Genomic DNA, 72,089 nt, shown 5'->3' with positions numbered 1-72,089 from the left:
CTTTATTGACACATTCCTGGGGTCAGATACATCACATGATCACACTGACAGAACCACAGGCACATAGACACAGGCAACAGAGCATGCACAATGTCGGCACTAGTACAGTGTATATCCACCTTTCGCAGCAATGCAGGCTGCTATTCTCCCATGGAGACGATCGTAGAGATGGTGGATGTAGTCCTGTGGAACGGCTTGCCATGCCATTTCCACCTGGCGCCTCAGTTGGACCAGCGTTCGTGCTGGACGTGCAGACCGCGTGAGACGACGCTTCATCCAGTCCCAAACATGCTCAATGGGGGACAGATCCGGAGATCTTGCTGGCCAGGGTAGTTGACTTACACCTTCTAGAGCACGTTGGGTGGCACGGGATACATGCGGACGTGCATTGTCCTGTTGGAACAGCAAGTTCCCTTGCCGGTCTAGGAATGGTAGAACGATGGGTTCGATGACGGTTTGGATGTACGGTGCACTATTCAGTGTCCCCTCGACGATCACCAGTGGTGTACGGCCAGTGTAGGAGATCGCTCCCCACACCATGATGCCGGGTGCTGGCCCTGTGTGCCTCGGTCGTATGCAGTCCTGATTGTGGCGCTCACCTGCACGGCGCCAAACACGCATACGACCATCATTGGCACCAAGGCAGAAGCGACTCTCATCGCTGAAGACGACACGTCTCCGTTCGTCCCTCCATTCACGCCTGTCGTGACACCACTGGAGGCGGGCTCCACGATGTTGGGGCGTGAGCGGAAGACGGCCTAACGGTGTGCGGGACCGTAGTCCAGCTTCATGGAGACGGTTGCGAATGGTCCTCGCCGATACCCCAGGAGCAACAGTGTCCCTAATTTGCTGGGAAGTGGCAGTGCGGTCCCCTACGGCACTGCGTAGGATCCTACGGTCTTGGCGTGCATCCGTGCGTCGCTGCGGTCCGGTCCCAGGTCGACGTGCACGTGCACCTTCCGCCGACCACTGGCGACAACATCGATGTACTGTGGAGACCTCACGCCCCACGTGTTGAGCAATTCGGCGGTACGTCCAACCGGCCTCCCGCATGCCCACTATACGCCCTCGCTCAAAGTCCGTCAACTGCACATACGGTTCACGTCCACGCTGTCGCGGCATGCTACCAGTGTTAAAGACTGCGATGGAGCTCCGTATGCCACGGCAAACTGGCTGACACTGACGGCGGCGGTGCACAAATGCTGCGCAGCTAGCGCCATTCGACGGCCAACACCGCGGTTCCTGGTGTGTCCGCTGTGCCGTGCGTGTGATCATTGCTTGTACAGCCCTCTCGCAGTGTCCGGAGCAAGTATGGTGGGTCTGACACACCGGTGTCAATGTGTTCTTTTTTCCATTTCCAGGAGTGTATTATATATTAAATTGAACGTGTAGACTGCAGCAACATTTGTTGAAACTTCCTATTATAGTTAGACCATCGTTCGTCCTATGTAGTATCTTCAAGCAAATACTGACGCCGCTAGTTGTCTTTCCTCAGCCAATTTTTGGAAATGTGCTAAAATCTTTAAATGTTGTCACGAATGACTTTGAATACTGGGAGATGTGTATCGTAGTGGCTGACGCGATGTTTCTATCCGACGCAGATTCCGTACTGGTTTATCGTCTTCGGGCATATCAAACATGATTACTGTCGTGCAAGGTGGACGTACTGCCATTGAATGTTTCCTCCTCGGAAATTCTTCACAATCGTGAAGTGATACTACAGATGACACTGACCTTGTGGTAACTACGGCTATCTACTAATGATCGAACCTGGCATAATGTCATACGATGTTTTCGCTACGTCACCCTGCTTCCACACAATACGAATACTGTGTACCAAACAAACACAACACGCAGGCACAAACCTTATGGTCAAGACATCGGCCGTCACTGACTGTTGAGAGCACGTTAACAAGTGGAGTCTTCAATTTTGACCTCGGTTTCCAAAGTGAGCAAAAAAACTCACATTTAGGAGATCTTCCTCGTAAGTAAACCTCATCCAGAGAATCAAGAAATTGTAGGGACATCTGATTCTCGACTGATAGCCCACTGAATAAGTTATGTGTTTCGCCACTGCGCTCTGTGATTAGCGTAACGTACAGACAAACTGCTGCTGTAGCCCATCTTTTTTTTTTTTACCTTTTTTTTTCCTTTATTAAAACAACCACATATGTACATAAGCACAAAAACAAAATATTGAAGTGCTGGAACTGATTCAACACGAATTGTATCCTACAATAGACTGAAGAACACATTTCAATATAGTGCCATTTGTAAGCTTACAAAATAGAACGTAAATAGTAGCCTCTTCAGTCCAGACAGAGACATTGATCCGAAACGCAAACATATATATAATTGATTGTCTTAACTGGAATGACAGTTCTGTCATTTGATTCATAACCGTCCAAACTCAAAGTCATTTGGAGCACACAAACGGATAACAAGAGATGCACAGGTACATAAATTAATGAAAACGTCATAATGAAGTTAATTACACCATTGAGAAGTCGGGAGTAGTCCTAGGAACTCGTATAACCCCTTACTCGTTGTGTATTTTGTTCGCCACATAGTCTTGCATGTGATTTGTGTCCTTACCGGCATCGAGAATTACCCTACGCCTTGCTTTTCAAAAATTATGTCTAACATGTTAGCAAACATCTTCCTGAAATTTGGGTAACGTTTCATCTTCAAGCGTGCCGTTCTCATGTAAGCCTCGAAACTAATGAGATTATCTTCACTATTGTGGATGATAATATATGTCACAAACTGTCCTAACATCCACATCACGGTGTTGTTCTTAGTAGCGGGAAAATGTTTCGCGTCCGGTCAGAGCAGGATGTCGGTGCAGTGGCTGGCTGGGCTGCTGCGTGTAACCAGGCCCAGCCTCTGCTGCACCCATTTCCAGTTAATGAGATGACCGCAAGTGAAGCGATGGCGTAAGGTGTCGACCAGGCCACAGCGGACGCATTTATCACTGTCACTTAAACCGATTCTATGCAACCTTTCATTAGTGGGTATAACATCGTTTAACACTTTATACCATGTGGACGCCACTTCAGCAGTGTGGACGGTTAAACTTATGTTGTCCCAAACTGCCTTCCAATGAACACTCGGGTATTTAAGTTCAATAGGATTCCGGACTATTAGAGATGTCCATCTTTTTAATAACAGGTGCGTCGTCGGTAAATCCTGCGTGAAATAATGTCCATCAATATAGCTTACTTCAAGAAAAAACTGCTTGACATGTCGTAGTTTGTAATGTATTTTACCTACATCAATGGGTGGATGCGTATCGGTGGGTTGTAAGGTTCGGAAGAGCCAACTGGTTACGCTGAGAGGTTCCTTGTCCAACAAATGGGTGATTCGTTTAATATATAACGCAGTACACTTTCGGTTAATGTCAGGCATGTTTAGTCCGCCGGCCTGTCTGGAAGACGTCAGCGTGGTGTATTTCACTTTGAACAGATGCCCTTGCCAGATAAATCTATTAGAGAGTTTCATCACGTGTTTGGCCTGCATCTTGGGGACTGGAAATAGTTGGGCCATATAGTACGCTTTACTGAATATATAACTTCTGAGAATATGCGTTGGAGAATGTTAACGGACCGCCAATTGTTTTCATAGATGGCACCTTGCATTTTATTGGTGACCTGCTTCCATATTTTTGCATTCATTTTTAGCGGGCATTTGTCGATAATCATCCCCAGAGTGGTGTGGTTTTCGACACGCTTCGCCCAAGGTATAACAACTGCGTCGAATCCTCGAATGTTGACAAAGGTGCATTTACCGGCGTTGATTTTAGCACCGGAAGCACGACAGTACTCGTCTACCGCGGTCTTGAGGGTTGATACGTCTCCGTCGTTGCGCAGTAACACTCCGACGTCGTCGGCGTAAGCACGAACCACGAAGGACGACCCGGCAATCGAAAGGCCTGCAAGTTTGTCATGAATAGAGCGTAAGAGCGGCTCGAGCGATAAAACAAATAACATCATGGAGAGAGGGCTCCCCTGCGGCACACCTCTTTGGACCTCGATGGGTTGAGTAAGCTGTCCATTTACGCTGATTCTGGTTGTAATGCCCGTGACGAAATGTTGCACGACAATTATAACCCGTTGCTCAAAACCACACCGCTGCAGTAGCTGTAGGAGGTACTCGTGGCGGACGCGATCAAAAGCCTTGCAAAAGTCGATAAACAGCAATGCGAGATTCACGTTAGTGACTGACGCTATGGCTATTACATCTCTATATTCCGAAAGGGGCGTCATAATAGTGCGACCAGGGAAGCATGATTGATGGTTGTGAATCACTTGCTTCATTAACGGAGACAATCTGCTGTTGAGTGCTCTGGCGAAGGTTTTGTAATCAAAATCGAGTAAAGTAATAGGTCGGAAGTTATCTAAGGTTTTTCGGTGTTTGCTTTTTGGTATCAATACAATTCGGCCTTCCTTCATTTCGGCCGGCACGTCACTCCCTCGCATCACTTCATTGAGAACATCGGTAAATGCGTGTCCGATTATGGGCCAGAAGCGCACATAAAATTCCCGTGGCAAACCATCAGGGCCAGGGGATTTATTTGATGGCGAGCCAGAAATCAGTTCAAGGACTTCGTCTGGAGCAAAATCGTGTAGGACCGCCAAGTTGTCCGCAGGCGTAACTACGGTGGGCAGAGCACTCACGATATCGCCGCCGTCATCACCATATGTATCGCATTGCGAGTACAGATCCGTGAAGTACCGGTAAACTGCAGTAAGAATATCACTCTGTCGGGTCAAACGGAGTCCATCATCTGTGTCCAGCTCCCCGATAAAAGCTCGCTTGCGATGGGCACGATGTTTTATGAGGTGATACAGCGATGCAAGTTCGTCCTCTTGAAGCGATTTTGCTTTAGATCTGATCTTCAGTCCTTCAAGCTGCGTTCGCTTTATGCCTATAAGCTTCGCCTTTATTTGTTTGATGGTCGTCAGCTGTGTGTTGGTTGGTGTCGTAGTCGCATACAACTCTCGCAGAACTGTTTGGTAAAAATCAAACGTGCGTTTGACATCTTGCGCCCGTTGCCAACTGTAGTTTCTTAAAGATAATCGCATTTTCCGTTTGACCACAGCATTCCACCAGGCTATCTTGCTCGGATATCTGCAGCATTGCTTGAGACAATCCGCCCATGTCGTGGAGATGACATCTTGTAGCAAGGCATCGGCGAGAATAGAAACATTTAGGCTCCACGGAATCCTATGCCATTTAGTATGCTGTTTGTCCAGATTTATTGTGACACAGAGGGCGCAGTGGTCGGAGAAGCTAGCCGGAATGACATCGACGTCCAGAACATGTTGGCAAATGTTCTCAGAGATGTACAAACGGTCTAGTCGGCTACATGCGGTGGTGGTCAGGTACGTGTACTTTACCAGGGTAGGAAATTTTAGTTCCCACGCATCCTTCAGCTGCAGGTGACGCACCAGATCATGTAGTTCCCTACAGTAATTAAAGTTTGGCGATTGGTCTTTCCTGTGGATCACACAGTTGAAATCACCACTAATTATCAACTGGGTTGGGTTGCGGCGTAGCAAGTACATGATGTCTTGTTTAAAGAAGTGAGCTCTTTCTGATTTTAAGGTCGTTCCAGATGGAGCATAGATATTGATGACGGTGACGTCAAAAATTTGGCAAGCTATGCCTCTACAGGAGTCCAACATTTCGATATTGCTCACTGGGATTCCGTCTCGTGATAGAATGGCCGTACCTGTACCCCTGTCCGCCACGGTGTTTACGATTGTTGCAAATCCTGATACATGAAAACTTAAGATTGACACTTCCTGTAACAGAACTATATCAGCTTCGGACTCATAGATAAACTGCCGTAGCATTACTAATTTTAAATCTGTCCTAACTCTATTAATGTTCAGGGACAAAAACTTATAAGCTTGACTCATGATCGTCCGAGACTTGTGGGTGATGGGAAGCGTAGGAAGCCCAGTCCATCTCACCGTCGGACTTCGAACCTGCATCCGCAGGTTTTGTACCAGTTTTTGCGCTGACTTTATTTTTTGAGTTACTTCCAGCCACGGAGTGCTTTGGTTTAACTTTATTTTGCCGTCGCAAAGGCGTCCGAAGTGTCATTGAAGACGGCGGAGTCGGCGAGTCATGGCTGTAAGCAGTATGTGAAGTCCTTGCTTCGGAACGGGTGACGGCAAGTCCGAAGACGCGGCTTCAGTAGGCTCATTGTGTTTGTTTGGAGCCGCCCTGGCTGTTTGTATACAGCTGTCCGGGTCCTCGTGTTGTTTGGCAGCAGTTTCGAGGTGGCGGCTATTTATGTTATGCTCTACACCGCGTGCTTCATCCGCCGTGTTTACGAGTTGCAGTTGACTGACTGCCGCCTCTTGTGTGTTGTCCACCTGCGGCGAGTCGGCAAGCGGCATCGGAACGGATTGCTGTAAACACTCGGCTGCACTCGTATTGACAGTTTCTGCGTCGGGCGGTTGAATGGGAATTTGGCGGGTCGTAACTGAGCCATCCGACACATGCGTGTCCTGTGTGGAGGCCCGTGGCTCCGCGTCATTGGTTCGATTTTTTACTACCTGTTCGCCGGGACCACTACCGTCACTTATAGTACGTCGTCGTTTGTTACCGACAGATAATGCAACACCGGTGGCTAAGGGGTGACTGGCCACGGGTTTTTGAGGCAAGGGTGGGGAGGTGCCGTTACCGAGATCGTTGTCCTCTGACACAGATGCACTCGGTTGGGAGTCAGTCACAGAAGGCGTCTGATTTTGAGTTAGGACATCAGCCAATGTTAATCTCTGTCGTTGTTGCAGATTGTTTCGAAGTACGACAACTCGCCGTGGGCAATCCTCTCGTAAATGGCCACTCGTGTTACAGATAAAACAAGTACCTACTTGCCCCTCGTAAATGACATGAGCCTTATAACCACTAACCATTATATAGGATGGGATATTGACTTTAACGGCCATGTCAACTGAGCGAACCCCACTATAACATTGGAGTTTGTGACGGCTCGACCATTTTTCGTTTCTAATCTGTCGGATGTCACCGTATTTGGCGAGGACATCTCTAAGAAAACAATTCTCAACCTCAGGTGGCAAATTGAACACTCGCACTTGTTTATACTCAAAGTCAGCGTTAGTTATTGAAACTGTACTCACCGACTGATCACGATGTCGGAACTCTGCTTTCCCACCAGTATTCACCAAAATTTTCTCCACTTGTATCTGGTCTAAAAACTTCACAAAGAAACAGTATTCTGCCATGTCATAATATTCTGTGTGGACCTGATCGGATGTGATGCCAATAATATCTACTATCCAGTCATGGATTTCTAGAGAACTCGGTTGCACATTCCTGGAAGATTTCTCAAATGCAAAACACAGGGTATTCTTACGTGGTACACTGGGAGCCATAACTGCACTATATGCGCGGTCGGGACCGCTGTGAGTAAATTAAGAAGCTTGTGTACGACGGTAGTGAAGAAGCACTGAGAATATCACAGGTCACAATCCAAGAATTATTATAAACACGGCTTGCGGCGCTACGACTACGCGGAAGTACCGACACGTCCGATCGCTGTCGCGTCCCAAGCGGAACTGGCCGTCACTGACTGTTGACAGCACGTTAACAAGTGGAGTCTTCAATTTTGACCTCGGTTTCCAAAGTGAGCAAAAAAACTCACATTTAGGAGATCTTCCTCGTAAGTAAACCTCATCCAGAGAATCAAGAAATTGTAGGGACATCTGATTCTCGACTGATAGCCCACTGAATAAGTTATGTGTTTCGCCACTGCGCTCTGTGATTAGCGTAACGTACAGACAAACTGCTGCTGTAGCCCATCTGGGAGTAACTCAGCACCAGGACTCTCAAGCGGAATTGAAGCGCATATCTACGACTCGTTAATACCACAAAGCATTCACAGTATTTTATTACAAAGGAAAGACAGCGGCTATCATAATGGGAATGTTTAATGGAAAAGTAATATGACCGTATCGTCAGTGTTTTACGTTGTTTGATTCGTCTCATTAACCGTAAGATACTGTGTTCACGTAATGTCAGAAAAACTTTTATCGATATGGAGGTGTTTATTGAAAAGTGATACGACAGTGTCGCCACTATTTGAAATATTTCACTTCATCAAAATGACCGTTTTCATGTAATGTCACGACGTACCATAAACAAGTAAAAAAGGCAAAATAGTCGTTCGCAGATTTACAATTTTGTGCTCTAAATTCTGTTTCGAAGCAGGCCTTGCACAGCTTTCCACAACCGAGGGAATCGAGAAGCCGTATCTTCGAACTGTGTTGTAGCTCTTAGGGAAAAGAAGAGAAGGAACAGTTGCACTGCTGACAGTACCAAACACGAACGCACCACTCACTATTGCCTTTATCACAGCACGGCCAACGACGTTGTGATGAAACACATATTTTGGTGGATCTATAAAATAAACTATCGGTGCTTGAGGATCTCGTAACTTGGGACTAAGTGTGCCGTTACTAATGACAAAATGGAGACTGCAGGAGGAGGAAGCAGTCTGACGATGTCCTTCACCGACAAATTAAGCTACTTGAACTACATTTAATTAACTACACTGACGGAGATCAAACTACAAATACGGAACTGGCTTAGAAGACAGCTCGTAGAATACTGGACTAAGGTTTATAAACAAAAACATGGTAAGGTAATGATGACAAAGCTGTGTCTTAAAAAAAGCTCTGTAATCCTGGGCTTGAACAGGAAAGGGATTAAACTCATGGTCGGACTGATGACCGGCCATGGCAATTTCAAAAAACACCTACATACAATGGGTATAGCGGAAGAAGACACTAAATGTAGGATCTACGATGAGAGTGAAGAAACTGCATCACACCTAATCTTCGAATGCATGGCATTGGAGAGCAAGAGACACAGAATTTTCGGGACAACTAGACCTGTAGGAATTGTGTCTAACAAAGAACTGGTAAAGGGACTCGTTGCACAATTTAAGGGAATTGGTTGGCTTTACTAGATATACAGGGAGTGATACCACACAATAAACTCTGTTTCGGTGCGGGCAGTGGCGGGTTACACCAAAGCTGTTTTAGCTTCCCTGCCAAAATCAAATCACACTGACGGAAAAGATGCAACAACTTCAAGGACAAGGTTACTTTGTTGAAAAGGAGGTGACAGGTAGTTCATCACTGGAGGAATGTGCCCGAGTGTTGTCGGCAAACGCAGTCTGGAATAAACAGCCTACTACGTCTTCGCCATACACCTGTACCTCCATGACTTGCATACAGACAGAACCTACTCTCATCACTACATGAAGACAACAGAGCCCCCTTCCACTTTCCAGCCAACTCTTTCACAGCATCAGAGTAGCCATGCTTGGTGGTGTCGTGGTGTCAGGCATAGCCTGGGCAGAAGATCATACGATCTTAAACTTGCTGGAAGCAGACGGTTCTCAATGGTCTATGATGGCACAGCTAGTGCAACATGTGGCCGGATTTCGTCTGTGGATGATGTTCGGTCGGTCAGCGCTGCTCTCGCAATGCGTCGATCTTGAGGTGCCTCTCTACTACGCAGAGCTCTAGGACCTGGCCTAGAAGTTTTGGAATGTTCCACTGACCACTGTCGAAAGCAGCGACATCGACGATACGTCGCGCGCCGAGGTGCAGCATTCTGTCGATACGTCCATTCAGCTTCACGCAGGCCCACAGTGCGTCGCCGTACACATGGCTGAAGCTGTTGAACAGGTGTACGCACTTCTCGGGTAGAGTGTTTGTGCGCTACAGTGAGTGTTGCGAATACTGTTCACCTCTAAACTGGTCACAGTTACTGCCTACAGAATTAAAACACAGCGGCCGCTGACTGGACTCCTGAGTGCCAACTGATGGCAATGAACGTGACAAATGAATCACTGCTATTACAACCCCATAGTATGCCCATACTATACACTGGTGCCACTGGACACAGTCCTTGAAGGTGAAGAATTTTTTTCCAGCAGTATATATCCACATTGTTGTGTCCGAGTCTACCTGGAGGGGCTGTAACGCCAAACGTCGTGATGCTCCCACCCTAGCACGCAGACAAAAAAAGAAAATAGTTATTTTCAGGAATCATTCTGTGTGATTATGGATTCGGAACCCTTTGATAATGAACAGCCCACAGGTGTACATATTTTCAGTAGGGGTTTAGCTCGTTAACAAAAATTCCGGGAGGGAAGAGGCGTTATTATGATTACTCCTGAAGTACTGGGGAACAAAAGTCCGGAAATTAATTTTTTCTGGGATTATTCGGAGAAATATTGTTTATTTGCTCCAAATGGCAGCAACACTTCAAGTTTTAAACCATTCCTTCTTCTTCCACGTGGAGGCACAGGAACACAGTGGCGACTACTTTTCCGGCTCTTCTACTTAGCCAGTATGTGAAAGTTCAGTTCCATGGCCCTTGTCGTTGGCAACGACCATACTTTTGGGGATGACAAGCCCTCCACAGACTGGCACCTCTGCAGTCATACACTCCTGGAAATGGAAAAAAGAACACATTGACACCGGTGTGTCAGACCCACCATACTTGCTCCAGACACTGCGAGAGGGCTGTACAAGCAATGATCACACGCACGGCACAGCGGACACACCAGGAACCGCGGTGTTGGCCGTCGAATGGCGCTAGCTGCGCAGCATTTGTGCACCGCCGCTGTCAGTGTCAGCCAGTTTGCCGTGGCATACGGAGCTCCATCGCAGTCTTTAACACTGGTAGCATGCCGCGACAGCGTGGACGTGAACCGTATGTGCAGTTGACGGACTGTGAGCGAGGGCGTATAGTTGGCATGCGGGAGGCCGGGTGGACGTACCGCCGAATTGCTCAACACGTGGGGCGTGAGGTCTCCACAGTACATCGATGTTGTCGCCAGTGGTCGGCGGAAGGTGCACGTGCCCGTCGACCTGGGACCGGACCGCAGCGACGCACGGATGCACGCCAAGACCGTAGGATCCTACGCAGTGCCGTAGGGGACCGCACCGCCACTTCCCAGCAAATTAGGGACACTGTTGTTCCTGGGGTATCGGCGGCGACCATGCGCAACCGTCTCCATGAAGCTGGGCTACGGTCCCGCACACCGTTAGGCCGTCTTCCGCTCACGCCCCAACATCGTGCAGCCCGCCTCCAGTGGCGTCGCGACAGGCGTGAATGGAGGGACGAATGGAGACGTGTCGTCTTCAGCGATGAGAGTCGCTTCTGCCTTGGTGCCAATGATGGTCGTATGCGTGTTTGGCGCCGTGCAGGTGAGCGCCACAATCAGGACTGCATACGACCGAGGCACACAGGGCCAACACCCGGCATCATGGTGTGGGGAGCGATCTCCTACACTGGCCGTACACCACTGGTGATCGTCGAGGGGACACTGAATAGTGCACGGTACATCCAAACCGTCATCGAACCCATCGTTCTACCATTCCTAGACCGGCAAGGGAACTTGCTGTTCCAACAGGACAATGCACGTCCGCATGTATCCCGTGCCACCCAGCGTGCTCTAGAAGGTGTAAGTCAACTACCCTGGCCAGCAAGATCTCCGGATCTGTCTCCCATTGAGCATGTTTGGGACTGGATGAAGCGTCGTCTCACGCGGTCTGCACGTCCAGCACGAACGCTGGTCCAACTGAGGCGCCAGGTGGAAATGGCATGGCAAGCCGTTCCACAGGACTACATCCACCATCTCTACGATCGTCTCCATGGGAGAATAGCAGCCTGCATTGCTGCGAAAGGTGGATATACACTGTACTAGTGCCGACATTGTGCATGCTCTGTTGCCTGTGTCTATGTGCCTGTGGTTCTGTCAGTGTGATCATGTGATGTATCTGACCCCAGGAATGTGTCAATAAAGTTTCCACTTCCTGGGACAATGAATTCACGGTGTTCTTATTTCAATTTCCAGGAGTGTAAATATTCGGTTTGCAGCCGCTAAAGCAGCATTCAGTGTCAGCTCCGATGCCAACCAACAGATGCAGCGTTTTGCTGTAGGCACTTGCCGCCTTGGATTTAGTATCAGTTTGATTTGAACAGAACTTTGAAATGTCGGTAACGTACTTAACCCATTTCTTTCACACACCATCTCGCGGTACGGCCACAGAACGAGGCGGTAGCTATGCTGTGAGATGCCGCCATGACCTCTTTGTCACCTGAATCGGCGTCTTATGGTTCGGTATACTGTCACTGTTTAAGCGAATGTCCTCCAGTACCATTCATCTAGCACACCACCATCCGGTAGCCCAAGTAAATATGCAAGGAATTACGTAGTTGGTGTGCACCTGAGCCAAGTTTTCTGTTCATGTACACTTAGTACAGGCTGCTGAATATTATGAGCCTATGATCTGCGAGTACGTCTATTTTCTCCAGTTAAATGTGGTACACGTGTCTCGTGATGTGACAATTGTGACAGAAACGCTTAGGATATCTGCTGCCACTCGATTAGCAGCCGTTCCAAAGTCGACAGAAGAGACGGCTTTCTCATTCTCGCATTTGAAAATGAGATTTATTCGTGTATATCGCTGCACTTCACGTATACACCGGAAACTAAACGCAAGATACTCTATCTGTATTTATTTCGCGCTTTCTGCAGACTATTGTCTCTAATCGTACGTATAAAAACAAAGTGTCGTACGCGTTGTGGTTTAGTCATTTACGTCTCTCTGAAATTTAGAGAGCTGGCTATTATTCTTTGCACTGACAGAATTCCGTCTCATTAAAGTAACTTGAGAAAAGCTTAAGCTCTTCGTTTGTCAGATGAATTTTTTTTTCCGCACTGCGTAAATCATTTAAGAACTATGGAAAGTTCGAGGATTGTTGTCACGTGCAATTGTCCTTTTTCTCGGACAAATGTTAGGGAGATACTTGCTAGCAGACCACTCACTTTCGTTATGAAGATGGCTTCTGTTCTTTCGACATGTCCGAAAGAACAGATGTCATCTTTATATCGTCTAAGGCTAACCGGCTGATGACCTTCTTCAGTGGTGATGCACACTATTTGCCTGAACTCTTACGGGACTCGGTGCATTGTCTGCTGCGAGTAATGGGTATAATGGCAGGGGCACTACGAACGTAGTGTGTGACTATAAGTTGAAGATTTGGGTCTCACGGCGATAAATACCTGCAGTCGCGCTATCCTCTGTGCCCTAGGTGGCTCAGATGGGTAGAGCGTCTGCCATATAAGTAGGAGATCCCGGGTCGGGGCACACATTTTCAACTGTCCCCGTTGATGTACACTCCTGGAAATTGGAATAAGAACACCGTGAATTCATTGTCCCAGGAAGGGGAAACTTTATTGACACATTCCTGGGGTCAGATACATCACATGATCACACTGACAGAACCACAGGCACATAGACACAGGCAACAGAGCATGCACAATGTCGCCACTAGTACAGTGTATATCCACCTTTCGCAGCAATGCAGGCTGCTATTCTCCCATGGAGACGATCGTAGAGATGCTGGATGTAGTCCTGTGGAACGGCTCGCCATGCCATTTCCACCTGGCGCCTCAGTTGGACCAGCGTTCGTGCTGGACGTGCAGACCGCGTGAGACGACGCTTCATCCAGTCCCAAACATGCTCAATGGAGCACAGATCCGGAGATCTTGCTGGCCAGGGTAGTTGACTTACACCTTCTAGAGCACGTTGGGTGGCACGGGATACATGCGGACGTGCATTGTCCTGTTGGAACAGCAAGTTCCCTTGCCGGTCTAGGAATGGTAGAACGATGGGTTCGATGACGGTTTGGATGTACCGTGCAATATTCAGTGTCCCCTCGACGATCACCAGTGGTGTACGGCCAGTGTAGGAGATCGCTCCCCACACCATGATGCCGGGTGTTGGCCCTGTGTGCCTCGGTCGTATGCAGTCCTGATTGTGGCGCTCACCTGCACGGCGCCAAACACGCATACGACCATCATTGGCACCAAGGCAGAAGCGAATCTCATCGCTGAAGACGACACGTCTCCATTCGTCCCTCCATTCACGCCTGTCGCGACACCACTGGAGGCGGGCTGCACGATGTTGGGGCGTGAGCGGAAGACGGCCTAACGGTGTGCGGGACCGTAGCCCAGCTTCATGGAGACGGTTGCGAATGGTCCTCGCCGATACCCAAGGAGCAACAGTGTCCCTAATTTGCTGGGAAGTAGCGGTGCGGTCCCCTACGGCACTGCGTAGGATCCTACGGTCTTGGCGTGCATCCGTGCGTCGCTGCGGTCCGGTCCCAGGTCGACGTGCACGTGCACCTTCCGCCGACCACTGGCGACAACATCGATGTACTGTGGAGACCTCACGCCCCACGTGTTGAGCAATTCGGCGGTACGTCCACCCGGCCTCCCGCATGCCCACTATACGCCCTCGCTCAAAGTCCGTCAACTGCACATACGGTTCACGTCCACGCTGTCGCGGCATGCTACCAGTGTTAAAGACTGCGATGGAGCTCCGTATGCCACGGCAAACTGGCTGACACTGACGGCGGCGGTGCACAAATGCTGCGCAGCTAGCGCCATTCGACGGCCAACACCGCTGTTCCTGGTGTGTCCGCTGTGCTGTGCGTGTGATCATTGCTTGTACAGCCCTCTCGCAGTGTCCGGAGCAAGTATGGTGGGTCTGACACACCGGTGTCAATGTGTTCTTTTTTCCATTTCCAGGAGTGTATATCAACGCCCGTCAGCAGCTAATGGTATTGATTCAATTGTAATTTCACTCACTTTCGTGATTTAACATTTTTCTGGCAGCGGTAAATTATTATGCACGATGCTATGGTAAAACCTTTCAAGTTCTTTGCTATCTCGCAGAGAATTCGGAGATAGATAATGTGACAGCGAGCAGTAGGTACGTCACAAACGGGGAAACGACTTGAAACAAGTGATGGATAAGTGGCTTCTGCTATTTGTTGAGAAGTTCAGTTCTGTCACAGACGTGCCGTAGAGTTGTTTTATTTGTTCGAATGGCTAATGATTGCTTCTTACAAGCTGTCGTAAATAACAGTGTGTCACGAATTACTCGATTAGCGGCGCCAGTTTGAAGGCTTCTTCGAAGACTCCATTGGTGCTTAAAGAACGAAGTCATTCCATAAAACATCTGTGTGACTTGTGTTTGACCGAATCGGCTTCCAAATGTGTTACGACTGCCATTTCTCTAAACCTTACTCTAAAGAAAACGCGTGTCTTACATCAAGTGAATGCCTGTGTCTTCTGCTATACTACGAACAGCTATAAATTTCGTCTGCTGGCTTCCTGTACTACTGCAAAAACTTACACCCCTCCTACATTTTTGCACAATATATCATCTTTTTTGCCTTTCAGGACATACAGTTTCTCCCTTTTTAATTAATATTATTGAGTTAGCGTCGAAAAACACTATACCAGTGTCAACCGAATTAAGTGAGGAATATGTACTCCAGATAATACGAGTAGATTGCGGCAACATTAATTGATTCTTTCTATTACAGTTAGACTTCCGTTTTACCTACGTAGTATGTTCATGACAATTGTGATGTTACTTGCCTCTCTCCAATCAAATTTCCCAATAGCGTGCTAAAGGTCTTTAAATGTCACGAATAACTTAGAATGCGATATTTGTGTAGTGCCAATAGTCGCTTACTGTTAAATCCTTATGTGTGTAAAGACGTTTCTCAGTTTTAAGGGATAATCGAAATAAGTCACTAAGATGGATTTTGTGCAGTACCAGGCTAAGAAAGGAACTGGTGTTCTAGGAGAAAGGGGCGATGTCTAAAGCGTTCTCTGCGACAAAGTTTGAAAGAGCATTTGAAACGAGTTGAGAAATACGATAACCAGTGTCTAAAATGAGATAGGTTCTCAACGGACCTCCAAGGCGCACTAATGATTACCAAAGACTGTAAGGAAAGCTATACCAAAGAAATGCAACATCTAAATGCTGCCAACGTTTATTTCAGATTACTTCATCATTCCTCTGAAAGTTTTAGTCCTGGACAAAGTATTGCATATAAACTAAATGTTTCTCATACGTGCTGACAATGATGCCTAAACTACTGTGTATATTACAAGTTACCATATATGTATCAAATATTCAGGAGACGTACTGTTTGTTCACTGTTTTTTATTCCATTTGACTCAAACAACCTACCATTTTTAAGATAACTGTTCTTCATCAGTTTCCACTGAGGCTAGTCAGTTTATTCAAAGGTAATAAGAATAAGTGACTAGCTGGCTATGAATGGATATGCTATGCCTGGAAACGGGTTATTTATGATCATTTCATTATTTCTATTCAAGTGAGAATAGCTCCAGAAGATTTCATGAGATTGTTTCGGAACAGAAGTTGCAGCGCTCTGCTTATCTTGCAACATCCATCCGACGTTTTGCAGGACCATTGCAAGGGACGAAGCGCCTCAGCAGTACTGGTTGTGCTTCCCAAATCAGGACAAGGTTTTTACGAAAATGTAGCAGTCATAATTGGGCCTATTTGCACTTACCTATTTACACCGGACTCAGCAAGAGGGCTAGAACGAACAATAGTGGTAAATTGCAGACATAAAAAGCCTAGGAATTAAAGTATCTGAGTGAAACTTGTGTAATTTGTTCGTGAGTTTACTTTCACTGTGCGGAATAGATGTTCGCATCGAGAGACGCTATAAAGGGTAGTGACATTTTATTCACGACTGATATAGCTTATTTGGTAAGTTACGTGTATCCCCACTGAGCTAAGTGATTGCCTTAACGTACGGACAGGCTGCTGCTGTAGATGTAACACTATATCTTTGAAGCGAAATGTAATCCAATGAGTAATACAGTTTCATATAACACAGCAATACCGGCATTTTGTTACAAAGGAGAAGCGAACTGCTATCGCTGTGATACTTTTTAATGGAAAAGTAATATGACCGTACGACCTTGTCGACTATTTGATTTTGTTGGATTCTTCTGAATGACTATTAGGCTCCATGTTCAGGTAAAGCACGGGACGCAATACAAATAAATAAAACAATGGGGTTTAGTGCGCCATTCACAGAATGAAAAATATTCATTTGTAGATGTACACTTTTGTGCTCCCAATTCTGCTCAGAAACAAACTTTGCAGCATTCTTCAGAAGCATAAGAATCGAGAAGTAATATCTTCGAACTCCGTTGTAGCTTGCAGTGAAGCGATCAGAAGGAACCTCTGCTCTACCGACGAGGCTAAGCAACACAAGTCCAGTCACAATTGCTTCTATCACACTAATAACTATGACATTATTACGAAACACATGTTTTAATTTACGTAGTACACGGTCGGTCCTAGTCTCAAATGTCGTTGCACCTTTTTGTTACTCTCTGTGAGAGCCATTTAAAAATAAAACGTTCGTTGCTACCAGTGTTTACAAAATTAAAAATATGAACGTGTTTTGTGAAGAAACTACTCGGAGCAAATCTGCACAAGTATGCAGACACACCACATTCACGATCATCTGTATGTGGTTAACATATTAGTACACTTCGAAGGTCTAAGACCCAGTGGAAGACTCTACTTGTAATTCGTCACACTCTATTGCGCACTGTATTTCTTGTTGTACGTTGACGGTTCTTGAAGATCCCGTAACTTGGGAATAAGTTTACCATTATTAATAACAAAAGTGGTGAATGCAGGAGGAGGAAGCTGCCAGAGGATGCCTTCCACCGACATATACTCTACTCAATCTATACTTAATTAACTTCACTGACGGAAAATGATATAACATCCTCATGGACAATGTTGTTTTCATTGACAAGGAGGCGACAGGTAGTTCATCACTGTGGGAGTATACGATAACAAATTCAGTCCAACTGAGACACACGTCACAGTAAAGAGTGCCCAAACAGTCGCATCAATACACAGTTCTCACTTGCAAACGAAAATAAAGTGGCGAATAGCCTCTTGCCATAGATTGTCTCAAGCATCATGCGCTTTTCGTTGCAATTCGGCAATGGTTATTTTAGGCCCTGGATAACGGGTAATTTCCCTCTTCATCATGTGCCATAAGTGTTCTGTTGGCGAAACATCTGGTGATCTTGCTGACTAGGATAGTTGCTGTACACCACCCAGAGCACGTTGCGTCGCAGCAGACGCGTGTGAACGTGCATTGCCCTGCTGAAGCATATCACCTGCCCATCGAGGAAAGGGTGGTACAACGGGAATAACAGTGTGTGCAGTATAACGGAGCACTGGTTACTTTACCCTGTAGAAAGTCTAAACGTTACCGCGCGTTGTAACTGATGGCCGCCTCACACTATCATACCTGGAATGAGATCTTCGAGTATGTGTCGTGGCCGAATGCACTTTGGAATATACAGCTCAACAGCTCTACACCGTACTTGTGTAAATTCATCATTCGCAAGCAGACAGAAGCTACTCTCATCACTGAAGACAAGAGAACGCCATTCCACTCTCCAGTCATCTCTCTCGCGAGAGGGACGTGCTTGGCGATGTTGTTGTGTCAGTTGTAGGCAGCACACTACTCTCTGTCGTCCCTGATTGCCAACGAGCGAGGTGGCGCAGTGGTTAGACACTGGACTCGCATTCGGGAGGACGACGGTTCAATCCCGCGTCCGGCCATCCTGATTTAGGTTTTCCGTGATTTCCCTAAATCACTCCAGGCAAATGCCGGGATGGTTCCTCTGAAAGGGCACGGCCGACTTCCTTCCCCATCCTTCCCTAATCCGATGAGACCGATGACCACGCTGTCTGGTCTCCTTCCCCAAACAACCAACCAACCAACCAACCCTGATTGCACAGTGTGCCCTGATTTCGTCCCTGTATGATGTTCTGTCAGGCTCCGACGCTCTCACAATGCCTCGATTTTGACAGGCGCCTGTATGTCGCGGACGTCCGGAACTAGTCTATGGATGTGGGAACGTTTCACAGACCACTGATGAAAGCAGCGACACGTCACCGATACACTGTGGCCTGAGATGCCCCAGTCGATACGTCCTTCCACCTTCACGCGTGCCTCCAACGCGATCCTGTTCACAGGGTTGAAGCTGTTATAAGGGAGTACGTACTCGCCACACAACGGGACGGGCGCGTGTGCGCCCTCCATAGCCCTCAAACAATGAAAGAAAATAGCAGTATTTAAAAAAAATCATCATACAATGTGATTATAGATTCAAAATCCTTCCATAATGAACTCCCCGCCGGTGTACTCATTTTTTGGTATAAACTTTATTTCGAGTTATTTTGATTTTCAGTGTTTGTGAAGCTCGTTAACAAAAATTCGGAGACAGAAGAGACATTATACTGATTATTCCCGAAGTATTGAATCGAGGAAACGAGATGTGGAAACAGATGTTTGCGGCGATCATTACAAGAGAAGTCGTTAATTTGCTCAAAATGGCAGAAGCTCTTCAAGTTTCAGGCGGGTTCTTCTTCTTCCACATGAAGCCATAGTTGCACAGTGAGGACCACTTTTGCAACTGTAGGTTCTTAGCCAGAATGTGAAACTTCTGTCGCTTTCACCCCGCTTGGTTGACACAGCGAGCCCGACCATCTCGTGGTATTGCCGTAGACTGAGGCGGCAGCAATGGGGTAAGATTCCATCGTGACCTCTTTATCACTTGAATCGGTATCTTGTGGTACAGTACACTCTCTCTTGTTTGAACAAATATCCTTGAACATCCTCCATATAGCACAGCACCATCCAGGTGCTCAAGTAAATTTGCTTCGAGGTACGTAATAGCAGTGCTCTTGAGCTAACTTCTCTGTTCAAGTACTCTTCATTAGTAATGCTTAGCGTCAGTGAAGGCTGCTCTCTGCTGAATATTACGAACCTATAATCTCCAAATACATCAATTCTTCCTGTTAATCTTGGTATACGAGTCTCGTGATGTGACAATTGTGAGAGAAACGCTTACGGTATCTGCTGACACTCCAAAGTCGACTTCAGCAACGTGTCTCTCATTCTCGCTGCTGAATAGGAGATGTGGGGATATTTGTTTATGCTCTTCACACACATGGAGGATACTAACGCTACAGTGTTTTACCTGTTTTATCACACTCTTTTTCCGAATTTAGTGCTTTATGGAGACCGTTCACTCGAAACGCACTTATAAAAATAAAGTATCGTTCGCATGTGGTTATGTCATTTATATCTCTCTGAAATTTGGATAACTGGCCATCACACTCTGCGCTGACAGAGTCGCGTGAAAATAACATCTACAGTTATTCGCTTGTCGGTGGAACTCTTTTTCCCGTATACGTCATTAAAGAATTTTGTAAAGTTCGAGGCTTCTTGTGACGTGTATTGTCCTTTTTCTCGGACTAAAGTTAGAGATTTACATGCTAGTAGACCATTCACTTTTATAGTTCCATATTTTCCTGGACGCGGTAATTGTTATGCACGGTGTTACGGGGAAACAGCCATATGTCACGGGCCCGATTAGCTGCGCCAGTTTGAAAGCTTCTCCGAAGTCTGCATTGGTGCTAAAAAGAAGACATTCCATAAAAATACATGAGATGTGTTTGTGGCTCTATTGTCTTAGTTACGAATTACAAAAGTTATTTCTTCAAATCTTAATTGAAAAGGGGTTTCTTTCTCTGACGAAAACACGTAATATTCATTAACTCATGTCTGTTTCTTCTGGTATGCTACGAAGAGCTATAAATTTCGTGTACTGGCGCCCTGTATCACTCACTGCAAATGGTTGATCTCTCCTATATTGCTGACACGGTATACAATATCTGTAGCCTATCAAAATATACAGTATCTTCCCTCTTAATTAATATTATTGAATTAGTGTCCACGAATCCTATACGAATATTAACAAAATTAAATGAGATGTATTTGTGCGAAATAGAACGTGTAGACTACAGCAACGTTTGTTGAAAATTTCTATCGTAGTTAGATGACCGTTTTTTTACGTAGTATGTTCAAGAATATTCTGATACCGCTAGTTGACTCTCCCCATCCAAATTTCTAGAAATGTGCTAAGGATCTTTAAATGTTGTCCGAATGACACACCGGAATGCTGCAGCGCAAATGGTAATTTCAGCTAACAGTCTGCTTGCTGTGTAATCCTTACGTGTGTAAAGACGGTATCACTTTTAAGGGATCTTCGTAATAAAATGGTTTTTGTACAATACCAGATTAAAAAGGAATTTGCATTTTAAGGGGAATCAACGATGTCTAAAGAGTTATCTGCGGCAAAATTTGAAAGAACATTTGAAACGAGTCGAGAGATACGATAACGACTATCTAATAAGCGATTGGTTCCTAAGGGACCTCCAGAGTGCACTAATCAATATTAAAGGTATAAGGAAAGCTATACCAAAGAAATACAGCTTTCTGCATGACGGACACGTTTGTTTCAACTTATTTCACTATTTCTCTGAGTGTTTTAGCAACGGACAATGCATTACACATAAACAAAATGTTGTTCATATTTTCTCATATTACAAGCTATCATCGATGAATTAAATATTCGGTAGGTGTATTGTTTATTCAGTAGTTTTATGCATCATTGGACTCCGATTCTTGAGTATTGCTCATCAGTATGGGACCCTTACCAGGTTGGATTAATAGAAGAGATAGACATGATCCAGCGAAAAGCAGCGCGATTCGTCATGGGGACATTTAGTCAGCGCGAGAGCGTTACGGAGATGCTGAACAAGCTCCAGTGGCGGACACTTCAAGAAAGGCGTTACGCAATACGGAGAGGTTTATTATCGAAATTACGAGAGAGCACATTCCGGGAAGAGATGGGCAACATATTACTACCGCCCACATATATCTCGCGTAATGATCACAACGAAAAGATCCGAGAAATTAGAGCAAATACGGAGACTTACAAGCAGTCGTTCTTCCCACGCACAATTCGTGAATGGAACAGGGAAGGGGGGATCAGATAGTGGTACAATAAGTACCCTCCGCCACACACCGTAAGGTGGCTCGCGGAGTATAGATAAAAAAAAAAAAGAACTTTACATTCTTAAGACAACTTTTCGTCTTCAAATTCCACTGAGTGTGCTTAGTTTATTCAAATATAATAAGAATATGTGATTATCTCGGTATGAGTGGATATGCAGTGTCTGGAAACGGGTTATTTATAAGCATTTCATTAGCTCTATTCAATGAGACAAACAGCAGCATAATTCCAGATGATTTTGTGAGACTGTTTCGGGAGAGAATTTATAGATCTCCATTTAACTTACAATTATCCATTAGACGTTCCAAAAAAAACACAGAACCATCATAACGGACGAAGGGCCTCAGCAGTGCTTGTTTCGTCTCCCAAATAAAGAAAGTTTTGTCTCCAAAATAACAATCATAACTGGATCTGTTTTCATATCCGTAAATCTATTTACACCGGACTCGAACGAGAGGGTTACAACGATCAATAGCGGAAATTTGTAGACTTAAAATGCTCTGGAATTAAAGTATGTGTGTGAAATTTGTAATTCATTTTTGAGTTTATTATTCCAGTGCGGAATATTTATCACAGAGTAGCTTCGGTTATTTCACAGCACAAACGCCGTGCAGTGTGTTCTACGCTTGTGTGGACATTTTGAATGTTTCATGTAATGAATAATTTATTGCGCGTTGTTTGGTTGAAACTATGTTTAGAAAGAGCTCTTTATTTTGCACTGTTTTATCTTTTTCCTAAATAATGTTAAACGAATGTTAAGATACTTCATATGAAGAACCGATTATATCAAAATTTAGAATCTCAGTCGATCAATGCCAGGTATATACAACCATCAACTCTATTTCAAGCTAGAATACGTGATATCGATAACGAATATTAGAGACTCGATTTTAAAACTGTGCTAGTAAAATATAATCACACTAATAAGAATGGTAAAACATCAAGTTAGATGGCCAATCGGTCTTCAAATCCTGAATGAATTAATCATTATGACAATAATTTAGGATTTAGATCAGATGGTGCACAAAACTGTACTTATGTTAAGACATTAGCCTCACTGTTAGCTAAAACATAGCGAACATCAAGGCCGGCCGCGGTGGTCTAGTGGTTCTAGGCGCGCAGTCCGGAACCGCGGGACTGCTACGGTCGCAGGTTCGAATCCTGCCTCGGGCATGGATGTGTGTGATGTCCTTAGGTTAGTTAGGTTTAAGTAGTTCTAAGTTCTAGGGGACTGATGACCACAGAAGTTCAGTCCCATAGTGCTCAGAGCAATTTGAACAAGCGAACATCAATTCGTAAACTGATTCCTATACTTCTATAATGAGATAAAAATACAGTAAGTCTAATTTAGGCTTGGCGAGATCTATGCACCACAAACATTGTAAAGATATCATACGCATGTCATTTTGAAGAGAAACCCTGAAAGTTTGTGTTCGTCTACTGCCATACTTTTAGACAGATTAACACCACATCACTTTGAATGTCTCAGAGGAGGAGTAGTGTGACCGGTGGTTGACTTTACCAGTCACAATAATGGTTCCTTAAGCCTAACAGTTATCCTTCCATCTACACATGACCTTACAGCTCAACGGCGTTACTTTGCACAAGCTCAAGTACGCGACGTAGCTTATTACCATCGAAGTACACACCCTTTGCTATGGTGCTGTTTTGTAACTAACTTTTTCCAAAATTCGTTTCTATTATGCCACCAAATGTAAATATCACTCGATAACTGGCACATGTGTAGACTTATTTCAGGTATTTGTTAACATCCGGTAAAGACAGCCTGCTATGCTGAAGACAACACGGACTTGTAGTAGTTAGATCTCCCAGTCGAGTGATAGCTCTCCTAGCAGTAGAGCATTAGAATAGTGTGAGCTGACACAGCTTCTTATAAAAAATATTTCGTCAGTGTTCTTTAGCTTGAGTTCCTATGTTTCGAGGGTGTCTGTATATTTATCAGGTCGTCTTTAGTAAGGATACGAACTGTGATATCTGTATTCAGCTGGGAGCCGATTTGTGACCCTTGGCTCACAGCTCCAGACGGTGTTGGTCATGCAGCTTGAGGCTGTTGCTAATGGGCATCACTGTGGCGGAGGGAGGGGGGGGGGAGGTGGGAGGGCTGGGGGGGTGGACGATCCGAGTGACGTCCAGCACGACCCTCGTGTTCCATTACTGTGCTACTGTGGCCGCTATGGGTACTGAGGTTGATCCCTCACCCGTGGTCGTTCCAAGGTGTGTGGCCGGCAGCGAAAGAATGTACGAGGGGCCGGTCGTCTGACGCACAGCTTTCGGGCGCTATCTGTGGCTGACCAAGGCCCTGAGCCAGACGAATTCGATCGCTCTGTTTCAGAGGAATCCTCTCGGCCTGCTCGGTCTGAGTATTCACGAAGGGTGAAATTACTGGTAGCTGGAAGCTCCAACGTGAGGCGCGTAATGAGGCCTCTTAGGGATGTATATGCGAAGTAGGGAAAGGAATGCAATGTGCACTCTGCGTGCATAGCGGGAGGAGTCATTCTAGATGTGGAACGGCTGATTCCTGGTGTCATTAAGGGCACAGAGTGTAGCCAACTGCAGCTGATGGCTCGTGCTGGTACTAATGATGTGTGTCGCTTTGGATTGGAAGAGATTCTAACTAGTTTCGTGCAGCTAGCTGAAGTAGCAAAGACTTCCAGTCTTGCTTGCGAGATGAAGGCGGAGCACACCATGTGTAGCATCGTCGACAGAACCGACTGTGGTCCTTTGGTACAGAGCCGAGTGAAGGATATGACTTAGAGTCTCAGATGGTTGTTCGACGTGTAGGTTGCAGATTCCTTGACTTGCTCTATAAGGTGGCGGATTTCTGGGTTCCGATAAATAGGTCAGGAGTCCACTACACATAGAAAGCGACTAGACGGGTAGCGGGGATTGTATGTAGGCGACTGGGCGGTTTTTTAGGTTAGAGGGTCTCAGGAAAATACGACCGTGTCATAAATATTTCTTGTTGTTAAACTCGTTTGAATGACCACTAGATTCATTGTTCATGTAGTGTTACGTGACGTACCTTAAACAAGTAAAATAGTGGAATTTCTTCCACCAGTCGCAGAATGCAAAACAGTCGTTGGTAAACTGACATTTTTATGCTGCCAGTTCTGTTCGGAGGTAGGCCTTGACCCGTCTTTCACAACCATCAGAATCATGAAGACGTTATCTTGTACTGTGTTGTAGCTGGTACTGAAGCGAACGGAAGGAACGTCTGCACTGCACAACCGCACCACTCACTATTGCCTTTACCACAGTAAGGACAAAGACATTATGACGAAACACTTTAGGAACTAAACTATCATCCCTAGATTAAAATGTTATGACGCTTTCGATTTCTCTCTGTGATTCTACCTGGGAGAAAAAAATACAACCATCCAAAAGTGTAAAAAATGTTATGTGTTACGTGAACAAATTACTGGAAGGAAATCTGCTCAAATTTGCAGACACACTAAATGCACTACCTTCTGTATACGGTTATTGTGTTTTCACACTTCTAAGGTCGATGTCCCAGTGGAAGACTCCCTTTGTAAACCGTCACTCTCTGGCGTGCACTGAAGGCATTTATTTCTTGTTGTCCCCCATGGATCTTTAAGATCTCGTAACTTGGGACTAAGTGTGTCATTACTAATATCAAAAACATAGACTTCAGGAGGAGTAAGCTTCCAGGCGATGTCTTCAACTGACAGACTAATCTACTCAAACTATCCTAAATTAACTACACTGACGGTAAAAGATATAACATCCTCAAAGACAATGTTATTTTTATTGACAAGAAGGCGACAGGTAGTTCATCATAGTAGGAGTATATGATAACAAATTCGGACCAAATGACACACTCAGGTCACAGTAAAGGCTGCCGAAACAGTCGCATCAATTCACTTATTTCACATGAAAATGATCATAAAGATGCCAAATGGCATCCTGCAATAGATTTTCCCAAGTGTCTTGCACCTTTTTTTCCAATTCGGCAATTGTTCTCGCAGGTCGAGGAGAATGAGTAATTTCCTCCTGCATCATGTCACGTACCTGTACAATAAGCGACACATCTTGTGATCTTGCTGCTCAGGGCAGTTGTTGTACGAACACGAAGAGTACGTTGTGTCGCAGCAGCCGTATATGAACGTGCATTATCCTGCTGAAGCACACTACTTTCTTATCGAAGAGGGAGCAGCAATACTGGTTACTTTACATTGCTGAAAAACTAAGCGTTACCGCTAGATGTAACTGATGGCCTCCCTCACAGTGAAGCCTAGGAACGTACTCGAGTGTGATGTGCAAATGCACTCTGGAATAAACAGCTCACCGGGTCTACGCCATACGCGTATGCGTCCATCACTTACGTACAGACAGAACCTACTCTCATCACTGAATGAAGACAACAGAGCGCCCTTCCACTTTCCAGCCAACTCTTTCACAGCACCATGGTAGCCATACTTGGTGGTGTCGTGGTGTCAGGGGTAGCCTGGACAGAAGATCATATGATCTTAAACTTGCTGGAAGCAGACCGTTCCCAGTGGGCCTTATTGACACAGCTAGTGCAAGCTAAGGCTAGAGTTCATCGCTGGATGGTGTTTGGTCAGCCACTGCTGCTGGCACCATGCGTCGATCTTGACGTGCGTCTCTCCTACGCACACCTCCAGGACCCGGTCTACAGGTTTTGGAATATTCCACTGACTACTGTTGAAGCAGCGACACCACCGATACGTTCGCGCCGGGACAAAAGCTGAAGAGCCCAGTTTATCTGGCAACATTCATTAGACGTTTCGCAAGAAACACAGGACCATTGTAAGGACGAAGAATCTGAGCAGCGTTTGTTTTGCCCCCCAAATAACTAGATATCGATTAAATTTTTCCTTGAATTGTAGCAGTCGTAACTGGACCTGTATTCATTTACCTGTTTAAACCAGACCCGGCAAGACGGCTAGAAGGTATAGAGTGGTAAAATACAGTTATAAAAAGCTTAGGAATTAAAGAATATGAAATTAAGGGGGAGCTCACCATCTGCAACATCTTCGATAGAAGCGACTGTGGTCCTTTGGTACAGAGTCGAGTGGAGGGTCTGAATCAGAGGCTCAGGCTGGTCTGTGACCGTGTAGGCTGCAGATTCCCTGACTTGCGTCATCGGGTGGTGGGTTTCCGGGTTCCGCTTAATAGGTCAGGAGTCCACTACACACAGGAAGCGGCTACACGGCTAGCTGGGGCTGCGTGTAAGGGGCTGGGCGGTGTTTTAGTTTAGAGGGTCTCAGGAAACCACAGAAAGGGCGTACGTCTCAAAGGGGGCAGTTAAAACAAAGTAAGGAAGTTGTAGAAGCGATCAGTATCGTAGCTGTAAATCCTCGTAGCTGTGTTGGGAAAGAACCAGAGCTGCAGGCCCTAATAGAAAGCACTGAAGCTCAAATAGTTACACGTACGGGAAGCTAGCTAAAGCAGGAAATACTCGTAAGTTCAGCCGAAATTTCTTCAAACGACCTAACAGTATTCAGACAGGATAGATTAAACACAGCTGGTGGAGGACCCTCTGCCAGGCACTTTATTGTGAATAGCAGAGTAATCACGTAGATATAGATGGTGGTGAGTGAAATTTGTAATTTATTTTTGATTTTCTGATAGCTTATTTGACAAATTACATGCTTCCCCACCACGCTAGATGATTTCGTTAACGTACAGACAAGCTTGTGCTGTATTTATTCAGAAAGCAACTCAGCACCAAATCTCTTACGTGGAATGTAAGCCAATGAGTAATATAGTTTAACACCACATAGCAATCACAGTATTTCGTTACAAAGGAAAAATGAAGTGCTATCGCTATGATGCTGTTTAATGGAAAAGTTGAGTAGAGTGTGGTAAGTCGCGAGGCGGGTAACACGGCCCAACACTTGTCTCTCTGTTTTAATATTCCTGTAGTTGGCTCCTCTGCAGGGCACGAAATAGTCTCTGTGTATGACCCTTTGTTGCCGTAGTTTGGTTGTTGTGATGTTGACGGCTGCGCAAGGGGGATAAGAACTGTATTACGTTATTTTCATATACACTTTTTATGTTGCGGAAAGAAGCTATAACTTAGGCAACAATTACCTTAAGAATTTTAACTTTATTCCATTGTCTACTACGATGTATTGTCTGTCTTGTGACGTATTAACACATCGATATTCCTACAAAGCGTTTTCATGTGCAGACGAAAGCTGCAATGTCGTAGTACGGGGCAAGTTCACGCGTCGCAGGTGGGTTCATTAGCGTTTTCGTTGATATGGAGCTAGAAATGTTTATGAACGGTACAGGTGGATTCTATACATCGATAGCAGTCTTCAGAGAGTCATTTCTTCTATTTTAGGGTCTAGAAAAGGAAACCCGAAGCCATTGACTCCAAAAATGCTGGAAGCTGCAAAAGAGAGCCTGAAAAAAGGGATGTCTAAACGACAAGTAGCGGGCAAGCTTGGAATAAGTGAGCCTGCCCTCGGAAATCGCCTTAAAGAGGTACGAGGACCTTTCAACTGTACTTTTATCTCTATATTTTTTTATTTTGGAAACTTTTGCCTACGTACAGATAAGCCTAAAATTAATACTCCTACTCCTACTTTTTTCAGGGTTTTGGGATAAACAAACTGGGAAGATTCGGAAGAACTTTTAACGATGAGCAGGAACCGGAATTTGCTGAACACTGCAGATCTTTGGAGAGATGTCATTAAGGTATGACAGTATGGTACTGAAAGATTTCAAAAGATTAGTTCATCACTACTCTGAGAAGAATAATATAAAAACAAAATTTGATATAAACACTAAGATGGCCGGAAACGACTGGGCTTATGATTTCATGCAGAGGCGAAACCTTGGCCTTCGGATCCCACAGAAAACTAGTCTGGGATGTGTGATAGGGTTCAGAAAACAGCAAATGAGCATCTTCTTTCATAATATTTCGTCGCTAATGGAGATATATAGATTTATACCTTATCACATATTTAATGTGGATGAGTCGGGGATTATACGTGTTCCTAACAATGTTCGGAAATTGAGTGTATCATGCGGCACGACGTACATAGACAAAATTGCATCTTGAGAAAGAGGTTAGCTGATAACAGTTTTACGTTGTGTGAGAGTTGGGGGGAGTTACATCCTTCCAGGAATAATATTTCCTCAGAAAATGATGAAGAAGAGTTTGAAGAATGGTGGCGCTCCTGGGTCACAAATGATGTGTTCGGACACTGGGTACATCAACTCACATTCGGATCTGTATCTCACATGGCTACAACATTTTGAGAAACGTACATAGCAAACATAAGAAAAACCAATGTTGTTAATTTTGGGAATCACTCGTCACATCTGAGTCTGAATGCCGTCCTTTATCGCAGGGACCATAACATTTATGTGTCTACCATTCCTCCATTCAGCAGCCACAAACTGCAGCTGCTGGATCGCAGCTTTTTCAAGGCACTGAAAGACTTTTATTTACAAAAATGCGATAAGTGGCTCATTAAGCACCCTGGATCTGTAATTACGCAAGAATTTATTGCTGAATTGTTTGAAAACACTTCTCAAAGGACGGCCACAATGACTAAGGCAACGAAGGCGTTCAATATATGCGGCATATATTCACCGAGGAAGATTTCTTGCCTTCGACTGTTACAGACCAAAACGACAAATTTAATGATGCATCCACAGACATCTACAAACAAACCGCAACCAGTACCAATTAGCTACTTTCCCCCAAAAGGAATAATTCCTTTGCCAAGAGGAAAAGATTGCCAAAAAAGACAGAAGAAAGGGAAGGAGTTAGAAATAGTATCCGGGACCCCATTTAAGAAGCAACTGGAATCCCAATCAACGGAACAAGAAATGAAGGAACCAAAGAGGAAACTGTTTGATTCAGCCCAAGCAAACAAAAAGGAAGCAAAGGAAAACTTAATATTTCGATGAAAATCCACAAACTTTTCACTGCCAGGCCATACTGAAAAGTACAATAATCCACCAACAGAAGACTGGATTCAATGTCTCAAGTGCGAGGAGTGGTGGCATGAACGCTGCTCGTGTTGTGAAGGTTCTGGACACTTTATTTGTGATCTCTGTTAAACAGTTTTTCCCCCTATTGAAATATTTTTACAGATTTTTGTTCACAGAACCTAGAATTGTTCATTACATCAAATCTTGTATCAACAGTAACTGTTTTATGCTGAGAAACAAAGCATGTTATGTGTATCTACGCTACAAATTAAATATAGAAGAATAACTGAATGGCACATATTTCTTTCTCATTCCGTTTTAGTACGCAAATTTACCCCACAAAATACTCACTCTATCCCGACGGTCGGGTAAGACTGATCAAATCGTTCAAATGGCTCTGAGCACTATGGTACTTAACTGCTGAGGGGACTGATGACCATAGATGTTAAGTCCCATAGTGCCCAGAACCATTTGAACCATTTGAACTGCTGAGGTCATCAGTCCCCTAGAACGTAGAACTACTTAAACCTAACTAACCTAAGGACCTCACACACATCCATGCCCGAGGCAGGATTCCAACCTCCGACCGTAGCAGCTGCGCGGTTCCAGACTGTAGCGCCTAGAACCGCTCGGCCACATGGGTCGGCTAAGACTGTGCATTTGCATTACTTTTTTCTAATGTGCGAATTACAGTTTAAATCGTACATACACTACTGTACAATTAAAATTGCTGCACCACGAAGATGACGTGCTACAGACGCGAAATTTAACCGACAGGAAGAAGTTGACATGATATGCAAATGGTTAGCTTTTCAAAGCATTCACACTAGGTTGGCGCCGGTGGCGACACCTACAACGTGTTGACATGAGGAAAGTTTCCAACCGATTTCTCATACAAAAACAGCAGTTGACCGGCGTTGCCTGGTGAAACGTTGTTGTGATGCCTCGTGTAAGGAGGAGAACTGCGTACCATCACGTTTACGACTTTGATAAAGGTCGGATTGTAGCCTATCACGATTGCGGTTTATCGCATCGCGACATTGCTGCTCGCGTTGGTCGAGATCCAATGACTGTTAGCAGAATATGGAATCGGTGGGTTCAGGAGGGTAATACGGATCCCAACGGCCTCGTATCACTAGCAGTCGAAATGACAGGCATCGTATCCGCATGGCTGTAACGGATCGTGCAGCCACGTCTCGATCGGTGAATCAACAGATGGGGACGTTTGCAAGACAACAACCATCTGCACGAACAGTTCGACGACGTTTACAGCAGCATGGACTATCTGATCGGAGACCATGGCTGCGGCTACCCTCGACGCTGCTTCACAGATAGGAGCGCCTGAGATGGTGTACTCAACGACGAACCTGGGTGCACGAATGGCAAAACTTCATTTTTTCGGATGAATCCAGGTTCTGTTTACAGTATCATGATGGTCGCATCCGTGTTTGGCGACATCGCGGCGAACGCACATTGGAAGCGTGCATTCGTCATCGCCATAGTGGCTTATCAACCGGCGTGATGGTATGGGGTGCCATTGGTTACAAGCCTCGGTCACCTCTTGTTTGCATTGACGGCACTTTGAACAGTGGACGTTACATTTCAGATGTGTTACGACCCGTGGCTCTAACCTTCATTCGATCCCTGCTAAACCCTGCATGTCAGCCGGATAATTCACGACCTCATGTTGCAGGTCCTGTACGGGCCTTTCTGGATACAGAAAACGTTCGACTGCTGCCCTGGCCAGCACATTCTCCAGATCTTTCACCAACTGAAAACGTCTGGTCAATGGTGGCCGAGCAACTGGCTCGTCACTACTCTCGATGAACTGTGGTATCGTGTTGAAGCTGCATGGGCAGCTGTACCTGTACACGCCATCCGAGCTCTGTTTGACTCACTGCCCAGGCGTATCAAGGCCGTTATTATGGCCAGAGGTGGTTGTTCTGGATACTGATACCTCAGGATACAGAAAATGTTCGACTGCTGCCCTGGCCAGCACATTCTCCAGATCTTTCACCAACTGAAAACGTCTGGTCAATGGTGGCCGAGCAACTGGCTCGTCACTACTCTCGATGAACTGTGGTATCGTGTTGAAGCTGCATGGGCAGCTGTACCTGTACACGCCATCCGAGCTCTGTTTGACTCACTGCCCAGGCGTATCAAGGCCGTTATTATGGCCAGAGGTGGTTGTTCTGGATACTGATACTCTTTTAATTTTTAATTTTTAATTTTCAGTTTAGCGCGTTAACTAAGATTTCGAGAGAAAAGACAGATTATAGCACAGATTATAACGATTATTCTTGATGTAATAAGGAAACGAAGTCAGGAAAAATATTTTTGCAGCGGTCATTTTGAATGAAGTTGTTAATTTACTCAGAATTGCAGCAACTCTTCAGATTTTAGGCGGTTCGTTCATCTTACACATGAAGGCACTGGAACAGAGTGAGGAGCGCTTTTCTAAACTTTGGTACTCAGCTAGAATGCGAAACTTGCGTCGTTTGGCGCCACTTAGTTCACTCAGCGAGTCGGTTCATCTCACGGTATGGCGGCAGCTATGCTGTAAGTCCTCCTTATCATCTGATATCGGCGTCTTACGGTTCAATGTACTCTATCTGGTTGAAGCGAACGTCCTGTAACCTCCACTAGCACAGCACCATCCAGTAGCTCAAGTAAATTTGCATCGAGTTATGTAGTTCCAGTGCATTTGAGCTAAGTTTTCTATCCATGTAATCTTCTCTATAATGCTTAACCTAAGTGAAGACTTCTCTCCAGTGAATATTATGACCCTATATTATCAGAATACATCTATTTTTTTTCTTAAACTTGGTATACGTGTGTCGCGTTGTGACAATTCTGACAGAAACCTAGTGGTAGTTTTACTGTCCTTCTACTTCTTTCCACATATGCTCACGACAGTAGCACAGGAACGTTCCACCAATCATCGAAATACTTTTTCACACGTTCTGCGTAATAAAAATCTGCCCTTTGTCAAAGTCGCTCATCTCAATGGATTTCGCCATCTGCTGCTCATATCTTCGCTAGGGGGATCCACTGTCCGTGTCTGCTCCACTTGCCTGCCCGCAACGCCGCCAGGCGGCACCCAGCGTCGCTGTGGTTAGTAACTACACTCCTGGAAATTGAAATAAGAACACCGTGAATTCATTGTCCCAGGAAGGGGAAACTTTATTGACACATTCCTGGAGTCACATACATCACATGATCACACTGACAGAACCACAGGCACAGAGACACTGGCAACAGAGCATGCACAATGTCGGCACTAGTACGGTGTATATCCACCTTTCGCAGCAATGCAGGCTGCTATTCTCCCATGGAGACGATCGTAGAGATGCTGGATGTAGTCCTGTGGAACGGCTTGCCATGCCATTTCCACCTGGCGCCTCAGTTGGACCAGCGTTCGTGCTGGACGTGCAGATCGCGTGAGACGACGCTTCATCCAGTCCCAAACATGCTCAATGGGGGACAGATCCGGAGATCTTGCTGGCCAGGGTAGTTGACTTACACCTTCTAGAGCACGTTGGGTGGCACGGGATACATGCGGACGTGCATTGTCCTGTTGGAACAGGAAGTTCCCTTGCCGGTCTAGGAATGGTAGAACGATGGGTTCGATGACGGTTTGGATGTATCGTGCACTATTCAGTGTCCCCTCGACGATCACCAGTGGTGTACGGCCAGTGTAGGAGATCGCTCCCCACACCATGATGCCGGGTGTTGGCCCTGTGTGCCTCGGTCGTATGCAGTCCTGATTGTGGCGCTCACCTGCACGGCGCCAAACACGCATACGACCATCATTGGCACCAAGGCAGAAGCGACTCTCATCGCTGAAGATGACACGTCTCCATTCGTCCCTCCATTCACGCCTGTCGCGACACCACTGGAGGCGGGCTGCACGATGTTGGGGCGTGAGCGGAAGACAGCCTAACGGTGTGCGGGACCGTAGCCCAGCTTCATGGAGACGGTTGCGAATGGTCCTCGCCGATACCCCAGGAGCAACAGTGTCCCTAATTTGCTGGGAAGTGGCGGTGCGGTCCCCTACGGCACTGCGTAGGATCCTACGGTCTTGGCGTGCATCCGTGCGTCGCTGCGGTCCGGTCCCAGGTCGACGGGCACGTGCACCTTCCGCCGACCACTGGCGACATCGATGTACTGTGGAGACCTCACGCCCCACGTGTTGAGCAATTCGGCGGTACGTCCACCCGGCCTCCCGCATGCCCACTATACGCCCTCGCTCAAAGTCCGTCAACTGCACATACGGTTCACGTCCACGCTGTCGCGGCATGCTACCAGTGTTAAAGACTGCGATGGAGCTCCGTATGCCACGGCAAACTGGCTGACACTGACGGCGGCGGTGCACAAATGCTGCGCAGCTAGCGCCATTCGACGGCCAACACCGCGGTTCCTGGTGTGTCCGCTGTGCCGTGCGTGTGATCATTGCTTGTACAGCCCTCTCGCAGTGTCCGGAGCAAGTATGGTGGGTCTGACATACCGGTGTCAATGTGTTCTTTTTTCCATTTCCAGGAGTGTATATAGAAGCTCCATAGATTAGATCGAAGGAAAAGTGCCTCATAGCCAAAAAAAATTTACAATAGTGCTCCATAAAAATTTTCAAAATTCTTCTTTCGACGATGTAGCCGGCGATCTCGTTGTGAAGTCGATGGAACAGGGACACTGGGCACGGACAGCGGGTAGGCGACGTACAGCGTTTAGTGGAGGCGGTACGGAGGACGGGCGATGGCTTATGGTACAGGACAGAAGGTGGTAATGTGCCGTAGAAACAGCAAGATGATCTCAGGAACAGATGGTCAGTGACGTGAACATGGAACAGGTTTAAAGTGGAATAAGAAAAGGTTCTGACTGAATAAGTCCCTGGAAGAGAGTGGATTAAGGCAACGAATTCCATATTTCATCGTTGAACTCAAAATTGGAGTGGATTCCTATATTCTTCCATCTGTACTAGACTGAAACATCCATCGGTCCTGACAATCGCGAATTTTTTTGTAGTCCTCAATACCAAAGTTGTTTTGCATTACAACTGCTGATTGTCCAAAACATTGCCAAATAGACTGTGGGCATTTAAATTTTGTTGTAGCTCATATCGAATGTATTCCTCTCAAAAAATTTTTAAATCTAATCTTCGTTTTGTTATAGTGCAGGTGGAAGTAGAGCATTGAATCTGTCCGAGGTTTGCTTTCAATTACGAAATTACGGATAAAATTTAAGTTCACACCTGATGAAAAATTTTAATCATAGGCATATGACACTGACTCCACAAAAGGAATAATTTCTAGAAAAAATTCTCTGAAAAATTTTCATTATTCTTATAAATAATTGATTTATAGATCCACCTGCAAATAAATATCATTAATGATGACGTATGTTCATTTAACAAATCATCCACTCGCAGAATCTTCTTCATTCTCTCATGAACATTTATGGAAATATATTTCAACAATTATGCCCATAATATGAAACACACAAAACGCTATTCCTAAAATGTTAATTAAAATTATTTAATTAATTCTCTTGGTAGAGAAGGCATAAAGAAAAATCTAAAAATTATAATAATTTTCTCTCGCGCAACCAGGGAGTTTCTTCAGTTGTTTGCAGCAGTGACATTATCGACTGTGCGCACGTCATACACACAGCGTATTTACCTACATATCCCGCACTGTTCAAGTTTCACACGCAATTCTCACGCAAGTGCCGTGTCTTGAGGAAATATAGATGCACTTTCATTGTATATCACTATGGCTTCTGCTCATAGTCCACACTTACAAACACTAGTAATTAACAAATTCTTCTACCTATCTTAAAATTTTGTGCTAAACTATCACAGGAGTAATCTCACTGTATCTTAACCTATCACAGGAGTAATCTCACTGTCTCTTACCCTCTAAACAACATAAACATCTTGATATTTATATACACATTCGACTCATAGTCAAATTCCACTCTAAATTCTTCTCCATATTTGTTATCACAGATCTACGAGCCTTCAAAAAATTTCTTAATATCATTATGCGGGCATAATCCCTTTATTTTTTTCGATTCGGGATATGCCAACAAGTATGATCTAGGATTTGGTATATTTACAATAACATATGGTCCGGTATAAATAAGATTCCATTTCTTTATGTTCTTTATCAGTTTCGAGGAATAAAACCTTTTTTCCAAGATGAAACGTCTGAATCCGGTGAATCCGTTTGTCATATGTCAATTTCCGTTGTATTGCCTTTTTAGTTAAATTGACAAGTGCAAGTCGAATCTTTTCCTCCCATTTTAAATTCTGGTCTTCATACTTTGGCAGATGGTTTATCCACAAGTTCTTTTCAATCTGACTAAACATAAGCTCTGTTGGAGTAAAGTTAGTTGAGGTATGTGTCAGATTATTAACTATTTGTTCAAATTCTGACAAATAATCAGCCGATGGTGTGACAGTATGTACGCATGAATCGGTTTAATTCTCGGAAAACTCGCTCTATTGTATTACCTTGTGGATGATAACATGATGTCAAAATTTGTCGAATACCAAGCTGTGTTAATGTTTGCTTCCATTTAAATCCGGTAAAAATTCTGGCATTATCTTTAATTATGGATTTCGGTAAACCTACATGCGGAAGATAGTCACGCACCAATCTCACTACACAAGCTCTGGCAGTAGCACACTTTAATGGATATAGTTTTACATATTTTGCAAATACATCAAAGAATCCAACAATGAATTTGACTCCTCCTCTTGATCGTGGGAGAGGGCCGCAGATATCACACGAAATTAACGCCCTTGGCTCTCGTGGAATAATTGAATGCAGAACATGCTTACTGCCTCTATTATCCGGTTTTGCCTTTTGACAGAGTAAACAGTTTTGTATTGTTTGGTGCACTTTTCTCCGAATATTCGGGAAAAATGCTCCTATTTTATTGGCTTATTTGATCACACCAAAATGTCTCCATGATAAGTGGGTAAACCAAATTAATTTTTCCTCATATTCCTTCAGGATACATACACACCACCGTGGTTTGTTGTCCTTCCCACATCTGAAGAATAATACTCCATTTACTAATTTATAATGATCTAAACTAGCCCTTGAATTTCGTTGTTCCTTTAGCTGAATTATCTTCTTCCTTCGAGGGTCTTTTCGTTGTAAATTTCCCATATGTCTACAAAGATGTACATAATAAGTTTTGTGGATATTGTCCTGCAACAGTAATACTGGAAAATCCGAAGTATTTACTGATTCTATCTCCGGCGTTAAACCTTCTGGGGATCTTGATAGTGCATCCGCAATAATATTTGTAGTGTCATTGTCCAACGTGACAGTCTGGGATGTAATAACTTACATGTTTACAAAAGGGTTAGTGATTGATGGTCACAATACACAATCGTTTTCGAACCATATAAATAATAGTTAAACTTCTTGAATGCCCAGATAACTGCAAGTGCTTCAAGTTCTGTGGTCATACAGGCTCTTTCACAGGGCGATAACACTCGACTAGCAAATGCTATCGGGCAGAATGTTGGTACCCCTTTTATTTTCCTTATTTGGAAGAGACAAGCACCTAATCCAACATCCGATGAATCCGTGGACAGACAGAACTCACAATTCATATCCGGGTGATATAATAAGGATGCGTTAACGAGTTGGTCTTTAATGTCTCGAAAAGCTAGTTCAAATTCTTCAGTCCATTGCCATGGCACATCCTTCCGTAGAAGCCGGTTTAATGCCTCAGAAATCATGGCTTGATTCTTCATGAAACGACGGAAGAACGATGCAATACCTATAAATCCCTTCAGGTGTCTTTTTTTCCGTGGTGATGGAAAATTTCGAATTGCACTTATCTTCTTCTTGGTAGGCAGGATACCTTTCACATCTATCATATGTCCTAAGAACTTAATTTGTGATAAAGCAAAATGAGACTTCTGTAAGTTTACTGTAATTCCGGTTTTCTTGAAAACAGCAAAAATTCTTTCCAAAATATGCAAATTCTCTTCCCATGTTTTCGTGGCTATTAATAAGTCGTCAACAAACACAGTTATACCACTACGCAATTCTGGTCCAAGAACATAATCCAACGCTGAAATAAATATTCCGGTACTAATATTAAGTCCGAACGGGACAACTCTAAATTGGTAACTTCTCCCGGCATAGATAAATGCGGTATATTTCCTAGATTCTTCATCCATTTGGACCTGCCAGTACGAACTTCTCAAATCAACACTAGTTAAGTACGAAACATCCTGGAAATTTTGAATTAGTTCATCTATATTTTCCGGATGAATTCTTACAAGTACTATTATTTTATTAATCTCTCGCGCATCCAGAACTAATCTTACGTTGCCTCCAGGTTTTGGAACGACTAAGAGCGGAGAACAATATGGACTAGTTGATGGACCAATCAAGTTCCATTCTAACATTCTATTTATCTCCCATTGAACAGATGGTTTTAAACGCCAGGGGATCGGGTAGTGCGTGTAACAGTAAGTCTGATGTGGCTTCACTTGTAGGTGACAAATATACCCTTTAATAATTCCTGATTTCTCATCAAAAATCTCTTCATACGCCTCTAACAAATAATGAAATTGCTGCCTTTGTTCTCCGGTGCACTAGCTTTTATCATTGTTGTTTGGTTAAAGTCCTCCTGTTGTATCAAATCCTTTGAAAGCTCCTTCCAACGACCGTTTGTAGTGTCAATTAATTGAATTATGGCACCGCGACAATATTTCTCATGCACCGTATCCTTTGTATTTAAATCCAGTGCTATCTCTTCTCTATTTAATCTAAATTTAACTATTCCTTCCAAAAAATCAATCTGACAATCGTACACCTGCATACTCCCAATACCAAGAATACAGTCCACTAATAACTTCTCCACTACAAGGAACATGCATTTTATTGCAACATTTCCCATTTTCATCTCTAATTGTGTTTGTATTTTGACATTGGGAGAGCGTGCTCCAACAGCTGCGATGATTTTGCAGTTCTGTACCGGCAAAATTGGTACCTTCTTCTTCCTAATAATTCTCCTAAAAAGAGCGCCTGAGATGACATTGGCGGAAGCGGCCGTGTCTAATATCACATTCGTTGGAACTTCCTCTATTTCAACAAATACTTCCGATACCGGAACACTCGATCTGTCATTATGACACCTTATTAAATCCTTTGTTAACTCTTCAGTCAACAGCTCAACAACAGCTTAACAATTGTAACTTTACTGTTTCGCCGCTAACAGATCCCCTGACCGCTCCTCCGGGGCAGGATACGGTCATGTTTAGTTTCACTGATTGTTGGTTCGATTGGTATTTGTCTCTTCAGCTACTTCAGTGATTATCGGTTGTTGTGGTGAATTCGGTCTATATTGTCTTGCTTGATTCGTGTAATTATTGTTGTTGTTCTGCTGATGTTGGTAGAACTGTCTTGTGTTGCCATACATTGGATTTATCGATTAAAATTCCTGTTGTTCCAAAAATAGCCCCTCGCTGCAACATTACTAAAGTTTCCATTATGGTAATAATTATTGTTTGCATTTTGTCCATTTCTAAGTCTCCTCGGATAGTATAGTTGGTTATGATTGTTGTTACTGCTACCATTACTGCCATTCCCATTCGAGCTGCAGGTCGGATTCGCTTATATTGCTCTTCTTTGATATGACATTTCTCTTGACCTTTTATTGTCCTCCTCAATTATATCAATATGATCAAGCGTAGACATAAATGAGTCTATATCCTTATCATTTATATATAACAGCTGATTCCTTATATTGGTGGGTAGTCTGGACTTGAGTATCGTAAGTATATCCGGCAAAGGAATTGGTACATCCCAATACAAAGATTTATTAATGTATTTCTCAAAATATCTCTTTAGAGATCCTCTAGAAAATGAGAAAGGCTCAGGATATAATACTTCCTACCTAAGTCTTTCTTGTATTCCAGCAGACCAATATTTTACTAGAAAAGCCTGCTCAAATTCTTTATAACATTCACAAGAACCTGTTTGTTCGGATGCCCACAATGCTCCTGATCCTTGTATATATCCAGATACAAAACTAATCTTTTGCCATTCTGTCCAAGATCGTGAAAAAAGACCTCTGAAACTTCGAATAAAGACTACAGGATGAACGTTCTTTTTGTCAGGGTTAAAGATTTGAAATTGTCTCTGTTTAATCATCTTTTCCTCAACGGTACTACGATTCCAAAAATAATCCTGTTCGTACTCTTCCCTGTGGCTATCCGTTGTATCGAATCTAACTTGTGACGTTCCAGTTCTGCCTACATCGGATCTTGACGTGGACGGAATGTCACGCGCAGATTGATAATTTTGTTTCCTACTTCTCGCTGTTTCTAAATCCTCCTACGAGAGATTTAGTGATCTTTCGATTTTTCTTTCCAACACGAGGTTTCTTCGCCAAGTTGTTCACGAACTTCCTTTAACCCTTTATTGATAAAATTCTCTTCATAACTCTCTGAAATTGAGTGTAAAGCTACTTTCACAGTTTCTTCTATCGTTTCCGAAGGAAAATTTTGCCGCTCTAATGTCATTTCTGAAAACTTTCCTGCAAGTACATTCATTCTATGTTCCACTGTCATCTGTTTTTCCTTCACTTCGTCAAATTGCTTCTTTAGATTATCTTGGGATTCTATTATTTCTGGTATCATACCCTGTATGTCCTCTTGAACTTGTATTACTTGAGGAAACAGTTCTACTTGGTTTTGTATCGTGTCAATTTTGACGGATACATATTCGGTTAGTTCCACTTATAATTTACTATTGTTTTCTTGGCATTGTTGACGGACCTGCTCAATTTGAGCAATAAGATTCTGTTCGGTCCTTTCTGCCTGTTCTGTTATTTCCTGTGTCTGGGTATTTAATCTCTGATCTAATTCGGTAAAGGTTGCTCTTAATTGATTTTGTTCTTTCTAAATTAATTTCAAACTATTTTAACTACAAAATGTAAAAATTGGAATTATCTGGCCTTGTTCCGCAGTATAGGTCTTGTCCAGTAGTTGAAATCGTTCCTTGGTATCAGCAACCTTTTACTATGGGCACCGAATCTCTCTTCAGATTAGTTACCTCTCGTTCTCGTTGGTTTTCATGAAACAAAAAATACATATATTATATAACAATCCAAGAGAGTCCTGTCACAATATGATAATAAATTCATACCAATTGAATCACTTAAGTCGCAGTAAGAGATGCATACAAATGTAGTAATACACAGTTCTCGAACGAAAATTATCAGAAAGGTACCGATTGTCATCCTCCGATAGATTGTAACAAGAATGTTGCGTCTTTTGCTGCAATTCGGCTGGTTTTGGCAGGTCCTGGAAAATGAGAAATTTCACATTTCATCACGTCCCATACCTGTTCAACTGGTGAGAGATCCGGTGATCTTGCTGACCAGAGCTGTTGTTGTACACCACAAAGAGCACATTGTCTGCCGCAGCTGTATGTGAACGTGCATTAGCAACAGCCTGTGCAATGTATCCGTTACTGGTTACTTTATCCTTGTGAAACACCAAAAGTGACTAGTTACAACTAATGGTCTCTCACACTGTAACGCCTAGGATGGTACCTGAATGTCATATGAATATGAGTATTAGGGTAAGGCGAGATCTGACGCACTCTGCAGTGTTGCCAGATGTATCCAAGATGGCGGCGATGACGTCATCCAATATTGCGGCATGTAGACTTGGCTACAGCGCATGACGTCATCCAACATAGTGGCCATGATGATATCCAAGATGGCGGATTTTGGCAGGAAGTTTGAATTCTTGTGGGAAGAAGCTCAATTGGGTTACCTCCACTAACCTCACACTTTTCCCCTCTCCTCTCACAGAAAAATGACGGGAAGTTCAAATTTCAGCAGGATAATGCATCACACCACAGTTATCTCTACTATCCTAAGAAAATAGCTGGAAGATAAGACACATGGGCTACCTCAACTAACCTAAGTCATCTGACCGCCACCTTATCCCAGGAACTGGTGGGTGGTTTGAATTTCGGTGGGAAAATAGATCAATTGGGCTAACTCTACTATCCTAAGAAAATGGCAGGAAAGAAAGGGCACTTGGGCTACCTCCACTAACCTAAGTCGCCTGACTGCCACCTCCTCCTATGAACAGGTGCCAAGATTGAAGTTTGGCTATTTCTACTAACCTAAGATTATGGCAGGAAAGATGGGCAATTCCACTAACCTAAGTAACCTGACCGCACGTCTTCCTAGGGATTGGCGTGGAGAGGACTCAACCTGTGCTTGACATAAGTCTTTATTATTTTGCATGCACTATTTTAATTAAGCAATTAGAGGCACTACCAACATCCAGTGTGGTCGCTATGGGGTCTGGACTCCAACTGACCTAGTACACAGTACCACCATGAGAGGGTGCTCATCTGTGATGTAATCTGAGATGGCTGCCATGACATCAGCTGATGCCTCAAATACTGTTATCCAAGATGGGGGAAAACAGTGTGTTCACCACGAGGTATGGGTCTAGTACACAGTACCACCACAAGGGAGCACCGTCGTCTGTTCTGTGACATAATCCAAGATGATGATCTGGGGTGGGTGAAATGGCCGGAAAAGGACTCTGCCAGTGCTGGACATAGGTCTTTATTTTGCAGACAGTGTTTCCACCATGAGGTCTAGAGTCCAACTGACCTAGTACACAGTACTGCCACCAGAGGGTGCTGACATCCCTCCTGTGACGAAATCCAAGATGGTGGTCTGGATGGGGAAAATAGCGCAAAAAAGACTCAGCCTGCATTGGGCTGTTGGAGAGAGTAAGGAAGGAGTGTACTTTATTTATACTGGAACAATTTATTTAGGGGTGGAGTATATTTATCACACTGATACAGAAAACATGCTCTGACATGGTTATGGTTACACCACACAGCCCACAGACCCGTAAACTACTCCTAAATAACACTCAGTAGACATGCAAACAACTCTTAAATTACCAAAATAATTTCAGTACAGACATGTGAACCCCTCCTAAATAATGGCTCAAAAATGGTTCAAATGGCTCTGAGCACTATGGGACTTAACATCTATGGTCATCAGTCCCCGAGAACTTAGAACTACTTAAACCTAACTAACCTAAGGACATCACACAACACCCAGCAATCACGAGGCAGAGAAAATCCCTGACCCCGCCGGGAATCGAACCCGGGAACCCGGGCGCGGGAAGCTCCTAAATAATGCAGTACACGAATGTGCAGACACGAAATCAACTCGTAAACTGTCCAAAATGCGCACAGTACAGCCTACAGACCTGCTCGCAAAATAATGCAACAGGCACACAAACAACACACACAAGCACCGTCCGCCACCCCCTGTCCACTAGACTACATAGGAGGCAACTGGCGGCCCCCGTGAAGTGACACGGCCGTCAGCTGTCAAACCACGCACAGGCGCCCGTTCGGGACCCGCACACGTGGGGCAGCGACATCCCTTTCATACTTGGTACCTGAAAAATTCCTCTCGAAATACTTGTTCAGCTAGGCACCGTTGCTGACTCGACTAGACAGGAGCGAAGACCTATTTGCCAAGCGTGCCGCCGCCGCCGCGATCCACGTCGGACACAAGCTAGTGTGACCCATTACTCTCACACCGCTGTTGCCTACAGCGACCCAGTGAAATTTGCTTCTATTTTCGTGTATACAGTTAGAGAATTCTCCGAGTGTTATACTAACGTCACAGAACTCCAACACACGCTCACGCTGGTCACATGTGCGGGACACCTCTGGGCAGCACGTGTGTTTTACCATTTCTGATGCGATACCTGGGGATACTGACGTCACCAAATAGCACAGGGCGCATTGTTCCTAACACGACATGCAAGATGCGTGTAACCATGCTTAACTGCTCAGAGTGACTGACACAACGCCGTAAACTGCGCGCACGTAGTTACAAACCATCGCTATCACATCTAACAAGGTTCCCAATTTTTTACTGATGTCATATGGCTATGTAAAAAATAGGAGCCGAGTCGACCTCTCAGAAATTGCATAGTGTCCCAGAAGTAGTTACCGCACGCTTTCTTGATGTCTAAGCTTGTATGCACAGAAATTCTTGTAGTAACAGAACCTGTTTACGAAAATATCGCAGAATAACATCGAATACAGACTTCCTCACAGTCTTAATGTGGTATCTCGTCCATCACGTATTATCCTCCCTGCTTTCAACAAACAGAAACGTTTCCACCGCTATGTAGAGACTCCTATATCCCAGCACAGAGGATGTTAATGAATTGAGCATTATGATTGGCTTTTATCGAATTTACCCTCCAAATTACTGATGGGACCAGTGTGAAAGCACCATTCGCCTTTTCTTTCTTTCTGCAGACGAGACTTTCAGAGGAAAAAAACTATTTTACACAGATGGGCATATTGCATCAACACGTAAATCTTACAAAGTGCCCCTACACATCGTCAAATACCGAAAGACTCTTACTTAGTCACACTACTCTGCCACTGAGGACAGGAGCTTGAATATCACAGCTTAAAACCGAACACCAACCCAGCAATACAGGGTGTTACAAAAAGATACGGCCAAACTTTCAGGAAACATTCCTCACACACAAAGAAAGAAAATACTATGTTATGTGGACATGTGTCCGGAAACGCTTACTTTCCATGTTAGAGCCCATTTTATTCCTTCTCTTCAAATCACACACACACAGCAACAGAACGTACCAGCGTGACTTCAAACACTTTGTTACAAGAAATGTTCAAAATGCCCTCCGTTAGCGAGGATACATGCATCCACCCTCCGTCGCGTAGAATCCCTGATGCGCTGATGCAGCCCTGAAGAATGGCGTATTGTATCACAGCCGTCCACAATACGAGCACGAAGAGTCTCTTCATTTGGTACCGGGGTTGCGTAGACAAGAGCTTTCAAATGCCCCCATAAATGAAAGTCAAGAGGATTGAGGTCAGGAGAACGTGGAGGCCATGGAATTGGTCCGCCTCTACCAATCCATCGGTCACCGAATCTGTTGTTGAGAAGCGTACGAACACTTCGACTAAAATGTGCAGGAGCTCAATCGTGCATGAACCACATGTTGTGTCGTTCTTGTAAAGGCACATGTTCTAGCAGCACAGGTAGAGTATCCCGTATGACATCATGATAACGTGCTCCATTGAGCGTAGGTGGAAGAACATGGGGCCCAATCAAGACATCACCAACAACGCCTGCCCAAACGTTCTCAGAAAATCTGTGTTGATGACGTGATTGCAAAATTGCGTGTGGATTCTCGTCAGCCCACACATGTTGATTGTGAAAATTTATAATTTGATCACGTTGGAATGAAGCCTCATCCGAAAAGAGAACATTTGCACTGAAATGGGGATTGACTCATTGTTGGATGAACCATTCGCAGAAGTGTACCCGTGGAGGCCAATCAGCTGCTGATAGTGCCTGCACACGCTCTACATGGTACGGAAACAACTGGTTCTCCCGTAGCACTCTCCATACAGGGACGTGGTCAACGTTACCTTGTACAGCAGCAACTTCTCTGACGCTGACATTAGGGTTATCGTCAACTGCACGAAGAATTGCCTCGTCCACTGCAGGTGTCCTCGTCGTTCTAGGTCTTCCCCAGTCGCGAGTCATAGGCTGGAATGTTCCGTGCTCCCTAAGACGCCGATCAATGGCTTCGAACGTCTTCCTGTCGGGACACCTTCGTTCTGGAAATCTGTCTCGATACAAACGTACCAAGCCACGGCTATTGCCCCGTGCTAATCCATACATCAAATGGGCATCTGCCAACTCCGCATTTGTAAACATTGCACTGACTGCAAAACCACGTTCGTGATGAACACTAACCTGTTTATGCTACGTACTGATGTGCTTGATGCTAGTACTGTAGAGCAATGAGTCGCATGTGAACACAACCATCGAAGTCAACATTACCTTCCTTCAATTGGGCCAGCTGGTGGTGAATCGAGGAAGTACAGTACATGGTTCAAATGGCTCTGAGCACTATGGGACTCAACGGCTGTGGTCATAAGTCCCCTAGAACTTAGAACTACTTAAACCTAACTAACCTAAGGACAGCACACAACACCCAGCCATCACGAGGCAGAGAAAATCCCTGACCCCTCCGGGAATCGAACCCGGGAACCCGGGCGTGGGAAGCGAGAACGCTACCGCACGACCACGAGATGCGGGCGAAGTACAGTACATACTGACGAAACTAAAATGAGCTCTAACATGGAAATTAAGCGTTTCCGGACACATGTCCACATAACATCTTTTCTTTATTTGCGTGTGAGGAATGTTTCCTGAAAGTTTGGCCGTACATTTTTGTAACACCCTGTATATCACCACGAGCCATGTGTATGTAGTTAACATACAAAATCGCCCATTTTACATGATTCGTACATATACCGCGAAGACAGACAGCACCGTATATACTCCTCGAAGCACTAGTTATCCGCCTGCGAGGCCGCCGGTCATTCACAGCTGACGAGTGGCAAGAGAACTCTCAGTGGATCGAAGTCACTCTCAGAACTGTTCTACAAATTTGGGATCCTTCCTCTTGGCACAAACGAGTTACTGTCTCTGGACCGGACCTGCTAGTTTGCTTGCTTTTTTTCGATACACATTTTCAGACTCTAGGATTACAAGAAGACATGTGTTTTCGCATGGTTGGCACACAGCAGTAGCCTAGCGATCCCTCACACAACATAATTACAAAGATTTGGACTGGAAATTATTTCTCTATGAACTCGAAACTTTAGCGCTTATACCGTCTGTATAGACCTTTATGTGAGATCTCGAAACAATTAGAAGAAAATGATATTTCTACTCGCCAATACCGAAGTCGGTGATGTAACAGATTCCAAATCATCCCTATAATTTAAGTTGACTAAGGTGTTTCTCATGTCTAGAGAACAAACAAACGTCTCTTTCATCTGCTAGATGCACACACCACAATCGATGCTCCCTCAACTAAATAAAGGCGCGAAATGTGCAGAAGCAATCAACAATTTACATGGGAGGGAATAACTGTCCAGCGCCAACACACCTTCATATTCAATCTGTTCAAATTTCCACGCAGTCATGAAAGCTGCTCAACACATACTAAGTATTAGTTCATTATTCTGCCGTCTAGAGTGTGGCAAAGTTAACTCAGCTACATTCCTGCATTCCAAGAGGCATTTGCATTTGGACAGCTGCTGCCGCTTATGGGAAACGTGAATCATTCCCACACAGGTCACCAGCGTTGCTATCCAAGCACACACAGACAGAATGATCCTACGAAATCGTTCACGTATATCTTTTATCCCTGTACTTACAACTAAATGTTACCATTGCGGTCTCAGTTGAATGATACTCGATAATGAGTAAAGTATCATAAATATACCCTGCTGACGGCTGTGGCTCTGGAAATAGAAATATCGGTACTCATTCTTATGACTTGACATACTCTTCCCATGCTATGACAGTACTCCACGTCAAATCCATATCTTCCTTCCGACTGTACGTAATCATTTCCTTTGCACATTTCGGAGAAGAAACACATATTTTATAAGCCTGATGCTCAAATGCAAACATATCATATAATACTTCGTCGATAACTGATCGCTGGCTGTACGAAATAATACTGAAGGAAAATCAACCTTGGGTGGACATGTCTCATAAGATTTTCTTGCGAGTGCTACCACCATGTCTTAAAAAGAGAAGTTTAACCGTCTTACAAACTGCCAGATGTTGAAAAACAGCGATCCCAACAATTACTGTCACAAGCAGTCTTGGTTCTACAGGTGCATACAAGTACCCACGTTAAAAGCTATACCCGCTTTACAAATCGAGGTACGACATTACCTCTGAATGAGGTGGTTTTATGTCCAGACAAATACTGTGACGGCGATCACAGGAGTATAGAGTATCAGACCAACAGTGTGCTTACATGTCGCTGACGGTGCAACCTCGTAATAAAATTACCCAATTTAGAAAATGATTCGGCTAAGGAACGTGGTATAAAACCGAATCCCTCACGCCACAGCAGCTAGATATTTCTACAGTATTTGTAGCCCATTCTATCTCGATTAGAGTCCTGCATGACCGAGTAAGCGAGCACAAAATACGAGGTGGGGCGAGCACACCCTAACTGGATAGGCTACCCGCACTAGTTCTTGTGACCGAGCATAGAAGCCGTGACCGAATACGTAGCACATAACTTCGAACACATTGCACGTGTTATTATCCGTGTGCACCTGCAGCCAGTACGGGCTTCTTATTTGTGGTGTGTCTCTCTGTAATCATGCAGCGCGAGGAAGCCAGTGTAGTAAGACGTAAGATTGAAACCAATGTTTAGACATTAAAGAAACGGGAAGGTCTAAAAAGCCAAGTATGGAGTACATTTCTGTTGGTTGTAGATGAAAACATTGCGTCTACTGGGTACGTATCGTGCATAAACTGCTCCACTTTATTGTTTTCCCAGTCGGGAACCACTCATTTAAAGAAACACAGTTGCAAGAAACCTCAAAAAGATCGTTTCTTTGGCCGTCCTTCCGTTATCTTAATATGCTTGAAATAAGTGAAAAGCGGGAAATTCTTAACAATGTGCGACAAATGTGTGCTACGTACGCAGGTACAACATTCAATCATTAACATAATCGTTTTTGCATAGTTAGTGGAAAGTGTATTATAGAGGAACGGGAATGTTGTGACTCGTATAAATATTTCATTAACGTAAAACATCTCGTTTTTATGGGAACGGGGGGTCGGGTTGTTTGGGGGGAGAGACCAAACAGCGAGGTCATCGATCTCTTACGGGAATGTTTCGACGATTTCCATATCAGTTCTGCATTACTTGTCTCTTTTGTTTATTATTATAGATCCTTCAAGTACTGTGTCATCACCACCCAGAAAGAGAGCTCGTTTCAAGGAATGGAGGAACAACAGATCATCCGCAGCAGATGAAGTAGATCTGTACATTTTAATGCACCCCGGAGATGATGATGACATCTGAAAGTGGTGGAGCAGACATGAAACAGATCTGCCAGGTTTGGCTGCAGTTGCAAGACGTATTTTATGTATCCCAGAAACATGCGCACCTAGTGAAAGGTGCTTTAGTAAAGCCGGCATGTTACTAACAAATTGCCGCAGCCAATTAAATCCGGAACGCGTTAGTGATTTCCTGCTGATCAACAATAACTATAATTTGGTTATGTTGCAAACAATTGAAACGTATGACAAGTTACGTCTGTAAATGTTTAATGTTCTTTGTATGCTTTCTTTATGAAGATGGTTGTCTTCTAGATTACAGGGAAAGTACTTATTTAATGTTTCCTATAAATGAAAGGAAAAATATCTCTTTTGTTTGGAAATGAGACTCGTCTTCTATCCGCGATTGTATTGAAATATCATTTTACTTTCCAGGTGCTTAATGAATTTAGCTGTGTCACGTACTCGTTCTTGGAAATGTTACTTTTGTATTAAAAGAGAGAGAGAGAGAGAGAGAGAGAGAGAGAGAGAGAGACAGAGAGGCGTTGAATTTGTACAGTAAAGTACAGTGCAGCGAGGCGAGGTGAGCCGTCAGCGGTGACCGGTCATACTCGGTTATCCGCGTGTCCGGAATCCGGACAACAGACATGCGTGACCGAGCCGAGTCGTATGGGGCCGGACACGAGCTGCTCGGTCCCCCCGTCAACAGGCGAGCCGTGACCGGTCAAACACGGAGCGTTGCAGCACTCTAATCTCGATCCCATATCAGAGGTTCGCTGATATATCCACTGGACTATAGGTGATGGTTGACTGATAAGGATCAAAAACAGTAGTAGATGGTGTGCTGATTGAGGTCGTAAGAAAACGTACACTAGATTTTCAGATCCCTAGTGTTACGCTATCCGCTAGAAATGATGTCTATGATTTTTCCATTAAAGCACATACCTGCAGTGGATCCTATTGACAATTCCTTTAATGATTACAACCACTACTCAATCATATTTGAAGAACAGTTCTGAGAGTGACTTCGATCCACTGAGGGCGCTCTGGTCAGCCGTCGGGATTGGATGACCGCCGAACTCGCAGGGGGATATCTAGTGCTGCGAGGAGTATATACAGTGCTGTCTGTCTTCGTGGTATATGTATGAATGATGTAAAAGGGGCGATTTTGTATGTTTACTACATCGACACGGTTCGCTGTGATATATTGTTGGGTTGTAGTTCGATTTCACGCTGTAATATTGAAGTCCTGTCCTCAGTGGGAGAGCAGTGTTACTGAGTAAGTGTCTTTCCATATTTGACGATATGTAGAGGCACTTTTCAAGGTTCAGTTATCGATGCGATATGCCTATCTGTATAAAATAGATTTTTTCTACTGAAAGTCTCGTCTGCAGAAAGAAAGAAAAGGCGGATGGTGCTTCCACACCAGTCACATCAGTAATTCAGAGGTTAAATTCCATAAGAGCCAATCATAATGCTCGATTCATTAACATCCTTTGTGCTGGGGTATAGGAGTGTCTACATAGCGGTGGGAACGTTTCTGTTTGTTGAAAACAGGTAGGGTAATACGTGATGGACGATGTACCACATTAAGACTGTGAGGAAGACTGTATTCGATGTTATTATGCGCTATTTTCCTAAATAGGTTCTGTTACTGCAAGAATTTCTGTGCATACAAGCTTAGACATCAAGAAAGCGTGTGTTAACTATTTCTGGGACACTGTACAATTTCCGAGAGGTCGACTCGCTCTTATTTTTTACATAGCCATATGAGATCAGTGAAAGATTCACAACCTTGTTGGATGTGATAGCGATGGTTTGTAACTACTTGCGCGCAGTTTACGGCGTTGTGTCAGTCACTCTGGGCAGTTAAGCATGGTTACACGCATCTTGCATATCGTGCTAGGAACAATGCGCGCTGTGCTATTCGGTGACTTCAGTATCCCCAGGTATCGCATCAGAAATGGTAAAACACACGTGCTGCCCAGAGGTGTCCCGCACATGTGACCAGCGTGAGCGTGTGTTGGAGTTCTGTGACGTTAGTATAACACTCGGAGAACTCTAACTGTATACACGAAAATAGAAGCAACCACTGGGTCGGTGTAGGCAACAGCAATGAGAGAGCAAGGGGTCACGCTGGCTTGCATCCAGTGGTGGCTCGCGGTGGCGGCGTCATTCGCTCCCTTTCTGTCACGTCAGCATTGGGCCCTAGGTGATCACGTATTTTGAGAGGAATTTCTCAAGTACCAAGTATGAAATGGATGTTATCGCCTCATGCTTGCGGGACCCAAATGGGCACCTGTGCGTGGTCTGACAGCTGACGGCCATGTCACTTCACAGGGGCTGCCTGTAGCCTCCTGTGCAGTCTAGTGGACAGGGGCTGGTGGACAGTGCTTGTGAGTGTTGATTGCATGTCTCTTGCATTATTTTGCGAGCTGGTCTGTAGGCTGTGCTATGCTCTATTTCGACAATTTACGAGTTGATTTCGTGCCTGCACATTTGTGTACTGCATTATTTAAGAGTAGTTTGCATGTCTGTGCTGAAATTATTTCGGTAATTCAGGAGTTTTTTGCGTGCCTACAGAGCATTATTTAGGAGTAGTTCACAGGTCTGTGGGCTGTGCAGCGTAACCCAAAGTATGTCAGAGTGTGTGTTCTGTATCAGTGTGATAAATACAGTATACTCAGCCCTTAAATAAATTGTTCCAATAAAGTACACTCCTTCCTTACTCTCTCCAGCAGCCCAGCGCAGGCTGAGTCACTTTTGCGCTATTTTCTCCATCCAGACCACCATCTTGGATTTCGTCACAGAATGGATGACTGCGCACTCTGGTGGCAGTACTGTGTACTACACCCATACTTCGTGGCGAACACACTGTTTCCTGCTGTCTTGGATAATGGTATTTGTGTCATCAGCTGATGTCATGGCAGCCATCTTGGATTACGTCACAGATAAGTGCACCCTTTAGTGGTGGTACTGTGTACTAGGTCAGTTGGAGTCCGGACCCCATGGCGATGGTGGTAGTGCCTCAAAATATTTAAATAAAATAGTGCATGCCAAATAATAAAGACTTATGTCAAGCACAGGTCAAGTCCTCTTCCCACCAATCCGTAGGAAGAGGTGGGTGTTGGGTGACTTAGGTTAATGGAATTGCCCTTTCTTTTCTTCTATTTTCTTAGGTTAATGGAGATAGCCCAAGTGACCTTTCTTTACCATCAAAATTCGGACTAGGCGCCAGTTCATAGGAGGAGGTGGCAGTCAGGTGACTTTGGTTAGTGGCGGTAACACAAGTTTCCTTTCTTCCCACCATTTTCTTAGCTTAGTAGAGTTAGCCAAACTGATCTATTTTCCCACCAAAATTCATACTTCTCACCAGTTCCTGATATGATGTGGCATTTGGATGACTTAGATTTTTGGAGGTAGCCCAAGTGACCTATCTTCTCGCGATTTTCTTAGGTTAGTAGAGATAATCATGGTGTGACCCATTATCCTGTTGGAATTTGAACTTCACGCCATTTTTTGGGAGGATGGGAGGGGTGGGTGGCTAGGTTAGTGGAGGTAGCCCAATTGACCATTTTCCCGCCAAAATTCAAACTTCCCACCAAAATCCACCATCTTGGATGTTGTCACGGCTGCCATCTTGGATATATCTGGCAACAATTCAAAGTGTTCCAGAACCAGCCTTGCCCCAGTAGTGATATGCACTGTGAAACAGACAGCTTCCCAGGCTTATAACATACATCTGTACCTCCATCTCTTCCAGACTGAGAGAAGCAACTCTCATCACTGAAGAGAACACAGCGCCATTCCACTCCCCACCCAACCCTTTCACAACACTGGACTAACTATGCTTGGTGGTATACTCGAGTCAGGGTAGCCTTCACAGAGGCTCACGTGATTTTAATTCTGCTTCAGGCAGATGGTTCAAAATGGTCCCTTATGACACAGCTGTACGCAGGCTCTCAGTGCGATCCTGTTCATATGGATGAAGCTGTTCTACAGAAATACGTACTCTTTGGTGGAGTATGATTGTATCCTACAATGACTATTACAAACACAGTGCACCTGTAAATTCAGTAAAGTTTCTGCGTGCAAATGGAAAGCAGTTGGTGCACAGAATATGTTGTATCAGTGAGTGTAATATCCATCTGCAGAATGGGGAAATCTGTCTCAGTTTGACTGAGGGCAGATTTGATGGACCAGAGGCTCTGCACGAGCATTTCAGAAAGTGCACGACTTTCGGGTGTTCGAGGAGTGATGTGGTGAGTTTCTTCAACACATCACAAGACCAAGGTGGGACCACGTCCAGACGACGTAGGGTTGAGGGGCTACCACTCATTACAGATGTGGGACGTCATAGACTGTGCAGACTGGTAGAAAAGGACAGGCGGCGAACTGTGGCGGAAGTGACATCAGATGTTAGTGTTAGGCAGAGTACAAGTGTGTCTGAACAAACAATGCACCGAACACTCCTACGATGGACCTCCGCAGCCGACGACCTATGCGTGTGGCAATGTTAACATGACGACATCGGTAACCGCAACTGAAATGGGCACGTGGCCATCGGCACTGAACGTTGGTGCAGTGGCAGAGCGTTGCATAGTCTCATGAACCCCAATATATTCTTCATCATGCCGATGGGAGGACGTGAATCCGTCGTTTTCCAGGACAACAGTTCCTTGGCACCTGATCTGCAGGATGGACGAAAACTGATGGCGGCTCCATCACGTTCTGGCGAACATTGAAGTGGGCATTCGTGTGTCCAGTGGAGATCGTGCACCATGACGGCGAAGGAGTATTGTACAATGGTTGCAGACTACGTACACCTCTCCATGACGATCGTATTTCCCGACGACAGTGACACTTTTCAGCCAGATGATGCGCCATGTCATAGAGCCAGGAGTGTGATGGAGTTGTTGGATAAACACAGTGGCAAGTTCCAGTTGATGTGGTAGGCCCCCAACTCGCAAGATCTGAACCCGATAGAAGACATATGGAATGTTACTGAACGTGGCCTCACACCGGTGTTCTCAGTAGCTGATACAAGTTTCATTTCGAATTCTTTGAATTTCCAGCTACAGTTTAGCTCGTTAGCAAACATTCCGAGAGAAAACAGATTGTAGTGTTGGCAGAAGAGCCAACACTGTGTTGCAATAGGAGGCCGAAATGCACGCGTTTAATTCACGCCGGTGGTGCGGAGTCTGGAACAGGATACGTAATGAATGCTATAAAGAAAAGTACGTAGCTGCGTTATACTTAACTTTAATTCATCCTTGTGGTACATCGCTCTTGACAATACAAATAAGATTCTCAGATATGGTTAATGGCGCCTTGCTAGGTCGTAGCCATGGACTTAGCTGAAGGCTATTCTAACTGTCTCTCGGCAAATGAGAGAAAGGCTTCGTCAGTGTAGTCGCTAGCAAAGTCGTCGTACAACTGGGGCGAGTGCTAGTCCGTCTCTCTAGACCTGCCGTGTGGTGGCGCTCGGTCTGCGATTACTGACAGTGGCGACACGCGGGTCCGACATGTACTAATGGACCGCGGCCGATTTAAAGCTACCACCTAGCAAGCGTGGTGTCTGGCGGTGACACCACACAGATATTATTGTGATTATTCCTGAAGTACCGAGGAACCGAAATCTGGAAATGAATATTTGCTGTGGTCATTTGGAGAGAAATTGTCTACTTATTCAAAATGCCAGCAACTCTTCAAGCTTTAAACGGTTAATTATTTTCCAACACGGAGGCATGGTAACATTCTGAGGATCACTATTTCCTCTGTTGGGACCTACAACATGAAACTTCCGTCGCTTTGACCCACTTCGTTCACACAGTGTGTCCGACCATCTCGCGATATGACCGGAGAGTGAGGCGGCAGCTATGCGGTAAGGCTCAACCGTCACCTCTTTATCACCTGCATCGGCATCTTATGGTTCAGTATTCTCTCTCGGGTTTAAGCTGATGTCATCCAGCATCCTCCATGTAGCACAGCACCATCCGGTAGCTCGACTGAATTGGCACTGCGTTATGTAGTTGCTGTGGCCTTGAGCTAATTTTTCTGTTCATGTACCCTTCTTCATTAACGGTTAACGTTACTGAAGGCTGCTCTCCGCTGATTATTATCAACCTATAATCTGCGGATGCATCTACTTTCTCCTGTTCAACCTGGTATACGTGTCTCGTGATGTGATAATCGTGATAGAAAAGCTTAGGATATCTGATGCCACTCGATTGTCAGCCGTTCGGAAATCGACTCTTTTTATCACTCTCGCAGTTGAAAAGGATATTTAGGGATACATGCCGCTGCTCTTCACATTCACGGAGAGTACTTGTGCCCCAATAATGTGTCTGTGTTTATCTCGAGCTTTCTGGAGACCTTTGACTCTGATCGTACTTACAGAAGCGAAGTTCGCTGACTTCATGATAATGTCGTTTACGTCTCTCTGACATCTGGAGAACTGGCTACTGCACTAGCACTGACAGAAATCCGTCTCGTAAGGGCAAATGGGTAACAGCTGAAGTAATTCCTTTGTCAAAGGATCTTCTTTTCCCACAATGCATATGTGTTTTACGAATTACGAGGCTTGTAGTGATGTGTAATTGGCGTTTTTCCCGGACAAAAGCAGAACATTCATTTTCGTAGCTCTATTTCTTTTTCTGTTTTTTTCCGACGCGGTAAACTGTTATGTATGGTGCTATGGGGAAACGGTGCAAGTTCTTAGCTGTGTCATAGTGAATTCAGATATAGGTAATTCACAGAGAACATTAGGTATGTCATAAATAGGGAAATGCTTTACAATTGACTATTGAGAAACGGCTTCTGTTTTTCTTTAGAGGTACAGTTGCGTCACAGACATACCGTAGACTTCTATAGAAACTCTGTGACATGTATTTAACACTACTGGTTTCCAAACTCATTACAACAGCCATTCCTCCAAATCTTAATCCAAAGAAGCTTCGCGTCTTCGAAAAAAACTCTTGTTTTACATCAAGCACACTACCGTGTTTTATACTACACTACGAAGAGCTATAAATTTCGTCAACTGGCACCCTGTATTACTGCAAAAGAGATTACCCCTCCTATGTTGTTGACACGATACACCATTTCAGGACATAGAGTTGCTCTTTTCTTAACTAATGTTGTTGAGTTCGCTTACACAAATATTAAACGAATATCAACAGAATGAAATGAGGTATACTTATACGAAATAAATCCAGCAGACTGCAACAATATATCTTGGTTCTGTCTATTATAGTTAGACGACCGATTTTTCTAATATACACTCCTGGAAATGGAAAAAAGAACACATTGACACCGGTGTGTCAGACCCACCATACTTGCTCCGGACACTGCGAGAGGGCTGTACAAGCAATGATCATACGCACGGCACAGCGGACACACCAGGAACCGCGGTGTTGGCCGTCGAATGGCGCTAGCTGCGCAGCATTTGTGCACCGCCGCCGTCAGTGTCAGCCAGTTTGCCGTGGCATACGGAGCTCCATCGGAGTCTTTAACACTGGTAGCATGCCGCGACAGCGTGGACGTGAACCGTATGTGCAGTTGACGGACTTTGAGCGAGGGCGTATAGTGGGCATGCGGGAGGCCGGGTGGACGTACCGCCGAATTGCTCAACACGTGGGGCGTGAGGTCTCCACAGTACATCGATGTCGCCAGTGGTCGGCGGAAGGTGCACGTATGCGTGTTTGGCGCCGTGCAGGTGAGCGCCACAATCAGGACTGCATACGACCGAGGCACACAGGGCCAACACCCGGCATCATGGTGTGGGGAGCGATCTCCTACACTGGCCGTACACCACTGGTGATCGTCGAGGGGACACTGAATAGTGCACGGTACATCCAAACCGTCATCGAACCCATCGCTCTACCATTCCTAGACCGGCAAGGGAACTTGCTGTTCCAACAGGACAATGCACGTCCGCATGTATCCCGTGCCACCCAACGTGCTCTAGAAGGTGTAAGTCAACTACCCTGGCCAGCAAGATATCCGGATCTGTCCCCCATTGAGCATGTTTGGGACTGGATGAAGCGTCGTCTCACGCGGTCTGCACGTCCAGCACGAACGCTGGTCCAACTGAGGCGCCAGGTGGAAATGGCATGGCAAGCCGTTCCACAGGACTACATCCAGCATCTCTACGATCGTCTCCATGGGAGAATAGCAGCCTGCATTGCTGCGAAAGGTGGATATACACTGTAGTAGTGCCGACATTGTGCATGCTCTGTTGCCTGTGTCTATGTGCCTGTGGTTCTGTCAGTGTGATCATGTGATGTATCTGACCCCAGGAATGTGTCAATAAAGTTTCCCCTTCCTGGGACAATGAATTCACGGTGTTCTTATTTCAATTTCCAGGAGTGTAGAATGTTCAAGAAAATTCTTATGTCCTTAGTTGGTTAGTCGATATGCAGTGCCTGGAATCGGGTTATTTTTAACCATTTCGTTAGCTCTATTTAAGCGAGACAAACAGCAGCATAATTCCAAAGGATTCTTTGAGACTATTTCGGGGCATAAGCTATACACCTCTGTTTATCTTGCAGTGAATACAGTATCCATGTGACGTTCCACAATAAACGCAGATCCATTGTAATGGGCAAAGAGCCCCTGCAGCGCTTGTTTCGATTCTCAAAGAACACGACAACACAGTAACACAACCGAAAAAATTTTCTCTGGAAAACAGCAGTCATAGCTGGACCAGTTCTCGTATACGTAACCCTATTTACACCGACACCAGCAAGACGGTTAGGACGCGCAATAGTGGTAAACCGTCGACGTACAGAACTCAGGAATTGAAGTATGTGAGTGAAACTAGTAATTTATTTTTGAGTTTATTTTCCCAGTGCAGAACAGTTGTTACAGAGTTGCTACGGGTATTTCACAGCACAAATGCCATGGGATCTTTTCTGAGTTTGTGTCTACATCTAGAATGTTTTGTGTATTTCATAAATTACTGTACGTTATTATATTAAAACAATATTTAGAATCAATTCTGTTTTTACAGCTGTTTCATTTTTTTTCCTAACTAACGTGAAACATACGTCTTTATGATACCATCAACTGAAGCACCGCCAATGTCAAAAATGCAGTAAAGACAGGCTGCACTGCTTGTGACAATACAACACGAACTTCAAGAATCAGAATGAAGAATTATCACTGGACATAACTTCTCCGAATTTGCTAGGATGTTCATCACTCATCGATGCAGATTGCCAGGTGTGTAAAGGGAATGCTACACTAAAATCGTTACCATTAATGTTGGATAATACAGCTACAATGTGCAGCAACTACGAGCTCACCAGAGCATACATTAGTAGCCACCTTAAAAGGGCACACTGCTCTCTAGGCAGCACTGTAGAACTGTCGTCAGGCCGCTATGTGACATTCCACCACTGCCATGGCAGTGAACCGGTGTGTACGTTCCAAAAATTCCGAGAGGAAGGAGACAATATTATGATTACTCCTGAAGCACTGAGGAACCAAGACCTGGAAACGGACATTTTCTGAGGTCATTTTGAGAAATACTGTTAATTTACTAAAAATGGCAGCATCTCTTCAAGTTTTAAGCTATTCCTTGTTCTTCCACATGGAGGCATAGGAACACTGTGATGACCAGTTTTCCAACTCCTAGGACTCAGCCAGAATGTGTCATTTCCGTCGTTTTTGCCATTGTACCTCCAGGTAAGTCGGAAACAGTCGTATTTTACAGGGTCGCAAGCCCTCTAGAGGGTTGTGCCTCGTCACTCATAACTGTCGCACTGCCGTCGCTATAGTTCCATTCAGTTTCAGCTCCGATGCCGCTGAACAGGTGCAGCTTCTTCTCCATTGGGACAGGATTTGATACAGGCACTTGCCGCTTTGCCTTTAGTATCAGTTTAACTGGAACAGAACTCTGAAATGTATTTCATATACGTACTCCATTTCGTTCACACAGCCAGCGTGACCAGCTCGCGGTATGGCCTCAGACCGAGGCGGCAGCTGTGCGGTAAGATTCCACCGTGACCTCTTTGTCATCTGAATCGTCGTCTAATGGTTCAGTATCCTCTCACTGATTAAGTGAATGTTCTCCAACATCCTCGATCTAGCACATCACCATGCGACGGTTCAAGTAAATATGCAACGAATTACGTAGTTACTCCGCTCATGAGATGCGTTTTCTGTTCATGTAGTTATTGAGTAATTGTTAACGTTAGTAAGGGCTTCGCTAAATATTATCAACTTACAAACTCCGAATACATATGTTTTTAGCTGTTAAACCTGGTATTCGCCCCTCGTGCTGTGACAGTTGCGACAGAAGCTCCATTACCAGCCGTTTCGAAATCGAGACGTCTCTCTAATTCTCGAAGTAAAAAAGGATATTCAATGATACATATCGCTCCATTTCACGTACACGAGGCAAATAGCTTAAAAAAACTGCATGTGTGTTTGCTCGCGCTTTCTGGAGACTTTTGACTCTAATACTACTTACAAAAGCGAAGAATTCTTCACATTGTGATTATGTCATTTACGTCTCTGTGAAATTCAAAGAACTGGCTATTAAACTTTACACTGGCAGAATTCCGTCTCGTAAAAGTGAGTTTAGAGTAGGTTAAGTTATTCGTTTGTCAGTGGACCTTTTTTCACGGCAATGCATACGTCATTTAAGTTCTATCGAAAGTTCGAGGCTTGTTTGACGTGCAGTTGTCCCTTTTCTCGGACAAAATATTAGAGAGTTACTTGGTAGCAGACACTCAGTTTCTTAGTTTCATATTTTTCTGGACGCCGTAAACTGTTAATCATTGTATTATTGGGAAACATTACTTCCGAGATATGTAATTTGATAGAAGGCATGAAGTACGTCTTAAATAGTGAAACGCCTTGAAAATGGATGTGAATAAATTGATTCTCTTATTTGTTCAGAGGTCCAGTTGTGTCACAGACGAACTGTAAAGCTGTTTTATCTGTTAGAACGTATGAGTGTGTTGGCTAATGTTGCTTCTTACAAGCTTCTGGAAATAGCATGTGTCACGTATAGCCCGTTCAGCGGTGCAAGTTTGAAAGCTTCTACGAAGTTTGCATGGGTGCTAAAAAGAAGTCATTGTATAGAAACTGTGTGTAACGTATGAGACACAGTTGACTTCCAAACTGATCACAACAGCCATTTCTCCAAATCTTATTCTAAAGCAGTTTCGTCCTCTGGCAGCCTGTGTCACTGTAAAATGGTTAATCCATCCTATACTGTTGACAAGATATATCATATTTTTTGAATTTCCGGTCGTAGAACTTCTCCCTCCTCATAGTTAATATTATTGAGTTAGCTTCCGGAAACACTATACGAATACTAACAGAATTAAATAAGTATATTTACATGAAACAGAACAAGTAGACTGCAGCATTATGTTGATACTTACTGTTATAGGTAGACCTTCGTTTCTTATACGCAGTATGTTCAAGAAAATTCCGTTGTCGTTAGTTGACGCCCCCTCCAACGCAACCCCCACTCCGGCAACTTTTCTAGAAATGTCCTAAAGATTTTTAAATGTTGTCACGAATAACTTCGAATGTGTGAATTGTGCAGTACAAGGGTTAATTTTAGATAACAGTATTATTACAATGCAATTCTTACGTGTGCAACAATGTTTCTCGGTTTTAAGGGATAACCGTAATACATCGCTAAGACAGTTTTTGTGCAGTATCAGGTGAAGAAAGGAACTTATATTTTAAGAGAAGTGCACAATGTCTAAAGAGTTATCTACGACAAAGCCTGAAAGAACATTTGAAATGAGTCGGGAGATACGATTATGACTGTCTAAAATTAAATTGGTTCCTAAGGAACCTTCAAAGTGTACTAATGAATATTAAAGTCTGTAAGTAAATCTTTACCAAAGAACTGCAGCTGCTTGCAACCTGCATACGTTTGTTTCAGATTACTTCACATTTCCTCTAAGTACTTTAATACAGGAGACTGTATTACACATAACAGAATTTTTCTCGTATTTGCTGATTTTGATACATAAACAACTGTGTATATTACAAGGTAGCATATATGAATTAAATATTCGCAGGGTGTACTGTTTATTTTGGAGTTTTTTTAATATCAAGTTAGTCAAAGAAATTACCATTTTTGAGACAACCGTTTGTCTTCCATTTCCGCTGAGTATACATAGTTTATTCAAAGGTAATGAGAAAATGAGAGTAGCTAGCTTTGAGTGGACATGTAGTGTCTGGAAACAGGCCATTTACTATCATTTCATTAGGTCTATTGAAGCAAGACAAATAGCAGCGTGATTCCAGAAGGTGCAGAGCTCTGCTCATCTTGCAGAGCATGCAATATCCATGAGACGTTCCATAAGAAACGAAGAACCAATGTAAAGGTCGAAGAGCCCCAGTAGCATTTGTTTCGCCTCCCAAGTAATATTATATGCAAAATAGCTGTCGTAACTGTACCAGTTCTCTGTTTACACCGGACTCCAGCGAGAGGATTAGTACGAACAATAGTGGGTAAAATGGTTCAAATGGCTCTAAGCACTATATGACTTAACATCTGAGGTCATCAGTCCCCTAGACTTAGAACTACTTAAACGTAACTAACCTAAGAACATCACACACATCCATGCCCGAGGCAGGATTCGAACCTGCGACCGTAGCAGCAGCGCGGTTCCGGACTGAAGCGCCTAGAACCGCTCGGTCACAGCGGTCGGCTCAAATGTTGGTAAACTGTAGATTTAAACGAGCTCAGGAACTGAAGATTGTGAGTGAAACATGTAATTAATTTTTGAGTCTGCTTTTCCTGTTCGGAATAGTTGTTACAGAGTTGCTTAAGTTATTTCACAGCACAAACGCCGTTCAGTGTGTCCTGGGCTTGTGTGTACATTTTGAATGTTTTGTGTGATGAATAAATTACAGTACATTGTTTGATTAAAGCTACATTTAGAATCAACTTTTTATTTTAGAGTTGTCTGATTTTTTCTCAATAATGTAAAACATATATCGTTAATTTTTCCCTGAATAATGTGAAACATATTCCATTATGATACCTTCAACTCAAGCACGGATAAGATCAAGTTGTAACATTTCAGTTGCTCACTTCCAGCTACAAACAACATTCAACTCACCTTCAAGCTCAATACAAGACATTGGGAATGTACAATACATAATCTGTTTTAAAGATATGTTAGTAAAATAGACTCACAGTGATTAAAAATGATTAAAATAACATATAAGAAACGTTAGACGGCCAATCGCTCACCAAAAACTGAATGAAGTAACCATCACGACAATTATTTCGGAAACAGGTCAGATGATGCACAAAACTATAGATACAGTATCTTAAGACTTTAATCCCACTGTCATCTAAACATAATGTAAATTATGCTTCCAGAAATCTGCATATAACAAGCATTTCACATTGGTATTTCCTCACTCTGGAAACATGTAGATAGGTGGTTACGTGTTGCCGTATTATGAGACGGAATAAAAATTCATCACCTTGTTTGAATGATTGAAAGGAAGAATGCCATGACCGGCTATTCGACCTCAACAGTGGCAGCTGCAGCTCACAGATATCCTAGTTATCCTCCTATCTATACATGACGTTACAGACACTACTTAGTTAATTACACTGCCGAAAAAATGCAGCAACCTCACTGACGAAGGCCAAGGAGGTGGCAGGAAGTTCACCATTGTGGGAGTATATGGTAACAAATTCAGACGCAGCTCACAGTAAAGGGTACCTGAAAATACACAGTTCGCACTTGCAAATGAAAAAAAATAGTGTCGAATGGCATCCTGCCGTAGATTTCGCCAAGCATGCTGCATCTCGTGTTGCAGTTCGGCAATGGTTCTTGTACACCCTGGAGAAAGAGTACTTCCAAGCATCATCATGTCTTATACGAGCTCAATTGCGGAAAGATGAGCTGATCTTGTTGACCGGGCAGTTGTTGTACACCACGAAGATCACGTTTGGTCACAGCAACCGTATCGGGACTTGCACGTTCGGCCGATAAGGCATATTGCCTTCCTGTCGAAGAAATGGCAGTAGCACGGGAATAGCAGGCTGTACAATGTGACGAACACTGATTACTTTGCCCAACAGGAACATCAAAAGTTACCGCGAGTCGTAACTCATCCCCCCCTCCCTCTCCCTCACTCCCCCACACCTCCACGATAAAGCCTGGAATGGGATCCACGTGTCGTGGGAGAATGCACTTCGGAATACACACCTAACTAGGTCTACGTCACACACGTGTACAACCATCACTGTATGAGGACAGACCTACGCTCATCACTGAAGACAACAGTGCGCCATTCCACTCTTCAGAGAATTCTCTCTCCTCTTGGTGTTGTCGCATTGTGAAGGGTAGCCTGGACAGAGGTTCACGAGATCCTAATCCCGCTGCAAGAAGAGGGTTGTCAATGGCCCCTGCTGTCAGAGCAGGTGCAATATGTGGCCGGATTTCTTCGCTGCATGATGTTCTGTATGTCTCCGACGCTCGCTTGACTGAGAAGCTTCTCAATCGGACGTCGAGAACCTGGTTACAAGTGTGGGAACGTTTCACGAACTTCTGTTGAAACCAACGACTAACAAGCTGAGGTACAACGTCCAGTCGATACGTCCTTCCAGCTTCACTTAGGCTCAATATGCGACCCTATTCAGATGGCTGCAGCTGAATGCAGATCTAAAAAAGAGGATTCACAGATGGGTTTACTCGACGCCATCTATCGCCAATGACCGTGACAAGTGAATCAGAGACATCACAATCACACAGCACCCACATATTATACTTCGGTGCTTCTGACAACACTACTTCAGACTGTACCACTGTTTTTTTTTTAGGTAGTTTACATTCACACTTTTTCTAAATCGCTTCAGGCAAATGCCGGGATGGATCCTTTGAAATGGCACGGCCGGCTTCCTTCCCTAATCCGGTGAGACCGATGACCTCGCTGTTTGGTCTCGTTCCCCAAATCAACAACAACATTCACTCTTTTGTATTGGAGTCTACCTACGGAGGATGCAACGCACACGTCGGCAGTCACGCATGTGCGCCCGCCCTATCCGTCAGACAATAAAGGAAAATAGCAACATTCAAAATCCATGCAGTGTGAGTATAGATTCACAACACTCTGATGATGAACACCACACAGGTGTACTCACTGTCTGGTATTAACTTTATTTCGAGTTGTTGTAATTTTCAATTTAGCTCGTTAACCAAGATTTCGAGAGAAAATAGACTTTGTAGTGATAATTCCTGAAGTACTAAAGAAACGAAATTAGAAAACGGATTTTTTCAGCTACCATTATGAGTGAAGTTGTTGATGACAGCAAATCTTCTAGTTTTAGGTAGTTCCTTCTTCTTCAAATGAAGGTACAGGAAGACAGTGAGGACCGCATGTCCAACAGTTGGCACTTACACTGTGTGATCAAAAGTATGCGGACACCCGACTGAAAATGAGTTACAAATCCATGGCGCCCTCCATCGATAATGCTAATATTCAATATGGTGTTGGCCCATAATTAGCCTTGATGACAGCTTCCACTCTCGCAGGCCTACGTTTAATCAAGTGCTGGAAGGTTTGTTGGGGAATGACAGCCAATTCTTCTCAGAATGCTGCACTGAAGAGAGGTATCGATGTCAGTCGGTGAGGCCTGGCACGAAGTCGGCATTCAAAAACATCCCAAAAGTGTTCTATAGGATTCAGGTCAGGACCCTGTGGAGGCCAGTCCATTACAGGGATGCTATTGTCGTGTAACCACTCCGCCACAAATGGTTCAAATGGCTCTGAGCACTGTGGGACTTAACAACTGAGGTCATCAGTCCCCAAGAACTTAGAACTACTTAAACCTAACTAACCTAAGGACATTACACATATCCATGCCCGACACAGGATTCGAACCTGCGACCGTAGCAGTCGCGCGGTTCCAGACTGAAGTGCGTAGAACCGCTCGGCCACACTGGCCGGACCACTCAGCCACAGGCCGTGCATTATGAACAGGTGCTCGATCGTGTTGAAAGATGCAATCGCCATCTTCGAATTCCTCTTCAACCGTGGGAAGCAAGAAGGTGCTTAAAACATCAATGTATGCCTGTGCTGTGAAAGTGCCACGCAAAACAACAAGGTGTGCAAACCCCCTCCATGAGAAACGCCATCACACCATAACACCACCGTCTCCGAATTTTACTGTTGGCACTACACACGCTGACAGATGACGTTCACCGGGCATTCTCCACACCTGATCCCTGCCATCCGATCGCCACATTGTATACCGTGATTCATCACTCCACACAACGTTTTTCCACTGTTCAATTGTCCAATGCTTACGCTTCTTACGTCAAGCGAGGCGTCGTTTGGCATTTACTGGCATGATGTGTAGCTTATGATCAGCCGCTCGACCATGAAATCCAAGTTTTCTCACCTCCTGCCTAACTGTCATAGCATTTGCAATTGAACCTGATGGAGTTTGGAATTCCTGTGCGATGTTCTGGATAGATGTCTGCCTATTACACATTACGATCCTCTTGAACTGTCGGCGATCTCTGTCAGTCAAGCCTGTACGCTTTGGTGCTGTACGTGTCCCTTCACGTTTGCACTTCACTATCACACCAGAAACACTGGACCTAGGGATGTTTACGACTGTTGAAATCTCGCGTACAGACGTATGATTCAAGTGACACCCAATCACCTAACCACCTTCGAAGTCCTTCAGTTCCGCAGAGCGCCCCATTCTGTTGTCTCAGGATGTCTGATGACTACTGATGTCGCTGATATGGAGTAAGTGGCAGTAGATGGCAGCACAATGCACCAAATATGAAAAACGTATGATTTTGGGGGTGTCCAGATACTTTTGATTACATAGTGTAGCTAGAATGTGAAACTTCCGTTGTTTTGTGTCACAATTGGTTCACACAGCGAGTCCAACCAAATCGCGATAAGGCCACAGACTGAGGCGGCAGCTATGCCATAAGGTCCCACGGGGACCTCTTTATCTTCTGAATAGGCGTCTTATGATTCAGTATCCTTGTGGTGTTGGCAGAAGAGCCAACACCGTGTTACTAGAGGAGGCCAAAATGCACGCGTTTTAGGTCACGCAGGCTGGCGTGAGGAGGGAAGAACTATACTGACGTGAGGTCTGGAACATGACAAGGAATGAGAATTAAGAAAGCGGACGTAATTAGTTTGATACTTAACTTTAATCCATTAATGATGAACGTCGCTCTTCACGGTACATGATTCACAATATTATCTGTTCAGAATACATTCTTGAAGATAGTAATTATAGTAACTGAATATGGCGCCTTGCTATGTCGTAGCAAATGACGTAGCTGAAGCCTATGTTAAACTGTCGTCTCTGCAAATGAGAGCGTAAGTAGTCAGTGAACCATCGCTAGGAAAGTCGGCTGTACAACTGGGGCGAGAGCTAGGGAGTCTCTCTAGACTAGACCTGCCGTGTGGCGGCGCTCGGTCTGCAATCACTGATAGTGGCGACACGCGGGTCCGACGTATGCTAACGGACCGCGGCCGATTTAAAGGCTACCACCTAGCAAGTGTTGTGTGTGGTGGTGACACCACAGTCTTCTCTTTGTTGAATCGAATGTCCTAGAACATCCTCCACTTGTAGAGTACCATCCAATAGCACAAGTAAATTTGCATCGAGTTATGTAGTTCCAGATCACTTGAGCTGTTTTCGATTCATGTAATCTCCTTTAGAAATGTTTAACGTCAGTGAATGCCGCTCTCAGCTGAATATTATGACCCTACAATCTAAGAATACACCTATTTTTTCCTGTTAAACTTGGTATAAATGTCTCATGATGTGGCAGTTGTAATAGAAACGCTAATGGTATCTGCTGTCACTCGATTAGCAGCCATTCCGAAATCGACTTAATCGATGTCTCTCTTATTCTCGCAGTTTAAATGGAGAATTAGGGGTATATTTTAGCGGCCATCACATACACAGAGGAAAATAAGCTTTTTTTTTTCAGAGTATCTCTAAAGCCAGAGATGCTCACTGAGGCCAAGTCTAATCGCTAGGCCCCACATTCAACCAGTTAGGTCCACGCAGGAACAGCAGCTATGCTGCCCGTACACGTGGCTTATGTAGCCAGTGTTTTACAGTGAGCGAGCGAACACAGAGGAAATTCATGCCACATTATTGTAACTGTTTAATCACAGTATTGTGTGAAATATCGTGCTTTCTGGAGGCTATTAACTCTGTAGAGTGGTAGAATAAATGAAGGTCAATTTCGCACCTTACATAAGAGTTTTGTACATCGTTACGGGAAGGTGAATATGACACCTAACTCACTTCGGCGGTATTGAGCATATTTGCCTGTAAGTATGTAATGCAAAAGGGATGACACTCAATCGATGGATTAACACACCGCTCCTATATACTGCATGTCAATGAGCGGGAGGTGAAACAAGCAGCGAGAGGAAACGTTTTGTGTGGAAGCAGGTGCGAACAGAAGCAGAGGCCGCACCATGGCAGGCACCACGAAAAGCTCTTAGGGGGCGTCCCATGGCAGGACTCAGCGACCGGACCGGTGACGCGCACTGGAGAGCAAGTAATGCGCCACCAGAAGTAGGACAGAAAGAAGCTTTAGAAAACTGCGTTTCGGAATTCCAAATGGATACGAACAAAACCAGTGAACAACGACTGGTACCCATGTGATGTACGCAAGTAACTTGTAGGCATCTGGAGAGGACAAAAATCGTCCGATTGGCGGAAATGAACTAGGAAGGAGAAAAGTGCCGAGGTTTAGACACAGTTCAATGGTAGGGCTCTTGCGATTGGCATAGAGAGAGTTTCCACAAAATAAGAGGAACGCTCCTATTGTTCGTAAAAAACCGTGACATGGAGAACAAAAGAACTCAGGTGGGGAGACAGTTCGACTACGAGAAAGACAAGAGGGAAATTTTTGGGGACTCTTCTCTGAACTGGCGTCAAGTGCAGAACGGGGCGCATAACACTCTGTATGACCCAGAGGAGAAATTTGTGTAAAACACTGTGTTCATGGCTGCTGACGTTCAGCTAGATATTAGCTGCAGCGTCGTTGAGTTCCCGCTGTGGAGAAACGAACCAGCCACTTAGTTAATTGTTCTTGCGAGGACTGAGAGGGCATTTTAATATGCATGCTGCTCCAGCCATGTGTGTGCATATCGCCATATTCCAAGACTAGGGATGAGTACATGTTTTCTCACATAACGAGAAACATAGGGAGAGTTTCTGATGGAAAAATCTGCAAAGGCTTAATTAGTTTTCATAGGAATTTCAGAGGACGAGAGCAGCCATACAGCCGACAGCTCATCGCAGCTAAGCTAAATACCACGAGCAGAGGCGTAAACTTGTTGGTTCACCAGCTTGCGTCCACGATAAACTTGAGCGACCGTGGGTAATCTTTTGCTCAACTTGTCACAAAACTATCCATCCTCCATAGAATTGATTGTCATCCTAAATAGTACCGAACTTTGATCCGGAATCGGATAATTTATCGTAGTACTGTCCAACATCATCACGTAGTCATCAGAATAATTTTGTAAAGCAACTTCTAGTTAAAATTTACCATTGTTGTGTTTACGATTATTTCCCTTTTTGAGGACGAGATGCGTTCGTTTGACAACTGTCGTAACATTGTCACATTATAAACTGTGTAAATACGTGTCTTTCTGTGATAAGACTGCAACATTAAACCAAAAATGTTTACAGCTTACACAGTTGTTGTTCTGTCCTCAACAACTTACAGCTCGAATCGAACTTATAAAAGGAAAGTATGGTTCGCATTATAATAATGTCATTTACGTCCCCCTGCAACTGTCTATTACACTTTGCTGTCACAGAATTCCATTGCATAGGAGTAACATGAGTTACTCGTTTGTCAGTGGAACTTTTTCTCCGCAATGCGTTCGTCAACCAAGAATTACGAAAAGTTTTGACGTGTAAGTTTCCTCTTTCTCGGAGAAAAGTTCAAGATTTACATGCTATCAGACCATTCAGTATCGTAGTTTCATATTAATCTGGACGCGGTAAGTTGTTATGCACGGTGTTACGCGGAAACGTTTCAAGCTCTTGACTGTGTAGTAGGTAATTCAGAGATAGATAGTTTCATAGAAGGAACTAGGTATTTCATAAATAAGGAAACGCCTTAAAACTGGCTATGGAGAAATGGCTTCTGTTATATGTTGAGAGGTCAAGTTGTGTCACAAACGTACCGTAGAGTTGATTTATTTTTTCGAACGTATGCTTTTGTTGGCTAACGATTGCTTGTTAGAAGCTTCTGGAAACATCAGTGTGTCACGAATAGGCGGCTCGACAGCTTATCAAAGTCTTCATTGGTGGTAAAAACAAATCATTCCATAAAATTGTCTGTGAGATTGACTCCATTGGCATCCAAACGAATTGCAACAGCCATTTCTGCAAATCTTAGTCTAAAGGAGTTTGTCGTCTTCGACGAAAACACTTGTCTTACATCAAGTCAGTGCCAGTGACTTCAACAATAAATCGAAGAGATGTAAACTTCGTCTGTAACACCATAGCTCTAATGCTCTACTGATTTATTTTGCCTTTTGTTTTATTTAATGTTACATCGTTGAGCTTCTGTAAATGTGTTTGAATCGATAGCGCAAAATTGTTTACTCTTTTCTTTGTAAAAAAACTTTGATGTCATGATTTGATTCATTTAAATTCTTTGTCCCATTTGGAGAGAACAAAACTTACTGTATATATTTGTAATTTTTGTGTGAATAATTTTTTGTAAAAATGTTAATATGTGCAAATGTTCAGTTTTATTTAAAATGTTTGGTTGCTGTTATGTAAACTGCTGACCTTCACTTAGGGTTCTTAGTTATGTTATATGTAAAAGGTGTTGTGGTTCCTCTAGGGAACGGAACTTAGTAGCGCGCACAAATTGTGGTTGGTATAGGTAGAAACGGTGGAACAAAGTCAGTCGGGGACGAGCTACCAAACTGTGCACTGCCATGTAAAAGTTGTATATTGTGCTGGTTCCCAGAGAGGCTTTTTCTGCCACTTTCCAATGCCTCGGATGGATGGATAAATAGCTGGAACGATTCTGGAATTGGTATCCATCATCGCCACCAAGAAGGGACAGAATCCAGCAATTCTGCCTGCAAATCCACCTGCCAACATGCAGTTGCCACCACATTGCGCAATCACTGTGTTGGAATGCAATAATAATGTACAGTGAAGAATCAGCTTATTGGATGTTTTAGTGTGCACAAATATAAGGTAACTTATAACTGAATTCATGTACCTACCTTGATTTTTTCCCTATTAGAACACCTCTCAGGCCCCTCTCCATTTGAACTATGATTATCGAGTGTCCTAGTCTGTGGAAAAAATGAAAGCCTCAAAACATTAAATGATGTTGTTTGATCTTTGGTAATAAGAGAGTATTCAGGTTTACTGTGGATTTCATGAAATTGTGGGAGGTAGTAAATGTAGTTCTGTGAAAGCCTCCCAGTGGTGGAAATAGTCCAATTTATAGTTTTGTGGAGTTTCAAAGTCACCTATTTAATCATTTACTTGCAAGTAGAAGACTGTGGTAATAAAGACAATTTGCTATTTCTTTTAAAGATTAAAAGTTCATAAAACAGAGGCTTATAAAGTTTTGCTTAGTAAATGATCACATTGCTGCCCGTAGTAAATTTTAAAAGGTGAGTCAGTTTCTTGCAATTTTGACAACATTGTGTTTCACTGTAGTAAAATTGGAAAACTGCAATAGTAGAAAATTATATGTTCATGATTGCTAAGTGTTTGTCTCTCTTGTGTATTGGAAGTGCATATTAATAGTATAACAGGATCCGCAGTTTGTCTATTGTGCTAATGCTAGGTAACAAGTAACGGGAAGACCACTATTTATGAAAACCATAATTTCTTTATTCAAAAGACAGTGAGAAGTAACCTGTTAGTGAATTCCATTTAACTTTTATTCTAAATAGAATAGTATTTAGTTGAGAGATATTTAACCTGTAACCAGTTCACAATAATGCAGTGAACTACATTTATAATTTTATGTCAGCTAGGAAAATATTTGAGCAATAATACTGAACCTATGTCCAATTAATGATTCTGCAGTGAATATTAATAGTAATGTTATAAAACTTATTCGGTTTGAATAAACCCTGAAAGTAATAGTGTGTTCCGTTATCTGTTATATTTATGCAAATAGTCTGTCCTGCTCTGATAGATTCCAGTCTTAACCGTGAACATATGCAGGTGTCAGAGTTCATTGCACTCGCGTGTGGCAAAATATAGGTTGTGTTTGTCCGTTGAAGTTACTCAAACCTATTTTCTTAAACAAGAAAGTTAATCATTCTATTGCCTAATTAGGTTGGCGACCGTTTTCTTTATTCTTTAAACAGTGTAGCTGGGTAAAATATTATTTGCTACTGTTTGAATATTTAAGTAATTGTAACTTTCATGTCCGATAAGCCACTTCCGTTAGGTACAACGCGGTCAATATAACAAAATTCCTCTCAGAGGGTAACACTGCTCTGTTGCGTTATGCCATAATTGCTTTAACATGATAGTTTTATTTCACAACCTGCCTCCAACTTTAGGGTTATGGTATAGCAGTAGCAGACAAAAGTGTTATACGTCTACTTTCACTCTGCATCATTGCAAAAAGATTCGTCCCCCCTGTATTGCTGAAACGATATACCATATTTTTTGCATTTCAGGACATTATAATTAATATTATTGAAATAATATACGAATATTAACAGGATTAAATGAGATACATTTTCACGAAATAGAACGTGTAGGCTACAGCCACATTTGTTGGTACTTTGTATTTTAGTTAGACCTATGTTTTTCCTATATAAAATCTTCAAGAAAATTCTGATGCCATTAGTTGACTTTCCCCAGTCACATCTCTAGTAATTTGCCGAAGATCTTTAAATGCTGTCAGTGGTAATTTTAACTAACTCTTTACTTACTGTATAATCCTAAGTTGTGTAAAAACGTTTCTCAGACGTTTCTATGCTGGTTTGTGGCAGTACCAGGTTAATAAAGGAACTTATATTTTAAACGGAAGAGGCGGTGTCTAAAGGGTTCTCTGTGACAAAGTTTGAAAAAACATTTGAAGCGAGTCAAGAGACACGACAACGATTTCCTAAAATGATATTGGTGCCTAAAGGACCTCCAAAGTGCACTAATCAATATTAAGAACTGCAAGGAAAGCTATACCAAAGAAACGTGGCTTACTGCAAAGCTAATGAGAATAAGTGATTAGCTGACTATGAGCTGATAAGCAGTATGTGGAAACGGGTTATTTAAAATCGTTTCATTGGC

This window comes from Schistocerca cancellata, chromosome 4, assembly GCF_023864275.1.
Source record: "Schistocerca cancellata isolate TAMUIC-IGC-003103 chromosome 4, iqSchCanc2.1, whole genome shotgun sequence".
Classification (NCBI taxonomy): Eukaryota; Metazoa; Arthropoda; class Insecta; order Orthoptera; family Acrididae; genus Schistocerca; species Schistocerca cancellata.
This window is presented reverse-complemented; position numbering follows the sequence as displayed.